Raw genomic sequence first — 72,089 nt, forward strand, 5'->3', positions numbered from 1 at the left:
CGACCCGGCAAACGCGCGAGCCCCTTACCATCTCTCCGGAGGCCGGCGGCGCGCAGGGCCCGCAGGGACGCGCTCTGCGGGGCCGCGGGGGCGTCCCGACAGCCGCACAGGTTGGCGCACACCAGGGTGTAGACGAGACCGAGCGGGCGCATTGGGCCGGCGACCCGAGACGCCGGGCCTGGGCGCTCCCTGCACCGCCCGCTGGAGCGCGTGTGGCCGCCGGCAAAGCCGAGCGGGACGCACAACAGGTTGGCGCGGGCCCGCCCCCTCCGGCGCCCCGCCCCGCCCCGGCGCTCGGGACCCGGCCGGCCCCACCTGCCCTGGCCCCGGGGTCGGGGAGAAACGGCCAGCGCCACCTACCCCTCCCCGCGGGGGTGGGGAGCCCAGCCGGCCCCACCTGCCCTGGCGCCGGTAGGGGGCAGCTCCAGGCCCAGGGCCTCCCCACCAGGGGTCCGCTGCACACAGGGCGGGACTCACCGCTTGGGGGGGTGGGGGTGCTTGGGGATGGGGGCCTAGGTGGGGGGTCGGGGGGGAGGGGCGAGGGGGGGGTGCTTGGGGATGGGGGCCTTGGCGGTGGGGGGATGGGGGTGTTTGGGGATGGGGCATTGGCTGTGGGGGGTGGGGGGAGTGCTTGAGGATGGGGGCCTTGGCATTGGGGGTGTAGGGCTTGTGGATGGGACCTTGGTGGGGGGGGAGTTCTTGGTGATAGGGCCTTGGCGATGTGGGTGGGGGCTTGGGGATGAGGCCGTGGAGGTGGGGGGTTTGGGGGGCTTGCACACAGGGCGGGACTCACCGCTTGGGGGGGTGGGGGTGCTTGGGGATGGGGGCCTAGGCGGGGGGGGGGGGGGGCGAGGGGGGGTGCTTGGGGATGGGGGCCTTGGCGGTGGGGGGATGGGGGATGTTTGGGGATGGGGCATTGGCTGTGGGGGGAGGTATTGGGATGGGACCTTGGGGGGGGGAGTTCTTGGTGATAGGGCCTTGGCGATGTGGGTGGGGGCTTGGGGATGAGGCCGTGGGGGTGGGGGGTTTGGGGAGCTTGGGGATGGGGCCTTGGCGATGGGGGGAGGTATTGGGATGGGGCCTTGGCCGGGTGAGGGGGGACATGGGGAGGGGGCCTTGGTGGTGGGGATTGGGGGGATGCTTGGGGATGGGGCCTTGGCAGTGGGGGTGGGGATGGGGCCTCACACGGCTGGGGGTTTGGGGATGGAGCCTTGGCGGGAGAGGGGGGGGCATGTGGATGAGGCCTGCAGTTGTCAGTGTTCAGTTTGCAGTGGCTCAGATCAGATCCTGCTTAGTGAGGATGTGACCGGGTGAGGCAGCAAGAGGGTGCAAGTTTAAGGAGCTCCAGTGAGTGTGACCTTAGCAGGGTCCAGGTCATTTCTCAGGGTGGGTGGGGAGTGGGCAGGTCTTTCTTATCTTACAGGGCTCTACCCATGGGGTGTAGTGTACAAGACATGGTCAAGGGCCTTTTATATGCCCACCCACAGCCCCTGCGCATACAAGGGGTTAGAGGTCAGGGGGGCCTCAGCAGGGGCACACTGGCAAGGTGGAGTTGGGAGAGCATCACATTCTGTTCCTTCGTGGTCCTCAGCAGGAGGCAGGGACATCAGGCCTTAGGGCCTCCCTGCTCTCAGTATATGGGAGTTCAGAGGTCCAGACAACTCACTCTAGATTCTAGAAACTTCTGTGTTCACATCTACTTCCCCGGACTAACCAACTGTATTTGGAACAGCAATGGGTCTCACCTCTGCTGCTTCCTAGCTTTGTCGCCTTGAGTAAAGCACTTGACCTCTGGAGCCTCAGTGTCTTTACTTAGAAAAGGAAGGTAGCAATTTTTAGTTTGTACGGTTTCAGTGAGAATTATATGAAATGATTTTAGTAGATAGCTCTGTAAGTGATTCAAATCCAAATTCACATAACTTCTCAGTGGTTCACTGGTGAGCCCTAGAAGAGACATTTTCTAGTCTCGTGTGGGCCCCCCAGTCCCTGGCAGTCTGGGGTGTGAGAAGTAAGTGATCTCCACAGAAAGAGAGCCAGAAGCAGCTGAGGAGGGTAGAAAGTTCCAGAGAAGAGACCCTCGGCCATGACACCATCCAACACTGACCAGGGTACCTGAGTTCTTTCCATAAGATTCATGTGGTTCGTCTCTTGGCGTTGTGTCTGAGACACTGTTTTACAAACGACAGGTTTGTGGGTTGTGAGGTCAATTTCCAGAGCCGCATTATTGTTTTTTTCTATTAAGACTTTATTTTTCCAGATAATTTTTAAGTTCACAGCAGAACTGAGTGGAAGTTACAAAGATTTTCCTTACGCACTCTGCCCCAACGCAAGGGTAGCCTCTGCTCTCATCACAGGGCCCGTGAGAGTGGTATATTTGTTAAAACTGATGAACGTGCGTTGACGCTTCATGATCACCCTAAGCTTACGTTACGATACACATAATGCTTACATATGGTACACCTGATGGCTACATTATGGCTCATTCTCGGTGTTTGGACCAAACAATATGGGTTTGGACCAATAATAATGACACATATTCATTGGTAGCTATAATACAGACTACGTTCACTGTTCTAAAAATCCTCTATTCTCCAGCATTATTTTTTCCATAAATACAATCACTCTCAGACTTAATTATCAGAGTTATTATGGCAGATAATAACGTTGTTTTATGAATATTTTGTTTCAAATACTCGTAGGGATATAAAAGGTATTTCTATGGGGCGTGATCAAAAAGTTTGAAAATCACTAGAAATAAGGCTGATCACATTGTCTCAAAATATAATCAATCCCTTTAAGAGGCACCCAGCGGAGGCATAAGATTTGGGTTTGCATTCAATCATTGACTCATCCAACAAGTATTAATTAAGCAATAGATTTGCCCTTTGCCGTGCTCTAGTCTAAAAACCCTAGGGATAAAATACCGAACATGAGAGAGAAAGTCTGAAGCCCTCGGAGCTTCCTTTAATGAAAGAGAGAGCATAAACAAATATATAATAGAGATTTTATATTTTAATAAAAAAAGCGAGTCAAAGACTAATAAGATAGGTGTAGGGCTAATTAAAATGTATTATACCATTTTTAAAAAGTAGTTGAAAATGCTTCTTACATTTCAGGCCCATCTCCTGAAATGAGACTACAGGAAAAACTGAAGAAGTGTGCAAGAGGCTTAAGTTATGACAAGCATCAAAATGCTAAAGAGGATTATTTATCTCGATATCTTTCATAAAATACTGAATTTAAAGTATCCAAAGTAGTGTTGCCTGAGATACTGATACTGTGTGCTGTGTAAAGGCATTGTAAATTCATATTGCCAAGTATTTTAGTTGGGAACAGTAAAGGACGTCACATGGAGTCTGCACTTTCTTGATCTTTAATGTCAGTAAATATCCAAAATCAATAATAAAACCAAAACAACTAGGCATAGGCACTCAATAAAGATATAGTGAGAGGCTGAGGAAGGTCAGGTATGAAAATAAAAGATAAAACGATTCAACGTACTTTTTACCTGTATCTTAAACTAACAGCAAAACATTGAATTTGACACCTCATTGTTTTAAATGCTCAGTTAGAAGAGCTTGAACCAACACGATTAAATTGGATTTATAAATATTTATTACTATTCATAATAACAGAAATCCACTAATCTATATCCGTTGTTCAATGACATTCAATATAACTGTAAAAGTACTCTACTGTTCAGAAACAATTTTTAAATACGAGAGTAATTTATGATAGGCGTGCAAAGTGCCATTTATCCCAAACACATGTTCTAGCGGTAACAATTTGCTAAAAGAGTAGGTCAGGATGTGACACTACTTTTTATCATATACTCTTTTCCTTAAAGTAAAACACAAGAGTGGTGTTTTCTACTACATTTTCAAATTTGCTTGGCTTTTTCACTAACTCATAAAAGCCACAGTGGAAAACAAATGAAATGGGGCTTGTGTCATTTTCGCAGGTGGCTCAGACCAGTATTTTTTTTTTTTTTAACTTGTACAGCCTTTAAGTTACAACTCGGTGCAGGACCTTTGTCTTGACTATGGTAACCATGGAACGAAGCCTACCGTCTTCAAAGAGGACATCTAGGCATCATCCTCCACTCACCCATCTCAGAGAAAGCCAGGCACTCTGACCTAAAACTCCCGATTTCTGCTCTGCCGGTGACCACCGAGCTTTGGCAGTATTGAACTTGCATGGGACATAGATCCGTTCCTCCAAAATGAGGGTGTTATACTAGATGACCTTCAAGATTTCTTTTGGAAATCTATTTTGTTTCCTTTGTTAAGCTTTTCCATCTCTCTCTCTCTCTCTCCCTCCTCTTCTCTGTCTCTTTCCTGCCCCCCCCCCTTTTACCACGGTCTATATATGTGGCTTTATCAAGCTCAAATGCATTTTAAATAGTTGTTGGAAAAAGCACGTGCAAGAATAACAGTATTCTGCAAACTTTAACGGGCGGATACTTGAAATATCATTCACTCGTGTGTGTCAGCCCCCGTTATCTGCGGTTTCCCTTTCCAGAGGTCAGCCGAGGTCCAGACCCCACAAAACCTCCTCCTGCCGAATCTTTGGAAAGTCAGCAGTAGCCTAGCTCTGTGTCACCGTGCCTGCGACCGTCCTCACCTCCTACCATCTCATCTGGCAGGCATTCGCTCACGTCAACTCCTCATAAGAAGCGTGAGTCCAGCAAGATATTTGAGAGAGAGACCACATCCCCATAACTTGTAGTACCGTATAATAAAATTGTTATAATTGTTCACTAGTTACTGTTGTCAGTCTCTCAATGTGCCTGGGTCATAAATTAAACTTTATCATACACTCAAAGGTTCATTTATCATCCAATTCTAATAGTTACTTTTGCTTTCAAAATTCTGTTTTCTCTATGAAACCAGTGGTTCTAAGGCATAACAATACAGACAAGGAGAATATGTTTTAGTGGTGGAAGTAATGAAGGAGATGAAATATAACTGATTAAAATCACGACAGACTTAGAACAGAGCCAAGATAAACTGTCTGCTTTAAGACAGTTAGCAAAACGATTTCGACCTATGGTTTGGCTCAGAAAAACCGGATTAAACTCAGTTTATTTTTGTAATTGAATAAAAGATAATGTTTAAATCGTTGGTGCCAAAAAATGAAATTGAATATTCATAAGATGACAAACCGTGGTAAATTTTCTTAGTTCCGAACGATTTGAGGGACCTAGAATACCAGCATGGTTACAGAATATTTTATATCAAGTCTGTGCAAAATATGCCATTAAATTATGACTACTCATCAACAAGAAGCACATAATGTTTTGACCCATTCAATGCCTGTCTTTTAACAATTAAGTTTTCCTCTTGTTAAACTCTGTCACATCTTTGACTCGTTTGCTACATGTATCGTATTTATTCTTTTATTCCCATTATTATTAATAGTAAAATAATGTGCAAAGACTTTGAAAGCACCTTTTCTTAAAAGTATCACATTATCTGTGTTTAAAGAGGGAGGAAGTGACTCTGAAAATATGTCTCTTAGGAGAACTGAAACTTAATGATTTATTTACTCTCTTCCAAAACAGCATTAATGTCTTCCTCTTCCCAATTATTAGTGAGGGAGCCCGACCTCTGAGCATTGTTCTTTCTCAATAGGCCATAGTACTGAGTTCCTTCTGGTTAAGTACTTTTAAAATTGTAACTGTGGGGCGCCTGGGGGGCTCAGTGGGTTAAATATCTGACTTCGGCTCAGGTCATGATCTCACAGTTTGTGGGTTCAAATCCCCACGTCAGGCTCTGTGCTGACAGCTCAGAGCCTGGAGCCTGCTTCCGATTCTGTGTCTCTCTGCCCCCTGCCCCCACCACTTTTGCTCTGTCTCTCTATCTCTCTCAAATAAATAAACAAACACAATTTTTTTCAACGAAGAATAAAATTATAATTGCAATGGCGCATACTAAATGTATAGCATAAAGTTATAAGACAACTCTTCTCTACTTGGTACCCTCAAATCGAAGCCCATTTCTATTTCCTGGGTCCTAACTTGAAGACAATTATAGTACATGGCAATACAATCATAAGCCCAGGGGTGTTCAATGTATACAACACTCTTCTACTCTGTGTGTAATGTATACATACAATCACCACACAGTGTCTAGATTCCCAGGTGGCGATGTCACATACAATTCATCCAGCTGACATACCCTGAGCGTTAACCTCCAGATTTGATCTTTAAGAACTGGGTTTGTTGCGACGACCAGCTTGACTTTTTGACAGCTCACAGAGCCAGTCAGCCAGTCGGGTAGTCTGTCGCGTCAAGCGTCCGTTTTCTTTTATTTCATTGGATTAACCAGTGATTCCGCGTCATAGAATGAGTCGCTGAGTTATGCGTCCGCCATGGAGAAGAATCGCTACATCTGGAATTTTTCTTCAGCTTAGTTGTACGTTTTATTTCCACGTATCCGTTCTTGAGCTGCATTATCTAAATTTAAGGTTTCAAAGATGAATATGTTGCGTATACTGCAGGATTCTTTCTTAATCGATCTGGGATGTCTGCCAGTCTCCTTCAGAATGCCTTGCTTTTATCTTTATAAGATTGGCTTACGTCCAGCGAACTGTCATACTTTGCGTTCTCCTCATACCTTGGCATTTCTCGAGCAAGAAATTGGTATTCGGGTCTTTAAAGTCCCTTTCCTGGAGTGAGAATTTTATTTCAATCAAGAAAATATTTTCTTATATTTATGTCCCTTGGAATTCCATATTATACATTTATTCTTTTCAGCTGAGCCCATTTTGAATTTATTAATGACAGTATTTAAAACTTGTGCATTTAATCCTTATTAATGACCAGATTCCTTTTTTCTAGCCAACTAATTTAATGCTTCTGATGTGTAATTTTCCTACATTCAAGGAGTTGCTCTTGAGGGGTTGAGACCGAGGCCATCTTTTGCGTTCTGAAATCTCGGTTATCGTTTCTGACTTCCCTCCCTACATTTTTTTCTACAAAAGAAAATAACATTGCCCTGTGGAAGAGAAGTAAGCATCAAAAGTCTTGCACAAAATTACTAATGCAGTTTACTTTTTTAAAAAAAGATTATTTACCTATTTTGAGAGAGAAAGCAGGAGCAGGGGAGAGGCCAAGAGAGAGAGGGAGAGAGAGAATCCCAAGCTGGCTCCACATGGTCAGCGCAGAGCCCGACAGGGGGCTCAAACTCACGAGCCGTGAGATCATGACCTGAGCCAAAATCAAGAGAGAGACACTCAACCAACTGAGACACCCAGGTAAATACAGTTTACTTTTTACAGTAAATACAATTTACTTTTAATTAAGCTAACAATCACATCATTAGACACTAACCCTAATTTTTCTCTAAGATTTTTTTTTCTTTGGAGGTCTCAAGGAATTTGTTTCCTGTGTAAAGGCAAGAAGTGTCCCTCGTTTGAAATTGTTAAACATTTACCAGTGTGAGACTGTTTTGACAAAGTACGGACAATATTTGCCTGTGTCATTGACATAATCTTACAAATACATTTTCGGTATTCTATTCTGATTAACTAATTAAAGAATCCTGAAGTGACCCTAAAGTCTAATATAATGTGGCATCTTTGCAAGGTCATGATGTGTGTTTCACGATTATATTTTTTAGGTTTGAGCATAGGCTAATAGCAAAGCTATGAAAAGTCAGCACTAATCCAAGTCGTTTCTTGGCCATTTCTGTTTTAGGGTTGGCTGGAGTGACACTCCAAACCTCTCAGGAAGGTTGGAAGGAAGCAGCAACCTTGTAGAGTAGGACAATCAATGAGACGCAATTTCAGAATGGGCCGCACAGAGGGAAACACAATAAAAATTTAACAAAGAAAGGATGTGGGATACAATACCAAAGAAGTAGGTCATTTCAAGGGAACAAAGGCAAAAAAATTCAGATCTGTCCAATTTATAGTTCCTTAAATGGCTTGGCTTTAAAATCTGCTTGGGCGCCCTATGTAAATGTCGGAAAACTAATGTGCATGGTAATGAGGCCATAGGAGCAGTGAAGTATCTGTGTGGAGACCCTGTCCTAATGATTAGGAAGATAAAAGCATGGGAGTGGGAGACCTGTGGTAGGGGTGAAGGTGCAGAGACACCGAGAGATGATCTGTAAGCACTTGAAGACCCAATTTACGGAAGAGTAAACAAACTTTCCCTCCTCTGTAAAGCATGGAAAATTAGCGCAGGGGACTGGCTAGGAGGCACATTCCAATTATTACCCTGTTTAAAACCACAAAAAAACCTAATGTGACCTGTTTCAGAATAGAATGAAATGTACCTGGGGGTTCCTGGGTGGCTCAGTCGGTTGAGCGTCCGGCTTCGGCTCAGGTCATGATCTCACGGTTCATGGGTTCGAGTCCCGCATCGGGCTCTGTGCTGAACGCTTGCTCAGAGCCTGGAGGCTGCTCCAGATTCTGTCCTTCTTTCTCTGCCCTTTCCCCACTCGTGCTCTGTCTCACTCTGTCTCTCAAAAAAAAAAAAAAAAAAAGAACGAAATGTACCTGAAGACAGAGGTTGTTGTTCTGTTTTGTTTTGTTTTGTTTTAATTACTGAAAGCATTATCATGGGGACTTGGTAAACAGCAGGAGCATTAAAAATGAAGTGGCTTCACCGAGGACAAGTTTTGGAAACTTTTTCCCAACTCTAGGATATTGTCCTTTTTGTAGTTAGCTCCCCCCCCCCAAATTTTTTAGTTTTTGGACAACAATCCTATCATATTCGGCACAGCTGGGAATTTTTAATAGTTCTGTTTCAGGTCATTTTCAAATGTTTGTAGTTATTAGGAGTGTTGGCCAGACCCCCAGGAAGTGCAGCAGCATTCTTAATATGGCCCTAAGGCATATGCGGGACAACTTTATATTGAGAATAAAAAATATGCAAATTAATGATCTTAATCTGACCAACACCTTGAATAGGGCGATGACCACACATATATTTTTCCCTAATGCATTAAAGTTGACGTAATTGTTTTTCTAGTGCGATAGTAATTTTACCAAGCTTGGAAAGTTGTTGAATTCACTTTTGAGGCCAAACAAAACTGCAGAAAATATGAAAACACTAAGGCCAATAAAATCTGGTATAACTTACTTTGCACGTTGTTTTGAAAATACTTATGCGGCAACTTAAGGAACTCTAATAAAACCAAGGGGCCATCTCTGAACAGCCAAACTAGGTGTTCCAAAGATCATTCTCGAAAGTCTGTATACTTCACTCTGTGGGAAAACTTTAGGCCCTAAGTCAGACCTGGCTTGGTCTTACTTTGTGAATCATTTTAAGCAGATCAAATATGAGGTTTCTCTATCAAGTAGCAAACTGGAGGGTGGAACACAAGAATAATAATATGGCAGAATTGAGAGTGAGAGAGGACTTTTACAAATGTATACAAGAAGAACCTAGAACTCAGTATGGGGTCTGTGCGTATTTACTATGCTTGCAAATATCCCGATGTATCTCTTTGGAGCTCAGAGATATCAATGGGATGTCCGTTAATTGAAAAATATAACAATGGTGCTAAATTACTATAAATACATTTGAATTCCATTGGCTATATTCTATTTAGTACGGTAAATTTTTACATTGTCAATATGATGGAAATTTACGTTTAAAGATCAGATATTAGGGGCGCCTGGGTGGCTCAGTGTGTTGGGCATCAGACTCGATTTTGGCTCAGGTCATGATCCCAGGGTCATGGGACTGAGCCCTGTGCACAGCATGGAGCCTGCTTGGGACTCTCTCTCCCTCTTTCTCTCTCTGTCTCAAAAAATCAGATATTAGTATTATGACATATATGTACAGGTATACAAGTTAACTCCAACTTAAACCAAAGCAATAGTTGGTTAGCATTTGTACAAACAAATTTTGTCAGAAATCAGCATTGCAGATTTTGAATACTTAGTTCTCACACACCTTTGTCTAAATAAACACATGAGGATTTTGTTAATTCGTATAAACAATACTAGAGATGAATTTTCATTGCTGAAGGGAATACGGTTCTAGATATGTGGTTGGTAGGAAATGTTGGTGAGACTCCCGTCTGGAATGAACGAAGTATAAGAATTTAGCAAGGTTAGCAGTCGAATGCCTTTGGTGCAGAGCACGGTCTTGACCAGACCCCATCGGACCTACATTCTCTCGCTTCACAGAGTTCCTTATCTCCTGAACTAGGTACAAGGCCAGCCAGTCCTACTTCCAGGATGCCACTGTGTTGACCTCAGAGTAAGTCTGTCATGCCCGGCACCGGGAGCGTCTAAGCAGAGTTAGAATGTGCCCAGAGCGGCTGTAAGAACTGGTTATTTGTTTTGTACCTGTTTACTAGTAACATTTATCTGAAATAAAGCAATTTGTGGGAAAGTTCCAGGGGGAAGAACATTTAGCCTTCATCTACCTTAACCCATTTTATTGGGTAAAAATGGGTCGCATTTATCCAATAAGCCTACCATTTGCTTCATGACCATATTAGGTCAGTTTGCAAAACAAACATATGTGATATAATTGTGTAAGCACACTGTATGATAGAAGGCCAATAATTTTGCCTTCTATTTATATTTTTTTATATTTATATAAAAATTTATATTTTGACCACCTCAAATTTTGATAATACTGGATAAATATGCAATTATCTGTATTAAAATCAAACTCAACCTTTTATTTTTAGTAATTTAGAGTTCCACATAGCAAAGAGAATACACTAAAAAGAAACCTCACAAAGAGTATTAGATAACTATAAGAGACTTTTTTCGAAGAGTGTTCCTTAAAGCACACGTTTTATAACATATTCTATTAATAATGTTCTATAATAAAATAATTTTCAGAAACACTACATAATTTGCCACTCTTAGATAATCACAATATACATCAATATATTACAGGCTCTGAGAAAGTTGTATTAAAGAATCCTGTTTGGGGCGCCTGAGTGGCGCAGTCGGTTAAGCGTCCGACTTCAGCTCAGGTCACGATCTCGCGGTCCGTGAGTTCGAGCCCTGCGTCGGGCTCTGGGCTGATGGCTCAGAGCCTGGAGTCTGTTTTGGATTCTGTGTCTCCCTCTCTCTCTGCCCCTCCCCCGTTCATGCTCTGTCTCTCTCTGTCTCAAAAATAAATAAAACGTTAAAAAAAAATTAAAAAAAAAAAAAGAATCCTGTTTAATTTTGCTTAATCCAGCATTTCCCCAACATATAATAGTGAATTAGAAGGAAATCTGACTTGGATGGACCTTTAAATTGAATTCTATGGTCAATATTTGGGTTGGACACTCATAAACGAAACTTCATATATTTTTTAAAAATGTTTAATGTTTATTTATTTTTGAGAGAGAGAGAGACAGACAGAGCATGAGCAGGGGAGGGGCAGAGAGAGAGGGAGACACAGAATCAGAAACAGGCTCCAGGCTCCGAGCTGTCAGCACAGAGCCCGACATGGGGCTGGAACCCATGAACCATGAGTTCATGACCTGAGCCAAAGTCGGACGCCCAACCAACTGAGCCATCCAGGTGCCCCAAACTAAACTTGATATTTAAGAAGACTACCAGAAAGGTGACGGACATGAAAATACTGAGTCACTAAAACAGAAGACATTGGAGAACACACGTAAAAGTAAGTTTCTGCACATAAAATTGTTGTCCTGGATAGGAAAGAGAAAATCTACTTGGCGTATTTGGCAAACAGTATGCCGCATATCATCAATTCTAAGATGCATTTCATTTTCTCATTTTGAAAAGCTCTACAATCAGGATAAACCCTTGGTGTCTCTCAAATGCTCTTGGCCAGGGGCAGTCATAATATGGTCGACATCACTTGTGGCCTCTGGTAAGAGTAAGAACACGCAAGCATCAAACTTTATGAGATGGTGTTTGTGGGTAGAAGAACATTTCAAAGACAACAGTGGAGCATTTTGTAAACAAATGCTATATTCTCAACATTCTTGATGACTCAGAAAATGACATTATATGGAAAAATACAGAGTTAAATCTTTCTCAACCAAAAAATTATTCAGGAGAGTTGGATTCTGAATTGGAACAAGCCTCAGGGATACTTAAACCAGTGTATTCTGCTAATAATTTCATTTTTATTTATGCGCAGAAGTAATTTAAAAAATTATGTATGAATAAGTTATGTATGAAAATTATGTATGAAAGTGTTCTTTGAATAAGCATAACATTTCTAAAGATAACAAAGCATTGATTAGTTTAATTAGTAGTTTAATTGACAGCTTTTTTTTCTTTCTCAAGGGTACACAAAATAATGGCACATCTTAAGACTTTATCTTAGCTATGTTTAATTATGTTAATTCTCCAATGGATGCTAGAATTTTAAAATATCCGTCTTGCCATCAAATTTCTCAAAAGAATTCAACAATTTTTTACTAAATAGCTTTTATTTTCAGATAGACGTGTGTTCAGACTGACCATTTTTAGCAAGTCATAGAGAATTGATCAAACTGAAATATGTCTATACAATGGCTACAATGGCAATACTTGGCCTAAAGTATCAGCAGCCCAGTGGATTTTTGCCCCAGTGTGTTGGTTGACACCTGATAGGGATGATGGTGAGAACAATGAAGTTGACCAAAAAAAGTGTTAAAGATTTACTGCCATATGAATCTGCAAGTATTTGATAAGCACTTGGCCAAAAATCTGATGCATGCATCTCCTTTCTAAAATCTGCGATGAGATTTTTGTCTGCGCTGATGCATTAAGTGACTGAAGCTGCTTCCAGATTTTTTTTTTTAATTTTTTTTTTCAACGTTTATTTATTTTTGGGACAGAGAGAGACAGAGCATGAACGGGGGAGGGGCAGAGAGAGAGGGAGACACAGAATCGGAAACAGGCTCCAGGCTCTGAGCCATCAGCCCAGAGCCTGACGCGGGGCTCGAACTCACAGACCGCGAGATCGTGACCTGGCTGAAGTCGGACGCCCAACCGACTGCGCCACCCAGGCGCCCCTGCTTCCAGATTTTTTGTTTTGTCATTCTTCCTCATCACTGACTGCCGGTTGTGTTACACTTCAGCAGATTTGAAATTCAGTAGTAGGAAAGCTATGATCTCCAAAATACATACATTCTATTTTATCTATTGTATGTATTTTCCTCTTTTATAAATCAGCAACTTTAACCTTTTCCTTTTAGCAGAGAGTTATTAAAAATGAAGACCCTATGGGAATGCAAGCTGGTGTAGCCACTCTGGAAAACAACATGGAGGTTCCTCAAAAAATTGAAAATAGAACTACCCTGCGACCCAGCAATTGTGCTACTAGGCATTTATCCACGGGATACAGGTGTGCTGTTTCAAAGGGACACACACACACCCCCATGTTTATAGCAGCACTATTGACAATAGCCAAAGTATGGAAACAGCCCAAATGTCCCTCGATGGATGAATGGATAAAGAAGGTGTGGTATATATATACAACGGAGTATTACTCGGCAATCAAAAAGAATGAAATCTTGCCCTTTGCGACTACATGGATGGAACTGGAGGGTATTATGCTAAGTGAAATTAGTCAGAGAAAGACAGATATCATATGACTTCACTCATGTGAGGACTTTAAGAGACAAAACAGATGAGCCTAAGAGAAGGGAAACAAAAATAACATAAAAACAGGGAAGGGGACAAAACAGAAGAGACTCATAAACATTGAGAACAAACAGAGGGTTACTGGATGGGGTGTGGGAGGGGGGATGGGCTAAATGGGGAAGGGGCATTAAGGAATCTACTCCTGAAATCATTGTTGCACTACATGCTAACTAATTTGGATGTAAATTAAAAAAATAAAAAATAAAACAGGTTAAAAAAAAAGAATGAAAACCCTAGCATATATCACGGGTTACGCCTCAGCGTAGTAGGACCGTAAAATCCTTCCTTGTCTCTAGGAAATGTAGTGAATTAATAAAAGCGCCACCATCGTCTAGTGTTTCTCCCTCCCCACTTTTCTAATAAAAATGCAGAGAGAACATTGAGCGGCTCAGGCTTGCTCTAAAGAAAATAGGGATTTACAGAGCAGCTGTGGGTGGATTACGAAGGAAGAAAGGCGTCTATGCTGGGAAACACGAGCATTAAAACATTTACCTCTACGGAGGTGCCACTGTGTTCGTCTGCAGCGTCTACATTAGGTTCATCTCGGCAAGAAGAACATGATGGATTTGGAAAATATTCAATTATCCTGATTTTTTCACTTTGTCGGGCAGTTTTTTTCCCATAAGGTCAACTAGCCGATCTTTCGTCTTTGTGATTAAAAGTGGGATGAACGTATCACGATAGAGACGCAGGTGTCCTTGTCCTCCAAAATCGTGTTAACATTTTGTCTTGGCTATGTCATTCCGATGGATGTGGTTAGCCAACAAAAATTTAAGGGGAGATGCTTGGCATCTTTTCACTGCTACCTTTTCACTGCTCAAGTAACTTTGCCAGACTGACGCGCCAGTAATTCCATTTTGGAACAATGAGTTATCCAAATTTTCTGCTGACGTTGGCTCACACTGCCTCGCATGACACATTTTAAAAAGCGGGGTTGGAATTTGAGGTTTAACTGTTGAGAGACCTGAGGAAGGAGACCGATAGGCTGAGAGAAAGGGGGAGATTTCTGGAGACAAGTGACGTAAAACTGCATAGATAAAAATCCTCCTTCCTTCAGAAAAGCTTTAGGAGAAGCACATGTGTAGGTTAAGTTTTAAGATACAACGGCTGAATGACAAAACAAAGTCGGATCTACTCAAGGACATCTTGGGAGGATAGTGCATCGTAATTAGGATCCGGGAGAGTTTCACAGATGGGACGGTTGCACATGAAGCCCTGTGAAATGGCACCGGTATGAAAAGGTAGAGCATCATTTACGGAAAAAAGCCCAGGTTCAAAGGGTTCAAAGGGCGATCTCCATTACATGTGATCTCAGCCTGCTCACTCAAAGAATACTTTACTCATCTGTGGAATGGGAAGATAGCATTATATCAGAGGTTGATTGTATTAGTGCTGGGCACAGGGAAGGCGCTATAAAAGTAAAGACTACCATTTTTATAGGAAAAGAAGTTCACAGTCCAAAGAATATTAGGGTAGGAAGCAGAGAACTTTTCTGGGGGGTCACATAAAGGTATTTGGTGTCTGGTTACTTACGGGGAAAAGAGATGGGAAGATATAAGGGGGAGAACTGGAGAAAATGCAGGAGGTAAATTGGGTGGATTGTGGGGCCCAAGGAATTAAATATTCATTTGTTAAGTCATCCAACCAGTATTTATAAAACATCTGCTATGGGCCTGGCATTGTTCTAGTTGCTAGGGATATGACAATAAACTAAACACTCCAAGAACTAGCAGTCACCTGTAGCTGGTCCTGGTAAATACCTACCAAGTTAGAACAAGAGCTAAGAGTAGAAAAGAAAACAAGGGGTGGGAGGAGAAGAGTCAAGAGTTTAGGATGGTTGGGGGTGGGGGATGGGACTTGACATTTTAGACAGATTAGCCAAGAAAGGTTTTTCTGAGAAAGTGACTTTTTAAGTAAAAAGCTGAAGGAAGTGAGACAGCAAGGCATGCCCATATCTGAGGGAAGCACATTCCGCAGAGGAAATGGCAGCTGCAAACACCCTGTGGCGGGAATGTCCCGCCATGTTCCCAGAACCGGGAAAGAGGCTGGTGGGCCGGAGCCGAAGGAATAAGTGGGCGAGTCTAGGGGCAAGGAGTGGCCTTGGGGGCAGATTGTTGGAGGGCTTGGGGGGGCATAGCACAGACCTTGGCGTTTCCTCTGTGAGATGACAAGTCTGGGTTTTGAGCACCAATGCGGTCTCACTTACATTTTAACAAGCCCATCCCGGCTGCCGAGGTCAGGATGGCTCAGAAAAGGGGACGTAGGTGTGACAGAAAGGAGGTCAACGAGGATGCTTTGAATCTCACGGGTGAGAATTGGTGGTGACTGCTGGGGTTTGGGGTGGTTGGACGTGTCCAGATTATAAACGAATTTTTAAGCAGAACCAACGAGATTTACTAGTGGATTGAATACAGGATATGAGAGAAAGGGAAGAGTTTAACATAATTCCAAGAATTTTGGCAACGGGAAAGATGGAGAACACTGGAGGAGACTCGGGTTTGGAGGGATTATCGGGATCCCAGGAGGGGGCATGGCAAGTTGAAAATGCTGTGTAGACATCCAAGGGGAGATGTCGAACAGTTGGACATACAAGCCGTGAGATGGATAAGATTACTTAGGGAGTGGTTTGGACAGGAAACAGAAAATATCTGAGGACAGAGGCCTGTGAGTACCAACCTGGAGAGCTCGGAGAGATGAGTAGGGAGAGAGAAAGACTACTGAGAAGTGTCCAAAAATGCGAGAGAAAAAGATGCTAATGTGTGTTCTGGAAGCCAAGTGAAGATGTTTCATATTAACCAGTGTATGGATTGGAAAAGCAAAGGAACAGTAAAAAGAGACAGCGAGACATCTAAGAACATTTTTTACAAATTGAAGGGAAATGTATATGTTCCCCAGGAGAAAACAGCGGTGGGAAGGCCTCATTAGAAGGAATTAACCAGAAAGAACAGCAAAGCAAGTAGCAGTTTTTCAAGGCAGAGTAGGGCTGACCACCTGCACTAGAATCACCTGAGATGCTCATTAAGACATGCAGGTCCCAGTCAGACTCTTGCTTTCTACTCAGGGCATGATCTCACGGTTTGGGAGTTCGAGCCCCACGCTGGGCTCTGTGCTGATAGCATAGAACGTGCTTGGGATTCTCTTTCTCCCTTTCTCTCTGCCCCTCCCCTGCTCTTTCTCTCTTTCTCTCTCTCTCTCTCTCTCTCTCTCTCTCTCTGTGTCTCTCTCTCTCTCAAAACAAAAACTCGCAAGTCCCTGAATGAGAATTTTTCATGGGAGACTAGGAATTTGTATCTTCAGAAAGTTCTACAGACGATTCTTATACATGTTACTAAGAGTAACGAAAAATTTAAATAAGGGAATAGATCCCCAGGAACACTTTAAAGAGTCACATGTACGCGTGCAAACGTAGGTTGTAAATATGGAGATGAGGTGACCAGTTTCAGGCTCCCACCCTCATGATCTACATTTTTATCCAAGAACAGGATTAGATTACAGCCACACAGGGAAGAAATGTACTGCTTTGACTTTCAAACTTAATATCCTTTCTCCCCGAATGTATTACAAAACTCAACTTGGCAACATTTGTTTTTCCATTTCGCTTCATGCTCTGTGGGGGAGGAATTGAAAATTGAACTTTGCAAGGCCTCCTGTGGGCTCGCTGCTGCCTCCAGAGCACATGTAGACGACAAGTACAGTAGAACCCATCCTTACATCGTTATTCCACGGATGCAGCGCCGTTGCAGGTCAGAAAGGATCTCCTCTTCCTTCACGCACGCACAGTGCACGCACACCCACGCACACAACGTGCACGCTCAGTCGCGTGCACCCGATATGCAAGCAGCGTCTGCAAACCCCTACGGTAGATTTTCATGTTGGGCTTATGGAAATCCATTTTATTGCCTCGTGAGTAATTTCAGCTGCTTACGCGTCCAAGCAAGTTTCTACCAGTCATTTCTTCCTTCTTCTGACATATCCCTGTTACCCTGACATTGGTAATGCTGCTGTTAGGCCTAAGGAGGGGTTCTGGGATATAGGAAAATGAGAATTCAGATATGGAGGCTTTAACTGGGTGTTAGGTGTAAGTGATGAATCCCTAAATTCCATTCCTGCAACCGAGGCCATACTACATGTTAACTAACCAGAATTTAAATAAAATTCTTGGAAGAAACAAAGAAAAGAGACGGAGGCTTCAGTCTCACTGCCGCCCTTAACTCATCGTGGGGTTCTTGGAAGGTTTCGTATCTTTCCTGAGTCGCAGTCTCATCATCTGTAAAACAAAGTCGTTTGACTATCTTTCTGTCCTCTCCCTAATATCCCATCTTTCTGCGATGATTCTTTTCAAAAATACATCCAGAAAACTATGCATTTCCCTTGCCTTAGTTCTGTCTCTAGCCAAAGAAGGTGTACGTGCAATTCCCTATGGGGATAACCCATCAGAGGCCATTTTATAAAAAGCAAGACATGTTTGAATGCAAACTTCATTTTCTTAATGACCCTTGACTGTTTATCTGAGTATAACAGCGACACACTGCCCCTGGACAAAATGGAAAACACAGGCCGATAAAGAGGAAGTTCGAAATCACCTATAATTTTTCAACACCGCGATAATCACTTCTTACCTCTCCATATTCCTGTTTGCTTGCTTCTTTGTTTTCTCGCTAAAATTAGGGCCATTTTTCCTTTTGCATACTGCTTTTTTTCCCTTCAATGTATTGTCCTTAGTATTTATTTTCATTAAGTCGTGTGAAAATATCATTTTATTTCTGCATAAATTCCCAAGTTAGTGTTCTAGCCACACTAATGCAATCACCTCTGTGGTAGGACACTGGTTTGTTTTCAACATTGCATTATTTTGAATTACAATGTACGAATATGTGTCCATATATATATATATATTCAATGGTTTCATCAACAACATAAATTCCTAGAATTGGAATCACTGGTCAAATAGTGTAAATATCTGTCCACATGAGCTGGACCCTCTTTCTTTCCAGCCACCTTTCCTGTCTGACTCTGTTCCAGCCACATGCTCTTTGCTGCTGTTACATCGTGCGAAGGTCGTTTCTCTCTCAGAGACCTTGACCTCACTGTTGGTTTTCTCCACCCTCAGGGCATCTCTGTCTCTAGATCTCAAGGCTCACTCTATTCCTCCATCTATTCTGCTCCAATGTCACCTTCTCGGAGGAACTTTCCATGCGTCTGCGGTCCCAAATAGCCTCTCCCCCGCCATTCTCTATCTGCTCCCCCTGCTTTTGTCTAACATACGTTTGCTACCGAAAATCATGTTGTTTAATTGTGTAACTGCCTCCCTGTACTTTTTACTGTCCCCCTTCTCCTTAGGTTAGAAGCTTCCCGAGCGGAAGAAGTATGGCTATCTCTTTCCTTCTGGTATGAATTCCTACCACCTAGAACCCTGTCTAGCATATACTAGTCGCTTACTTAGTACCCTTCCAGTGAATCATCTGAATTTGTCATTTACCCATTTGTCTTAGTCTGGGCTGCTATACTAGAAATAACGCAGACTGGGTGGCTTGTAAGCAACAGAAACTTGTTTCCCACAGTCCTGGAGTGTGGCGAATCCCAGATCCAGGCACCTGCAGATTCAGCGTCTGGTGAAGGTCCTTTCCCGGTCCATGCATACCGGTCTTCTCACACTGTCCAAACAGGACAGGAGGGGTGAGGGGGCGCTCTGGCATCTGGGCATTACTGCCCTGACGAGGGTTCCCTGAGCACGTCCCAAAGACCCCACCTCCTAATACCGTCACACTGGACCTGAGGGTCTCGGCAGAGGAACTTTTAGGAGACAAAGATATTCAGCTCATAGCATCAGCTCTCTTCGTGGACGTTTCTCTTTTCATTGTAGAGACCATTTCAACACAATAAGACCACTGACCTCATTAATCTCATTTTAGTGTCATTATGCTATTAATCTCAACGTAATTATCTTATTGTAATAATAATCCATCTATATATCCCATAGTTTTCCTAGTTAGTTGTTTGTCTTTTTAGAGTGAAGAGTGGAAGAACTTTTTTAAAAAATTTTTTTAATGTTTACTTTTGAGAGAGAGACAAGCGTGAGTGGGGGAGGGGCGGAGAGAGGGAGACGCAGAATCCGAAGCAGGCTCCAGGCTCCGAGCTGTCAGATCGCACAGAGCCGATGCGGGGCTCAAACCCACAAACGGCGAGCTCGTGACCTGAGCCAAAGTCGGACGCTTAACCAACTGAGCCACCCAGGCACCCCTGGAAGTCATGTTTCTATAGCTGTTATTTTATGGTTCCCTTCTAGAATATTACACTCAAAAAGTCCGCAGCCCAGTAACTGACAAATATTCACGTATTATTTCTTCCAGCTTCTTTATTCCTTTTTCTTGCTTCATTCTCAAATTCTGGGATTTATTTTGATGCATGTCATTTGTCTTATCTCCCTTCTTTAAATTGAATACAATGAAACCCAGAAAGAATTTTGATAAACTATTTACCGACCCAGAGTTCCTCCTGTGAATATGTCCCTGGCTAAATGAGAGGAAAGAAATGCAGTTTGGAAATTTCTTTTTCTTCAGCTTAGTGTGTCTGCTACTGATTACAGACGTATTCCTTTCTCACACAGCAGCCCCTGGAACCATTCTGATATGAATGCGGGGACAGCAGTCAGCTACGAGATATAACCAGAAAAGCGGTGAAAGCACATGTTTCTTAAAATGTGGCTGCTGTTTCTGGGGAAGTGTTTGAACGTCGTTCTGTCTGCTTGAATGTGACACCGTGCGTGTTACTAATCACGCATACGTGATCTCACTTAGTGACTTCAGATATTTACCCCGCGTTGCAGGTTTTACAGATGAAGAAACTGATGCTCTAAGAGGTTAAATAACATTCCCAAGGTCGTATGGATAGTAAGTGGCAGAATTGCGGGGGGCCTGATAACAAAGCCAATGACGAAAATTGCGCCTCAAATGTTTGCACGACCGTAGGAGAGTGTACTGAGCTAAGTCTATCCCACAGGTCTTTCTGTCAGGTACTCACAGCAATGATAACACCTATTTGATGGGCAAGGTGATTACGATTTAGGCACTTGCCCAAGACCCCACGACGCTATGTACACTGTTTCTTCTTCTTTGTTTTTCTTTGAAGATGTTATTTAAATTCAAGTTAGTTGATATATAGTGTATATCGGTTTCAGGAGTAGAATTCAGTGGTTCATCAGTTAGAGACAAAACCCAGGGCTCATCCCAACAGGTGATGCCTTCCTGCCCATCACCCATCTAGCCCATCCCCCCCCTCCACCGCCCTCCATCAAGCCTGTTTGTTCTCCATCATTAAGAGTCTCTTGTGGCTTGTTTCCCTCTCTGTTCCCCCCTTCCCATATGTTCATCTGATTTGTTCCTTAAATTCCACATATGAGTAAAATCATATGATATTTGTCTTTCTCTGGCTGACTTATTTTGCTTATGATAAAACGCTCTAGTTCCATCCATGTTGCTGCAAATGGCAAGATTTCATTCTTTTTGATTGCCGAACAATATCCCATCGTATATACATATCACATCTTCTTTATCCATTCATCAGTTGAGGGACATTTGAGCTCTTTCCGTTTACCAACACTTGGCTATTGTTGATAGTGCCAGTATAAACATTGGGGTGCATGTACCCCTTCAAATCACTATTCTTCTATGCTTTGGATAAATACCTAGTAGTGCAGTTGCTGGGTCATAGGGTAGTTCTATGTTTAACTTTTTGAGGAACCTCCATACTGTTCTCCAGAGTGGCTGCACCAGTTTGCTTTCCCACCAACAGTGCAAAAGGGTTCTCCTTTCTCTGCATCCATGCCAACATCTGTTGTTTCCTGAGTTGTTAATTTTAGTCATTCTGACAGGTGTGAGGTGGTATCTCATTGTGTTTTGATCTGCATATCCCTGATGATGAGTGATGTTGAACATCTTTTCATGTGTCTGTTTAGCCATCTGGATATCTTCTTTGGAGAAGTGCCTATTCATGTCTTCTCGCCATTTCTTAACTATATTATTTATTTTGAGGGTATTGAGTTTGGTAAGTTATTTATAGATTCTGGATGGTAGCCCTTTATCCAATATGTCATTTTCAAATATCTTCTCCCATTCCATAGGTTGCCTTTTAGTTTTGCGGATTGTTTCCTTCGCTGTACAGAGCATTAATCTTGATAAACTACCAATAGTTGATTTTTGCTTTTATTTCCCTTGTCTCTGGAGACGTGTTGAGTAAGAAGTTGCTGCAGCCAAGATCAAAGAGGTTTTTGCCTGCTTTCTGCTCAAGGGTTTGATGGCTTCCTGTCTTACGTTTAGGTCTTTCATGCATTTTGAGTTTATTTTTGTGTATGGTGTAAGAAAGTGGTCCAGGTTCATTCTTCTGCACGTCGCTGTCCTGTTTTCCCAGCACCACTTGCTGAAGACACTGTCTTTATTCCATTGGATATTCTTTTCTGCTTTGTCAAAGATTAGTTGGCCATACGTTTGTGGGTCCATTTCTGGGTTCTCTCTTCTGTTCCATTGATCTCAGTGTCTGTTTTACTGCCAGTACCATTACTGTCTTGATGCTTACAGCTTTGTAATACAGCTTCAAGTCCGGAATTGTGATGCCTCCTGCTTTGGTTTTCTGTTTCAAGATTGCTTTGGCAATTGAGGTCTTTTCTGGTAACATATACATTTTAGAATTGTTTGCTCTAGCTCTGTTAAAAATACTGATGTTATTTGGATAGGGACTGCATTCAATGTGTAGATTTCTTTGGGTAGTATAGATATTTTAACAATAAATGTTCTTCCAATCCACGAACATAGAACGTTTTTCCATTTCTTTGTGTCTTCTTCAATTCCTTTGGTGGGTGTTCCATCATTTTCAGAATACAGGTCTTTTACCTCTTTGGTCAGGTGTATTTGTAGATATCTCATTGGTTTTGGTGCAATTATAAATGAGATGGATTCCTTGATTTCTCTTTCTGCTGCTTTGTTATTGCTGTATAGAAATGCAACAGATTTCTGGGGCGCCTGGGTGGCGCAGTCGGTTAAGCGTCCGACTTCAGCCAGGTCACGATCTCGCGGTCCGTGAGTTCGGGCCCCGCGTCAGGCTCCGGGCTGATGGCTCGGAGCCTGGAGCCTGTTTCCGATTCTGTGTCTCCCTCTCACTCTGCCCCTCCCCCGTTCATGCTCTGTCTCTCTCTGTCCCAAAAATAAATAAACATTGAAAAAAAAAAAAAAAAAAAGAAATGCAACAGATTTCTGTACATTGATTTTATATTCTGCAAATTTGCTAAATACATGTATCAGATCCAGCAAGTTTTGGTGGATTCTTTCAGGTTTTCTACATAGACTATCACGTCATCTGCAAAGAGTAAAAATTTGACTTCTTCTTGCTGGTTCAGATACCTTTTAATTCCTCTCTGTTGTCTGATTGCTGAGGCTAGGACTTCTGGTCCTATGTTGAACAACAGTGGTGAGAGTGGACATCCTTGTCGTGTTCCTGATCTTAGGGGTAAAGCTCTCAGTTTTTCCTCATTGAGGATGATGTTAGTTGTGGATCTTTTGTATATGGCCAGAATGAATCACATACTGGGCAATAAATCTGGCCGCAACAAGTACGAAAAGGTTGAGATCATAAGCCTGCATATTTTCAGACCACAACACTATGAAACTTGAAGTTAGTGACAAGAAAAAATTTGGAAAGACCACAAATACATGGAGGTTAAAGAACATCCTACTAAAGAATGAATGGGTTAACCAGAAGATTAAAGAAGAAATAAACAATACATGGAAGCAGATGAAAATGAAAACACAACAGGACAAAACCTATGGGATGCAGCAAAGGCAGTCCTAAGAGGGAAGCATATAGCGATACAGGTCTTACTCAAGAAGCAAGAAAAGTCCCAAACACAGAATATAAGCTTGCACCTAAAGGGGCTGGAAAAAGAAGAACAAGTAAAGCCCAAAACCATCAGAAGAAAGGAAATAATAAAGATTAGACCACAAATAAATAATATCAAAATTTTAAAAAAAGATAGAACAGATCAATGAAATTAGGTGCTGGTTCTTTGAAAGAATCAACAAAATTGATAAATCCCTAACCAGACTTATCAAAAAGAAAAGAGAAAGGACCCAAATAAATAAAATCATGAATGAAAGAGGACAGATCACAACCAACACCACAGAATACAAATGATAATCAGAGAATATTATGAGCAATTATATGCCAACAAACTGGGCAATCTGGAAGAAATGGATGAATTCCTAGAAACACATAAACTATCAAAATTTAAACAGGAAGAAATAGAAAATTTGACCCATGACAAGTAAAGAAATTGAACCAGTAATCAAAAATCTCCCAAAAAACAAGAGCCCAGGGCCAGATGGCTTTCCAGGGGAATTCTACCAAACATTTAAAGAAGAGTTAACATCTATTCTCTTGAAGCTGTTCCAAAAAAATAGAAATGGAAGGAAAACTTCTAAACTCATTCTATGAGTCCAGCATTACCTTGATTCCAAAACCACACAAAGACCCCCCCTAAAAAGGAGAATTACAGACCAATATCCCTAATGAACACAGATGTAAAAATTCTCAAGAAGATACTAATAAATCAAATCCAACAGTACATTAAAAGAATTACTCACCACGATCATGTGGGATTTATTCCTGGGCTATAGGGGTGGTTCAATATCTGCAAATCAATCAACGTGACACTTCACATTAATAAAAGAAAGGATAAGATCCCTATGATCCTCTCGGTAGATGCAGAAAAAGCACCAGGCAGGGGTGCCTGGTAGGCTCAGTTGGTTAAGTGTCCCTCCAACTCTTGGTTTTGGCTCAGGTCATGATCTCTAGGTCATAGGATCAAGCCCTGTCAGGCTCTGTGCTGAGGGTGGAACTTTCTTTGAATGTCTCTCTCAGCCCCTCCTTTGCTTGCTCTCTCTGAAAATAAATAAGCATTAAAAAAAAGAAAAAGCATTTGACAAAATACAGCATCCTTTCTTGATTAAAAACCTTTAAGAAAGTATGGATAGAGGAACATATGCTCATTGTTGCTCATTGCTGCTCATATCCTCATATGCTGCATTGGTCCTAATAGGGCTGTTTCAAAATACCTTCACCCTTTGGGTAAAAGTGATTTTAGTGAAGGATCTATGTAAACTAGAGTAGGCTAGTTTATACTACTAGCCCCAATACTTATAACATTGAGACCCCCAAATTTATAACTGTTCAAATGCAATTAGGGTGCTATAAAAACTCAATATGTCCGTTTTTAAACGATCACTCATTTTACAAAGTTGCACACTAAAAGGAACAGCATGTCTTGGAAAAATAGAGATGGGAAAGACCCTTTGAAGCCTATGGAGCTTTGTAACTCGAATGCTCTAAACAGAACACTAAAAACAAGAAGAAAAAATATTAGTACGTACAAAACACATGTTTGTAACTACATGACATCCTGAAAAGGGAAAACTGTAGAAACAGTAGAAGTATCAGCGTTTCCCAGAGGTACAGAGGACAGTGACATGAATAGGTTGGAATACACAGATATTTTTCAGCTCTTCTCGACATTACAGTGATGGATACATATCACCTACTTTTGTTAAAAACCGCAGAATGTCAAGAGTGAGTCTTTATGGACTTTGGATGTAAAGTATGGACTTTGGATGATAATGATGTGTCATCGTACATTCATCAATGGTGACAAGAGTACCAATCTGATGTTGTTGTTGATAGTAGGTGGAGCCTGTGTACGTGGTGGGGGTGGTCAGGGGTAGATAGGATCTCTGTACTTTGTACTCAGTTTTGCTGTGAATCTAAAACTTTCATAACAAAATACACTCAGGGTTTTGAAAAGAACATGTGAAACTTCTAGTAAGTAAGAAAATACTTGGAAGGTAGTTTTGAAAAAGTGGAAGAGCAAAGGTAGAAGGGTACGAGGAATAACTGAGCTTCAGCGTCACAGACACAAAGACCAAGGAGACCATGCAACGTTTGTGATGCAGAGCAGGTGACCAAATTTAGGGCAAACGTGGAGTGGATGGAAGTCACAGTTCCGTCCTGTTCTGTCACTCTGTCCAGCCATGTTAGCGGAGTTAGTGCTCTGGAGCTGTTGTTCCATGACACGAACCACGAACATACGGGAGAAAAATCACACGCAAAGACATCACCCGGACCGGATTCTCATCATCTCCCCATGTGGCAACCTTATATGAGCTAGTCCATCGTGGAAACTGTGGTAGGACAGACCTGAGTGTTCTGTTCCTCCCCCAACCGACAGCATCATTCCAGTGAACTGGCAGGGGGTCTGGCTCCATCCAGTTTTTCAGGGTAAGAGACTTAGGGATACCGCCAGGGGGCCCTTGGACTGATCTCCGTTTCAAGCACCCTGGAGGAACAAGGGGTCGGAGAAGCCTTTGTCAAAGATCTTCCTGGGCCAATCTTTGCTCTCACTAAATCAGATGACTGGATTTGCTCTACACGTACGGGCTTTCCCTAAAAGGTCTATTACAGTGACCACTTGCTTTGTAAAGAGATGGTGATCACATCAAAACTCATATTCCTAGAAGGGTCAGTCATGAATATTTACACTGTATACTGATGGCAAGAATTTAATGCCTGATGTAAAAAAAAAAAAAAAAAAGATGTATTTTTTAAAAGATCTTTTGTTCTTAGAACCTTCTATTGTGATACCTTAACGTTGGGACCATGACTTGAGAGGTGACGTCTCACACGGGGATTCAAAATCTGACTGCACCACGTTTCACCTGCGTGATTTGGGGCAAAAGGATTGATTACGCTGAGCCTGAGGTTCCTGGTCTATAAAAACGGAGATGGTCACACTTACCCCATAGGAGTTACCCCGTAACTCACCTCTGTAAGTTACAGGCTCGACGAAAAGGCCAAAGGCTTTGGAGTCTGAATAAATGACTCCAAACGAAGTGGTGTTAGTTCTGGCTCTGCCATTTATTATTCATGCAATCCCGGGCAGATTATCTAATCCCTCTACGCTTTGGTTTGCTCACCTACAAAAGATGAATAATGAGAATACGGCATACCTGCTCTTAGGACGGATGGGTGTCACCTAATAACGTGCCTGGCGTTTGCATCCATTTAGTAAGTATTCATCGTTTGTCCCCATCAGTGGGACTCCTGCTCTGGGTGTTGGAAGACAGCACTGAGGACAACATCCGCGTCCTTCACGGAGTTTACCTTCTATTTGGAGTTAAGGAAAGGAGGGGGAGGAGATACAAAATAAACAAATAAACAAATAAGAAAAACTTCAATAGTAATTAGCAGGAAAAAGAAAACAAACCAAGAGATAAAATACAGACTGACAGCGAGGGGAGGGCTACTTTCCAGAGGAAATCATCCTTCACGAGACCGTATCTGGTCTGAAAACTGAAGGACGGGGAGGAGTGGAAGAAGTGAAACTGAGAGGAAGGGCTGACCGGGCGGAGGACAGAGTCAATGCCCAGGTGGAGGCTGGAGGGCAAAGGCCAGTGAGGCGGGTGTGCAGGTGGAGAGACGGTAGTGGGCGCGCTGCTCCCGTCCGGGTGAGACGCGTCGGTGTTTCAGACCAGGAGGGCGCAGGTGGCGGCCGGGGAAGACGGGGCAGGCCCAGAAATGTTTTGGAGGCCTGGTCCCCGGAAGGTGTGCGGTGACTGAAAGAAACAGATCGATCAGGGTTGACCCCTGGAGTCTTCCCCTGAATCACGCGCCGTGACAGCGGATTGCGCGCGGTGGGTACGTTTTAAGTGGCACTTACGTTCAGATCGGCCACCGAAGCTGTTTTGCGTGAATGAAGATCGGCTGAACGCAATAACTGTTTTTCCTTTCTGAATAATTCCCCTCCCTCGCTCTGCCTTCAGTTTCCCTTTCACCTTTTGACGGGGCTTGGAAGCTTCCGGGCTCCAATGCTTCATTTTTTCTTCTCCCTGTTACTTCCTGTGGGGATCTGGGGCCACGGTGAAGCAGATACAGAGAATACAGGGGGTATTTAAAAACATAAACACTAAAAGAAGAGACTTCTGAAGACGATGACATCCGTGCCCTGACCTGTGGAGTGCTAATTCATCAAGCCTTGAAGTGAAACATAAAGAAGGTACAAATGACGTCGTTCTTGGCTTTGCTCCCAGTGTCTTAAAATGATGCCTCCACCGAGCCACCTGACATTGTCCAGAACCTGTAAGACTATGGCGTTTCAACAAGATTTCCCCCCACCTCCTTTTTGACAATTGCATGCTAGGGGAGGGGAGAAAAGAATTCCTCACAGTATGTAAGCAAGAAATGCCAAAGTTGGGGGGTGGGGAAGAACTGTCAGTTTTCATGATTTCCCTTTCTTCCAATTTTCCATACTCTTCCCCTCTTGGTAAAAGAAGGGAAATAGTTCTCGATGAGGAACCATTCAGGTCCCACCAAACTGTAACGTGAAAAGTACAGTCCTCGCCTTTGCCTGTGCGTCTACAGGCGTGCTGTTTTCTTCAAAACAACTTCGCTAATGCTAAGATTGCTCCTTCTCCAAAGAAATGTGTTAGTGGTGAGATAAATACAATTGGAGTTGAAGATGAGAGGGACAGTGGGAACAGAAGGTACTTAATCATGCAAAGGAGACTTTCCTTAAGGCTTGAAATCCCCTCCCTGCGGTCCGCTAGGGATAAACCAATCATAAAACACACCAGCGTAATTCATTATGACCCTTCAGGATTAATAGAAATTTCAATATAGCAAAATATTAAACCAACGTCTTTTAGCAAGTTTAAATGGGAGAATGAACGAGCCCATTGTAAGTAATCATGCAGAAACATCCACCGATATAGTCGACCATAAAAATATCACCCCAGAAAATGAAAATGAAATACTTGTCTGGTCCAGATAATTGGAGCACTTAACATGCCAGAGACTCAGGCATTCAACCTAGATGAATATAAATTATTTATGCCTAACTCAGGGTCTCCAAACTGGAAGCTTCATCTTTAAAACTGTAGTTGCTTGGTGGGGGAAGAATGTGCTGGCTTCAAGCTTCGTACCTCACAATGCTTTCTAACAGACTCCCCAGTGTTTGTTTTACGTAGGCAGTACAACTGTTTTGCCCCAAGGTAATCCTGTGCTCCTCCGGAAATTACTATTGTTGAGGCTTGGCAACAGCTATTTATTTCAGAGAAGTTTATTCTTCAATATCAAATTATAAAAACAAATGCCTCTTGCGTGGGTAATGACACTCTTAAGTATCCGACTTTTGATAAGTTCAAAATTCATCATACCTATAAACAAGTTAAGTCCATAAAATGCCATCTTGATCATCAAAAGTGCATTATAGAAGCGTCTTAGGCATTGTTTTCCTGCAATTTTATTCTATGCTTAAAATTTCTTTAAAACCAGAGAAATTGGCCTGAATAGATCATGAGTTACACGTAGAGATCCCTGGGAAGTGTATGAAATGCTTGTTGCCATTAAGGTCCCAGTATAAATGATTACAAGTAGTGATGGTCAGCATTTCTTAACGCCGTGAGTTTCTTAGCAAATGGATGTCTTGTCAGAAATTTTCTCATCTCCTCTCTTGAAAGAGAGAAAGAAAGAAAGATAGGAAGAGAAAAGAAAGAGGAAGGAAGGAGGGAAGGGAGGAAGAGAGGAAGGAAGGAAGGAAGGAAGGGAGGAAGGAAAGGAGGGAGAAAGGAAGGAAGGAAGGAAGAGAGGAAGGAAGAAAGGAAGGAAGGAAGGAAGGAAGAGAAGAAGGGAGGAAGGAAGAGAGGAAGGGAGGAAGGAAGGAAGGAAAGAAGGAAGGAAGGAAGGAGAGCACCGGAAGAGAGGGAAGGAAGGAAGACTGGGAGGAGGAGAGGGGAAGGAGGGAGGACGGAGGAGACGGACAGAAAGACGGACAGAGAGCGGAGGCACAGAGAAAGAAGACAGAAAGAAGAGAGAAGGCCGGACGGAGGAGGCAGGAAGCGACGGAGAAGGAAGGGAGGGAGAAAGGAAGGAAGGAAGGAAGAGAGGAAGGAAGAAAGGAAGGAAGGAAGGAAGGGAAGAAGGGAGGAAGGAAGAGAGGAAGGAAGGAAGGAAGGAAGGAAGAGAGGAAGGAAGGAAGGAAGGGAGGGAGAGAGGAAGGAAGGAAGGAAGGGAGGGAGAAAGGAAGGGAAGAAGGGAGGAAGGAAGAGAGGAAGGGAGGAAGGGAGGAAGGAAGGAAGGAAAGAAGGAAGGAAGGGAGGAAGGAAGGAAGGAAGAGAGAAAGGAAGAGAGGAAGGAAGGAAGGAAGAGAGAGAGAGAGAGAAAGGAAGGAAGGAGGGAAGGAAGGAAGAGAGGAAGGAAAGAAGGAAGGAAGAGAGGAAGGAAGGAAGGAAGGAAGAGAGGAAGGAAGGAAGGAAGGAAGGAGGAAGGAAGAGAGGAAGGAAGGAAGGGAGGGAGAAAGGAAGGAAGGAAGGAAGAGAGGAAGGAAGGAAGGAAGGAAGGAAGGGAAGAAGGGAGGAAGGAAGAGAGGAAGGAAGGAAGGAAGGAAGGAAGGAAGGAAGAGAGGAAGGAAGGAAGGAAGGGAGGGAGAAAGGAAGGAAGGAAGGAAGGAAGAGAAGAAGGGAGGAAGGAAGAGAGGAAGGGAGGAAGGAAGGAACGAGGGAAGGAAGGAAGAGAGGAAGGAAAGAAGGAAAGAAGAGAGAAAGGAAGAGAGGAAGGAAGGAAGGAAGGAAGGAAGGAAGGAAGGAAGGAAGAGAGAAAGGAAGGAAAGAAGGAAGGAAGGAAGGAAAGAAATGAAGTTTCCTCACCTCAGTACGCACTGATGTAACTAAGATAGCTTCCGTATGGCCAGTCTTGGGCCACGTTGCAAGCCGGAGGAATGGAACTGATACCCAGCGGTGTCAAATGAAGAGGCCGGTAGTTTATGCAATGAAGCCAGGTTCAAGCTCCCACGCGCATTCTCCCACAAGCGCTTTGTAAAGAGAAAAACCTCCAGGTTTTCTGATCTGAAAGGCAGACCTCAATTCTTTTGCTCATGTTGATACTATCCTCTGGTTACCAATAACGTACTTTTTCAGATTTGCTGCTGCCCCCTACGTATTCTTAGACTCGGCGTGAACACCAACAGTGGGCAAAATTTGCCATCGGGAATGGCAGGTGTGGTCCTGACTTGTCCCAAGGTGAGTGGACTGTGTGCGTGGGACTGGCCTGCAGCAGCCCCATTAACGTTTCAGGGACCTGTGTTTCTCCATGATTGGCACGGACACGATTTATTGGTAGCAAATGTATTACTGATCCTTATGTTTTATTTTCTTTTAATATTTAATATTTATTTCCTTTTGAAAGAGAGGGACAGACAGACTGTGAGCAGGGGACGCGCAGAGAGAGAGGGAGACACCGAATCCGAAGCAGGCTCCAGCGTCTGAGCCATCAGCACAGAGCCTGACATGGGGCTTGAACTCACGAACCGTGAGATCATGCCCTGAGCCGAAGTCACATGCTTAACTGCCTGAGCCACCCAGGCGCCCCTCTAACTTAAAGACTTTAAAATTATGCACTTAAAATTTCATCTCATGGCAACTCTGTTATTTCTTTGTATTTCATTTCATATTAGAAATCACATTTAAATTGATGACCCATTTGCTGTACTCGCGGATGGTGTAAGCCTCGTCAATAATCCATAGACACACTTTTGCAGGGGATTATAAACTACCATTTTCCCAAAGTTTTGATTGGGAATGATGCTGAGCTGGGCACATGACGTCATAGCATTTGCCAATATGTAAACAAACAGCGCGAGGATCAGCTGGCGTCCGCCTAAAAAAATAAGGTAAAATCTCTTCCTAAGCTTGTTAGCTTTGAAAAAAAAGTGATTATATATTTTATATGTGTTGGTGGATAGGTCGATTATGTGAGGGCAGTCCATGCAACACGAGAGCAAATATTTATTTGGTAATATGTATCAACGCTGCTTTCCGAAAATGTCAGGGGACCGTACTAACTGCAATCCTGGCGCTCTGCCTGGAGGCAGCAGCTCACAGAATGCCATCCATTCCTGTGTGTCTTATGCATGCCACTGGGGACTCACATTTGAGATTGTGGGAGAACCCCTGGGTTTGAGTTTTGTTCTTTTAACTTGCTAGCAGGATAGTGTTGGACAAGTCAGTTAGCTTTTCTGGGTATCCGTTTCTGTGTTTCCAAAATGCTGTGTCAAATAATTTGGAGTATGTGTGAGCACTTTGCGAGCTCTAAAAGCATTACCCAAATGCTAAACGCTTTACTCCCTTTCAAGGTTAGATAAAGGGACGGAGGGAAAAGAGACTGTCAAGTTGAATCCCATGCCCTTGTGTACACATCATTTAAAAATGGATAACCTGGGGCGCCTGGGTGGCGCAGTCGGTTAAGCGTCCGACTTCAGCCAGGTCACGATCTCGAGGTCCGGGAGTTCGAGCCCCGCGTCAGGCTCGGGGCTGATGGCTCGGAGCCTGGAGCCTGTTTCCGATTCTGTGTCTCCCTCTCTCTCTGCACCTCCCCCGTTCATGCTCTGTCTCTCTCTGTCCCAAAAATAAATAAAAACATTGAAAAAAAATTAAAAAAAAATAATAAAAATGGATAACCTGTTGTGTTAAAATCATTAAAAGGATTGAATATTATAATGATACCTCTGACTTGCTGTGAACTCATTTATTGCAGCATTTAATCTCGTGTGGTGCGACAGAAGGGATTTAAAATATGTATCTTCGGTGGATTTTTCAAAGCTGATGCAGTTGTTCCCGCAACGTTTTGTGAGAAAAAGAGCATCTGAAGGAAAAACGGATGTCGAGCGCTCTGTGCTTTCAAAGGCAAGAGTGTTTCTTGCTAGGTCAGTGGGATCAGGTAACTGCGAAATAAACAGTGCTTTGCTTCGTTAGCACAGATTTAGTCTTGTCTCCACAGAAACCTGGAGTCTTCAAATACACGGCCTCCTCTCTGAAATTTACTTACATACATGTCAAACATTATTTGTAAGGGGATTGGGAGAACGCTCTCCAGCTAAAATTCTAGCGACCATAACACCTCTATCCTGATGCCGTTTCTTTCCCCACATTCTACGTTTTATGGTGAAGACTTAAGGAGAGATGGCCCCGGACCGCACAGAGCAAAAATTTTAAGACCCAAGACTTGAACCCTCTGCCTGTGGAGGCAAGGCTTTTGCGGAGTTGTAAATTCAAGGTCTTACACATTAAGAAGAAAATGTGTGTGGCACTAATGTGACTCGTGGGGGTGCAGGGCAGAAAGTGCACGACTCCTCGGGCCTTGGCCCTGGAGGCTCTGCTCGCGGCGAGGCTGCTGTGATCACAGAGCTGGGGGGCTCGTCCGGAAGGCACCGGGGACCACACTCTTCAACTGTCACCAGGTCCCTTTGCTTTCCTTTGCAGGACGTTTTAGCCTCCTGGGGAGTAAACCTTGAACTGAGTCCGGTTTCTGGTTTTTATCCTCCTTGATCCGGGACCCAGACGCTGGTCTGCTCTCCTGCAGGTACTTGAAGTTCATTCTTTAATTTTTTTTTTTTTCCAACGTTTATTTACTTTTGGGACAGAGAGAGACAGAGCATGAACGGGGGAGGGGCAGAGAGAGAGGGAGACACAGAATCGGAAGCAGGCTCCAGGCTCTGAGCCATCAGCCCAGAGCCCGACGCGGGGCTCGAACTCACGGACCGCGAGATCGTGACCTGGCCGAAGTCGGACGCTTAACCGACTGCGCCACCCAGGCGCCCCTGAAGTTCATTCTTTAAAGGGGGCATGGAAGGAATTCCTGGAAATATGTCCCTTCCCTTCCGCCGTCTCCTGCTTGCAGCAGATGTGTGTTGGAGGCAAGTCTATTTCTGCTTTTGCTCTGATATACATTTTCCAGTTCAGACGGATCGCTGAAGCCACACATAGTTTTTCAAGGGCGTATTTCTTTTAACAGCAGAAGTAGTTCATTTTCGTAAAACATGAGCAGGGAACCTGAGGGCTGAGGAAAAAAATTCTAGTGGGATGCTTTCTTTCATTTAGGCTGGGGATTTCTAGAAATATGGACCTATGGCTGACCTCATTTTAAATGGCGTCATTGTTACTTACTCATTCAAATATGCGGACGGTGGTGTGGATGGCAGGGTAATATTTTTATTGGCGTGAAAACGGAAAGCTCTGAGATATATTTAGCTCTATTTTACTGCGTATTATTTCTACATGGCCTGTGTCCCCTCTTAACCATAAAGAAGCAATCGAGTGGGAAAAGAAAAACAAAAGGCTTCTCTCTCCGTAGTTTTAAGGGCAGTCAATTCAGCTCTAACCTTTATTCACGATCCAACAGGTATAGTGCACTAGGTTGAGAAAGACTGAAGGGAAAATGTGAAAAGCACAGAAACCGTGGTCTCAGGTTAAAAAGCTTCAGCGACTTCCCTTTGTACAAATAATGAAATTGGACCCTCTCAACGTGGCCCAAGCCGCTCGCCATCTGGACTCTGCCTTTGTCTCCAGCAACGGCTGTTCTCACTCTTGTCCTTGCTGTCCACACGCTAGACCCACTGGCCCCCTTCCCTTTGCACGAACGCGCCAGGCCCTTACGCAGCTGGGTTTGCTCACATGCTGATCCCAGTGTGCAAATTCCTCCACTCACTCTTTCTGCAGGCGGCTTCCTGTCTTTTCGAGGTCGGTGCTAACGCAACGCGGGGATTTCCCAGCTAGCATCCGAATGCACTCCTACCCTTGTCTTCACTGTTGCGTTTTGAGTTTTCTCCACTGTCCTTACAGCTCTGTCGATCTCTGTGTTAGTGTTGTGGTCCGTCAACTCTGTTGTGTTCCTTCTCTCTGAGAGGTTGTACCCGGTAGTGGTTCAGAGCGCAGGGTAGGTTCAAATTCTCGCATGACTGCCTACCAGTCCTACCATTTATTTCTTCTGCCTCGGTTTCTTCATCCATAAAGTGGGGCTAATAAACCCCCCCCCAATCTTTTTTAACAGCCATAGTAATTTTGCTATTTTTTTTAAGCATTGCAATGAAGACATTAAATTATACATTCATGTGGCGTGTGTGGTCATGGAATTATGAAATAATACTTCTAGAGTGATGTGCCGACAAAGTTGAAATTTTTCTCATTGAGTAAGATGCAGATTTCCGGTTAGGTAACTGGTTTGAAAATGGTTTGAAATGAGCAAAGTGTCCGTAAAGAGGTTATTTCACAAAAATCAAAAAAGGCAATTACGTTTTCACACAGATAAGTTAATGTCCAAACCTGTGGACCCGGAGTACAGAAAATACTTTTCGATGACAGAACTGGGCTTTTGTAAGCAACAGCAACTTTACATAAACACTTCCTGATACGTGTATTGAAGTAACATTGCGTGAAGGTGAGCAGTTTCGTGTTAAAGAGTTACAGAGTGGATGTGGTGTTCGCTACTCATTTCACATTACAATTTGCACTCACCTACCTTCCCCGGTTTATTAAGAACTCAGACAAGCACATTATTTGGATATTAATTTCTCAAAATTTAAACTAAGTGAATTTCTTTTGACTAATTCTTTTCCAAATCCTGGAAGCACATAAAAATCCTAACGCAAAGTATTCTGCAAAGAGGTGGAGATTACTGAGTTAATATACACAGATTATTTACAATAATATTTCGTGTGCAAAAAGACCTCAACAAGTCGAGCTGTTATTATCACGTGATTGGCTACATGACTCTCCAGTGTCATGAACAAGGTGTGGCACATCTTGGCTACTCACTGAAATCTGTAAAATGAATGAACAAACAAACGAATGAATGAATGAATGAATGAATACATGAGTCACAAACAAGGGATCAATCCATAGAACTCAGGCCTGACGATCCATGCTCCTGGGTGCTAGGTACTTTCTACCATGTTTTTTTGTGAGTTGGGGTAAATGAATTAACCTCTTTCACATCAGTTTCCCAACTAACAAACAATATGTTCAGACTAGATGACTCCAAATCCCTTCCAACCTAAATATTTTATGATATGGGCACCTAAGTGGCTCAGTCGGTTAACCATCCGACTGCAGCTCAGGTCATGATAATTACGGTTCATGAGTTCAAGCCCCACGTCGGGCTCTGTGCTGACAGTTCAGAGCCTGGAACCTGCTTCGGATTCTGTGTCTCCCTCTCTCTCTGCCCCTCCCCTGCTCATGCTCTGTCTCTGTCTCTTTCTCAAAAGTAAACGTTAGGAAATTTAAATATGTTATGATTCTGCATTAGTCACGTGAGCCATGAATTGAACGTTTTGCTTTCCTTAGAATTTAAGAATTCTCTAAAAAGATAAAGCATCCCTCCTGCCCCAATCTTCCTGGATCTCTAAAGGATTTCTGATTATCTGGAGTCTACCCTAGGCACAGACAGAACTGCACCTGATTCAGTCCACTTGAAGAGTAGTCTTCTGGAATTTTCTAAGGATTGTATAAGACCACAGCACACAAAAAATGAAAGAAATTAATATTTTTCAAGTGACTATTACATTACAGTTCCCATCGAGGGTCCCTTGCATATAGTTTATAATTTAATGCAACAACCCTACAGTGTAAGTACATTTATGCCCATTTTACAGATGACGAAACAGACATGGATTAAGCAATTTGCTGGTGCTGGAATGTGAGTCAAACCCACTTTGGAATCTGTGTTTTGTTCTGTTATTTTTTTTAATGTTTATTTATTTTGGAGAGAGAGAGACACACATACACACAGAATCCCAAGCAGACTCCAGGCTCTGAGCTGTCAGCACTGAGCCTGACATGAGGCCCAAACCCACAAACCGCGAGGTCGTGACCCCAGCCAAAGGTGGTCGCTCAACCGACTGAGCCACCCAGGCGCCCCCCTGTTATTGTATTTTAAAATTGAAGTATAATTGACATACAGCATTCTATTAGTTTTAGGTGTGCAACATCATGATTGCATATATGTGTATGTTGCAAAATGAGCACCACAATAACTCTGGGTTATTGTTATACTTACGAAATTCTTTTCCTTGTGATAAGAACTTTTAGGTCTACCCTTTAGAAACTTTTAAATATACAAGACTGTATTATTGACCATAGTCACCATACTGTATATTACATTATTATTATTTTAGATTCCACATGTAAGTGAGGTTATATAGTATGCGTCTTTCTCTGTCTGACTTATTTCACTGTGCACAATACCTTCAAGGTCTTTCCATGTAACTAGTGGCAAGATTTTCTTTTTTCTATGGAAGAAAAATATGTCAGTGTGTGTATACGGCACATTTTCTTCATTCATCCATCCGTCCACTGACGGCTACTTAGATGGTTTCCATGTCTTGGCTATTGCACATCTGCGATGAACTTGGGGGTGCAGATATCTCCTCAACATAGTGATTTTGTGTCCTTTGAATGCATTTCCGGAAGTGGAATTGATGGATGATATGGTTGTTCTATTTGCAGTTTTCTTGAGGAAACTCCATACTGTTTTCCACAGTGGCTGCACCAATTTACATTCCCACCAGCAGTGCACGAGGATTCACTTCTGTCCACATCCTTGCTGACCCCAGTTTTCTTCCTTTTTGATAATAGATAGCCATCCCCACAGGTGTAAAGTCATATCTCATTGTGGTTTTGATCTCTATTTCCCTGATGATGAGTGAGGTTGAGCATGTTTTCATGCGTCTGTTGGCCATCTGGATGCCTCCTTTGGAAACGTATCTATTCGTATCCTCTGCCCATAATGTAATTGGATTGTTTGTTTTTTGCTCTTGAGTTGGATGAGTTCTTTATATATTTTGGATATTATTCCCTTATGAGATGTGTCAGGTGGAAAAATCTTCTCCCACTCTGTAGGTTGCCTTTTCATTTCTTTTTTACTGGTTTCCTTTCCTTAGCAAAAACTGGAAGTTTGATGTCATTTCATCGGTTTACTTTTGCTTTTGTTGCCTTTGCTTTTGGTGTTAAATCCAAAAAAATCATCGCCAAGACAGATGTCCTGGAGCTCCCTGTCTATGTTTTCTTCCAGGAGTTCTATGGTTTCAGGTCTTAAATTCCAGTCTTTGATTCATTTTGAGCTGATTTTTGTGTGTCCTGTAAGCTAGTGACGGAGTTTCATTCTTTGGCACGTGGCTGTCCAGCCTCCCCAGCGCGATTTACCAAAGAAGCTTTCCTTTTTCCCTTGTGCATTTTTGGTTTCTTTGTCATAAATTAATTGACCATGTATGTACGGGTTTATTTCTGGACTCTCTATTCTGTTCCACTGATCTCTGTGTCTGATTTGTGCCAATACCTACTGTTTTCATGACCACAGATTTGTAGAACTTTTCGAAATGAGGAAGTGTGATGCCACCAGCTTTGGTCTTTTTTCTCAAGATTGCTTCGGCTGTTCGTGGTCTTTTGTGGTTCCATTCAAATATTAGGCTGTTTGTTCTATTCCTGCAAAAAAAAAATACCATTGGGATTTTGATAGCATTGGCATTAAATCTATAGATCGCTTTGGGGCAGTGTGGTAGAAATAGTAATTCTTCTAATTACCGAACCCTGAATATCTTTCCATTTATTTGTGTCATCTTTCATTTCTTTCATCACTGTTGTATTGTTTTTGATACACAGGTCTTTCACCTCCTCGTTTAAATGGAATCTGTTTTAGAGTGAACAACTGAGCAAGAAATGATAGCAATGAAGGAGTGGGCTAAATAATGTGTTTCCTTAAAGAGAACAGTTTATGTAAGTGTGTTTTCAAAGAGAAGCAGAACATCCCTTTGCATGGAGTTCGGTAATTCTCTGTTCAGGTCTTCACCTTAGCTTCAACCACACTCCTCCCTTTCAGAAGATTTTTGAGACTCTTACCAGATTTTCTCTATCTAGGAGTTCCATCTGTAAAGCACCAGAGAATGTAATTTGAGCAAACACTTAGATATTCTTACATACACTATAATTTGAGATCCATTAATCTAGCCTTTTAGGTTCTTCCATTATTTTTTTCCTACATTCCCCATCGTCCAGTCTGGCTGTACTTCCCAATTTACTCAGCTCTGTGTTCGTCCTTTGTCCTTTTGTTTTGTCTTCTCAAAAAATGTTGGATCCAAATGTTGTCTTGTTTTTACACCTGAGCTCATGGATGTTGTTAGAGGAATTGCCAGGTGGGCAGATGGAACCCTCCCATGAACTGTGCTCATCAACCCAGATGGATTCTCAGGAATCATTGAACTCATCCCTCATCTTTTCTGTTCCCTTGTCCACACATTTTTCATACAAATACATTTTCATCCTCTTAAAGCCTCCTCCTTTCTGCCTCCCTCTTCTTTTCTGAACACACTGTGCTCACTTGTGACCTTGGATCTTGGCCCACAACTCTCGCTCCGTCTGGAGGTCCAGCCCTCTTCCTCCTTTCCTGGCCTGTAGCTACTTACATGAGACGTTCCCTTTAAATGTTCCCTCTGTAGGGAATCGTTCTGGAGTTCCTCGGGCGGACCCAACCGCCCTGTCCTTTGAGACACTGTGAAGATTTCTATTATAGCACCACATGTATCGCCCAATGTGGGACCTTTAGAAAGTGAAAAGGTGCTAGCAAAAATGACATTATCTAGCATGTATAAATTAGGACTGTCCTGAGAACATTGGAATGTGTGGTCTCTCTGTGTATAATTCATATATATGTTTACCTGACTGTATTCTCCCTTTCGTGTCTTCATCAACAGTGCCGTTTTTACCTTTTTACCCCCAACTCCAAGCATCGTCCCCGGCCCCTCATCTCTGGTTGGCTGAGTGAAGGTTGGGTCTGTAAAAAGCTCCAAAGAACAAAAGGCATCGGGGCCCGGGCACCCCTTGAGGCTGGCAGGGAGGTTTTCTCAGTTTCTATTCCTCTGTCTTCCTGCTCCTCACTTCTTCCCTGGAACATTATTCATTCTGTTTATTCTTCATCTTCTGCTTTTGTTCTTTGCTCTTAAGCTGGAGACCAGGAGTTGGAAAAGATACGACCAGCGATAGCTCTTAAATGTCAAATAAAAACATTCCTCTCCTGAGGGCTTTCATAACATCGAATATTTTTGTTACTTTTGTTCTCCTTCAGCAAATATTTTAGAAGAAGATCAAAGATATTTTCCCCCATAATTGCTGTACCTAAACATACTTTTTTTTTTCTGTGCTCGCTTTGAAGGAAAACTGGCCAAAAATACGCTGTTAATCTTGGTCTCCTAATGCAAGCTCAGTGAATAGTTATAAAATAACTTGAAGTGTTGACCATGTTCTTCTCTCTTCTCATGTCACTATACTCTCAGCCATACACCAGTGTAGCATGTGCTGAGTCCTGAGGATAGGATGCTGTGGTACATGCCAGGGATTCAGCGATGAGTGAGACATAGACTCTGTCCACAATGACGCAAGTAGTTGCCTCTGAGGGTTTAAACCACTCACTTCAACTGCTTCCTTCATCTCACCCTCCCCCCCCCACCGCACGTTAGAACATATCCATCAGCTGGAACATTTGCCAAACATTTCTTTGGGAACTGACATAAAACTCATGGCAATAACTAATAAGGTCAGCATTAGTTTAGATAGAGGTTGAGGTGCTCTGACAAAAAGGCTACAAAAGATAATGGTTGACTGGCGATGGGCGGGGGTCTACGAGGGGGGAGCAGGGAAGGATTCCAAAGGCGCACCTGGAACCTTGGAGGGATGATGGATTTCTTCATGAGTGTCACTGTGGCGATGGCTTCACAGGTGAATATATAGATTAAAACATACCAAATTGCATAGTCTAAGTATGTGCGGATTATCGTATGTCAAATATACGTCAATAAATCTGTTAAAAATATTGTAGCTCAGATAAGATGGGGGTTTATTTCCCTCATATACGTGTTTGCTCTACGTAGTCTGTCACAGACACACACAGACCTGAGGTCACTCAGGAACCCAGATTCCCTCCATCTTTTTGTTTCTTCGTCTTCCTGGAACGTTGTCCTCACCTGCATAGTCTGTGTTGGTTTTCTGCTGTGCCTTCTGACCTCCTTCATGAGGAGAAAAAGGCACACATCAGGGAAGGTGCGTGGTCTTCAATCAGAGATAATGTGGAAGATGCACGTATCCCTTCTACTCATCTTTCTTCTCCTGAATTTAATCATAAAGCCACAGACACCTGTCTGTGAGGGAAATTAGGAAATATGGATCCTAACCAGATGACTTTGTGCCCAAGGAGAACTCTACTAGAAAGGAGGAGAGTGAGAAGGAGGTTTGACGAAGCAACTAGCCCTGTGTGCAGTGACCTTATTTATTGAGTGTGTACTCTGTATGAGGCCCCGTGTTCACTGCCCTAATATATTAGCTAATTTGTTCTTCTCAGTTCTTCTGCGAGAAAGATGGGACCATTCGACCTACGTAAAAGGTGGAGTTCATCTGATTCTGCTTGCATTTGCTCCATATGTTTTTAAAAATTTGGGGGGCACTTGGGTGGCTCAGTCGGTTAAGCTCTCAACTCTTGTTTTCAGCTCAGGTTGTGATCTCACAGTCGTGATATCGAGCCCCACGTCGGGCTGTGCACTGACAGCATGGAGCCTGGTGGTATTCTCTCTCTCCAGCTCTATACCCCTCCCCCCCTCAAAATAAATAAAAAAATTTTTTTTAAAGTTTTATTAAAAGTGTTTAAACTAAAGATAATAGTTTACTCATGTCTCCTACTTCTCACACCTCCTCTTGCAACAATCAATCTGTTCCCTGTATCTATGAATTTGGTTTGGTGTATTTTTTTTATATTCTGCATATAAGATCATACGGTATTTGTCTTGTTCAGTCTGACTTATTTCACTTAGCATAATGCCCTCAAGGTCCATCCATGTTGTCACAAATGAAGAGATTTTATTATTTTGTATATATGCCACAGTGTCTTTATCCATTCATTCATTGATGGACACCTAGGTCATTTCCATGTCTTGGTTATTGTAAATAATGCTGCAGTGAACATGGGGGTGCATGCATACTTTCAAATTATCATTTTTGTTTTCTTTGGATAAAATCACAGAAGTAGAACTGCTTGATCATACAGTAGTTCTAGTTTTAAGTTTTTGAAGAAACTCCATAATGCTTTCCATAGTGGCCGCACCGATATACATTACCGCTAATGGTCCATAAATGTTCCCTTTTATCCACATCTTCAACACTACTTGGTTTTCTTGTCTTTTTGATAACAGTCATTCTAACAGGTGAGGTGATATCTCCGTGGTCTTGATTAGTACTTTCCTGATGATTAATGATGTTGAACATCTTTTCTTATACCTGCTGGTCATTACTATGTCCTTATTGGAAATATGGCTATTCAGACCTTCTGCCCATTTTTTAACCAGTTTTTTTTGTTTGTTCTCACCTCTTTGCTATTGAGTCACATGCATTCTTTACATATTTTGGATTTTAGCCATTTATCAGCTATATAATTTGCAATTATTTTCTCCCATTCAGTAGGTGGCCTTTTCATTTTTTTTGGTAGTTTCCTTTGCTGAGCAGAAGCTGAAAGTTTGATGTAGTCCCACTTGTTTATTTTTGCTTTTGTTGCTTTGGATTGAGAAAGTATCACCAAGACGTATGTTACGGGCCTTACCGCCTATGTTTTCTTCTAGGAGTTTTATGGTTTCAGGTCTTACATTGGAATCAATTCATTTTAAGTTGACTTTTGCATATGGTGTAAGACAGTGGTCCAGTTTCATTCTTCTGCATGTGGCTGTCCAGTTTTCCCAACCCCACTGTATATTCTTGGCTTCTTTGTCGTAAATATTGACCGTATACATGTAGGTTTATTTCTGGGCTCTCTCCTCTGTTCTGTTGGTCTATTTATCTGTTTAATGCCAATACCATACTGCTTTAAGTATTGTCGTTTTGTAGCATTGTTTGAAATGAGTGTGATGCAACCAGCTTTGTTTCTCTTCCGTAAGTTTGCTTTGGCTATTTGGTTAATTTTCACTTCAATTGGGATTTTATAGAGGAAAATTCTTACCTGTTAGATCAGTGATTGGTGATTTTTTTTTCTATAAAGGATAAATAGTAAATCTTTTACCTTCGCAGCATGTAAGGTCTCTGTCACAAATACTCAAATCTACCATTACAGTGTAAAAGGGTCCATAGACAATATGTAAGTGAATGAGGATAGCTGTGTTTCAGTAAAAAATTATTTTCAAAAGCAAGGGCTGGGCCAAATTTGGCTCCCAAGAAGTAGTTCCCAATGCCTAGATAAATAGGAATTTTGGTGCAGTGCAGGATATGCTAGGGCACACTGATATTTTGGCCACACCTCGTGCACAATGAGAATGATTTGTTTTCAAAAAAAAATTTAACGTTTTTATTTATTTTTGAGACAGAGAGAGACAGAGCATGAGCAGGGGAGGGGCAGAGAGAGAGGGAGACACAGAATCTGAAGCAGGTCCCAGGTTCTGAGCTGTCAGCACAGAGCCCGACACGAGACTTGAACTCACGAACTGTGAGATCATGACCTGGGCAGAAGTCGGACCCTTAACCAACTGAGCCACCCAAGTGTGCCAACTCTCACATTGTAAACTCAGTTTCTAGCTTGGAAACATTCCCAAGCAAAATCTGTTAAGTCTTTTTCTCTACATATCAAGAAATGATTGTGAAAAACTGAACCTCCCAAGAGGTTGAGATCATGTGACTTACTTTTCTATTTTCATCCGACACCATCCCTTCCAGCACATTCTAGGCTCTATGCCTTGTTTCTTCATTAGGTCTTCAACAGTCTGTGTCTTCTGATACTTCCCCCAGCCCATCACTATTCCCATTGCTTCAAATTTGAAGACTCTTTCTCTCCTCTCTGCGTGGTCAATCCCCATCCATCTTTTAAGGCCATGGGGCAAATGGTACCTCTGTTCTGAAGCTTCTCTGACTGACCCTCCTCCCACCTGCAACAACATATTATTCTTGTCTTATCTTTACTCCTAAAGAATGTCTTACGCCATCATGGAGTTATCTGTGCGCGTGTCTGTCCTCTGGTGAAGAACAAATACCCTGACGAGCAGAACTGTGGGTGTTCATTTTCCTGTGTTGTGCATCCGGGATGGTGTGGGGGTGGTCACAGCAAACACAAAGGGCGTGCTGCTGAACAGGTGAACGAATGATCTGTTCTAGTGGCATGGGTGCAAAAACGTCATTAACCTTATGAATTCTAGATGAATTGCTATGCTTTCTTAAGATATGTTAAAATGACTCAAGGATTAATAAAAGAGAGGGTGAACTGGCTACTTCCCCTTTCGGTTCACAAACGAAAATGATAAGTGGTAAATTTAGAAATTTTTTTCATATTCTAATTCCAATTCTTTTGCCTGGCCATTTAAAAACCACCAATGGTTGCTCATTCTCCCTCAAAATGAGAACCAAAGTGTTTCGCACATTGGCTGCACATTATTATTATCTGGGAAACTCTAAAAAGATGCTCGTGCTTGGGGGGCGCCTCGGTGGCTCAGGTGGTTAAGCGTCCCACTCTTGGTTTCGGTTCAGGTCATGATCTCGCAGTTTGTAGGATCGAGCCCTGTGTCAGGCTCTGCATTGACAGTGTGGAGTCTGATTGGGATTCTCCCTCTCTCTCTCTCTGCCCCTCCCCCACTTATGATGTCTCTCTGAAAATAAATAAACTTAAAAGAAAAAAAAAAGATGCTCATGCTTGGACTCCAACCCAGACCAATGAAATCAAGGTCTCTGTGATGGAGAGACAAGAATCGGAATGCTTTGACTCTCATTGGTGATCACAATATACGCAGTCCACACTATGACCCACAGTGAGAGTTCTCTCCCTTAGTTATTTTGCACGGTAAAAGGTTTCATGTTAACTCAAATGCAGTGGGAAGTAACATGACCTACCTTACATATTATAAGGATCAGTGCAGATGGTAGGGAAGAGTGGAAGATAAGTGGACCAGTTAGGAGGCCATCGATATAGGAAGTTATCGTAACACTCCTTGATTCTAGACGGGAAAAAAATGTTTCCTGCCTAATTTTTAGTTACTCACGTATTTCGTCTGATGACAATAACACATTTTGAGAGCATTCTAGTAAATTGGTGTTATATTGTGCACATATGTCACATTTGCCATGCCATAGATCCCCTTTTAATTATTGAAGGAGTTCATGCACACTAAGCATCAGAAGCGTTATATAATTATGTCTGACGTGCACACACCTCACACGTGTAATCTGAGATAGCCACTGCCTTATAAACTTTTATGGTGCATTTTAAGGCATGTAAAATTTAATATGATTTTGAATAATCACTTTCACTTAAATTTCAGCAGTTAACACGCACACAAATTAAAGTTTATTAAGAAGGTAAATGCCTAATGAGCAGAAGGGCAAAAAACAATGCTGCTGAATTAAGAAAGAAGAATTTTTATTACACATTTCATTATGTTCGGTGCATTGTGTGATTTCTGCACAGCGATGCTTACGACTGGTCCTCCCAATTCTTAAAAGCCTGCCAAGATGTGTCATGGAGCTGCGTCTTGTGTTTCTCTCCCGATCTAAATGATCCTAATTGGAACATTCCTCTAACTGGAACGTCAACATGGGCCATATGGATGTCCCACCCATTGTTCACCAACCAGATGTCTCCTGAACACCTACTATCATTAACAAAATTAGCCCAGTCTCTTCCATAATAGACAATAGAATCTGAAAGATCCACTGTCTGGTAAATTCATGCATTCATTAAATATTCATTGAACTTCTGCAATATTCAAGGTATGTCTCTAAGAGTTTGGAAACTTAAAATGGAATCTAGCATGAACACACATACAGAAAACCAGTTCTGAAGTCACGTGTGAGAGGGAGTTGGAGCAAGTATCTGAATCAGCAGCCCCTAGTCAAAATTGTTATCTATCAGAAGGCATGAACATATCAAGTGCTTTGAGAGTATAGAGGAGAGGGCGATTCTATCAGCTGGAGGTGTGTGGGGGGTAGGGGCGGGGTTGGGAAGCACTGTGAGAAGGTGAAGTGATCAGTTGTGGACCCGGAAGGATGAGCAGGATTGTGTATCCGGAAGTAAGAGGGGTACCTTCCTTCTAACGCTGCCATGAGCAAAGGCAGGACGCAGCGAAGCCCAGAATTAAAGTAGAATTGTGTATGACTCTCACGAACATTGTGTGACTCAAAAAGCAGTCCTATTTCCTCAAAGGCTCAGTGCTTTCACTTGAGAAATACATCTACTAGGAGTGACAGTTTTCTTGGAAGGTTTGGCACCGTAGGAAAAGGGACTCTGATATCAAAACAGCCATTCCCCCACACAAGATATGTTTAAAATCAACAAAAGCCAGCTCGTTTGCCCCTAAATTATTACTTGACAAGTACAGACTTGCTTCATGTTAGTTGTTAACCAGACCTCATAATTTTGACACAGGGAGGGTTATTTTCCTGTGTGTGTGTGTGTGTGTGTGTGTGTGTGTGTGCGCGTGGTTCTTGTCCTTTTTCATATCTGAGTACTCTTCAATGTTGCATTTATCCCAAGGTAGTCTTCTGTTTGTCCCTGTGCTGTGTGGTCAGCCCGGGCAGCGTCAGTGAAGCAGAGGAGTGCGGAGTTGATGGGAGGACCACGTGGAATCTCACGGAAACAGACAACCATAGGGCCGCCCTTCCGCGGTGTGTTCTGTGGGAGGCGCTCTCCAGAGAACCTGTCACCCACGCACACAGTTACTGCCGCCCTAGCCGGGTGAGGCAAATACTGTCCTCTGTCTCTTCTGCAAAGAAGAATATCGAAACTCAGGCCACTCTAATGTCTTTCTGAAGGTCACATAGTTAGGGTATGACTAAGCTGCTGTTCCAACCCAGGTCCACCAAAAGCAAATACTCGTCTCCACAACACCCTGCTGTTTCTCCTCAGAGTTCAGACCCTGTGCAAGGCTCCACTCATTTGCCTCAGTCCGTCTTCAGGCTTCAGTAGGAACGGTGCCCAGCTTCCCTACTGGGCACGAGACTTTTTAAGCAGCCGTTGTCGTTCTGTCTGAATTTAGTTCTCTCTCAAGAACCAGGCCTACGCAGGCAGTCTTGAGGGCCAAGGAGGCATTGGGAAGAAGCCAAAACTCATCCAACAAAGGAGGCCATGAGTAAATCAACAAACTGAGGGCCTGGGTGTGTGTGCCGTGCAGTATTCCAGCAGAATTCCACAGGAGCAACCGAATGGAACTCCGGAACAGAGCAGTCCCTGCCAGGCGAGATCTGAGGGCTGAGGGGAGGGTGCAGGGCGCATCCCTGGAAGCGTGACAGCAGTGGAATGCTGGACAGACGGTGGCTGCCAGAAGTCATCGGTCCTTGTGGAAAGAGCTTTTGGCTCCCTTTCTCTGGGCCCGAAACAGCAGTCTTCCAAGTGGCAAGACTGGTTCGTAAGAGAGCGTTAATAAGGAGACATGAGAGGACAAGACACGAAGTCATCATGGCCACAGTGAAAGGAGAGCTGGGGTTGGAGTCGGAACAAGGTCTGGAAGGGCAGGATCACAGGGGACTGTGCTGAGGTTGTGGCCAGCGGCCTCTCCATCCAGATGCCCAGCCTTACTGAGTCATGGCGTCTTGGCCCGGTGCGCACAGGACGGGCATCTGGTGAGCATTTCTGCTGTGCCGTTTCTTCAGCTTCTGCTTGCCTGGTTATCATGCAGCGTGATCACTCTTTACGTCAAGAACCAACGTAGACCGGTCCAGTCAGGGCCTCACCACTCACGATCGACTTCTAAAGAAGCTTAAAAGGCTTTAGAGACAAACACAATTAAGGGAAGAACATTTGCTGTTAAAAAAAAAAAGAGTGAAATTTGTCATTAGGAAAATATTTTAGACTCTGAGGCCAGTTTGGCAGAGGAATAATCGCCAAGGCATCAGCATTTCCACGTCAAAGAGACTCCAGTTCACGAAGGAAGGACTGGCCCAATTCCGCACTGCCGTTTTAGTTAATGGAGCTCACAACTGTCTATGACTGTAGGGAGGTCACTTCTAAACTCGTGTGACACTAAAAAAAATTAATAAGTAACGATAAAAATGTTTTTCAGGGGCGCCTGGGTGGCTCAGTCGGTTGGGCATCTGACTTCAGCTCCGGTCATGATCTCACAGTCTGTGAGTTCAAGCCCTGCGTCGGGCTCTGTGCTGATGCCTCGGAGCCTGGAGCCTGCTTCGGATCCTGTGTCTCCCTCTCTCTCTGCCCCTCCCCCGCTCATGCTCTGTCTCTCTCTCTCTCTCTCTGTCAAAAATAAATAAATATTTTAAAAAATTTAATGTTTTTCAAATTCCTAGACAATAATATTCTACACCCCAAATTGTTTTTAGTAAAATATTAGTGAACATACAACACTAACATATTCGTATGCAATAACTAAATGAAGGAAATGTTTTTACGTGTGTATGCAATACCAGCATTTTCGTATGCAATACCTAAATAAAAGAAGTGTTTTATGTGTTTGAGATTGTAAGTGGGCTACCACAAAAGGCTATTCCTGTCTTTTATTTTTAGAATGAGAACAATTTTTTTTAATGAAGTTTATTTGTGCATTGAGAGAGAGCATGAGCAGGGGAGGGGCAGAGAGAGAGACAGAGATAGAATCTGAAGCAGGCTCCAGTCTCTGAGCCATCAGCCCAGAGCCCGACGCGGGGCTCGAACCCACAAGCCATGAGATCATGACCTGAGCTGAAGTCAGACGCTCAACTGACTGAGCCACCCAGGTGCCCCAGAACAAGAGCAATTTTTAAAAAAATTTTTTTTAATGTTTATTTATTTTTGAGACAGAGAGAGACAGAGCATGAATGGGGGAGGGTCAAAGAGAGGGAGACACAGAATCTGAAACAGGCTTCAGGCTCTGAGCCATCAGCCCAGAGTCCGACGCGGGGCTCGAACTCACGGACCTCGAGATCATGACCTGAGCCGAAGTCAGCTGCTTAACTGACTGAGCCACCCAGGCGCCCCAAGAGCAATTTTTTTAAATAGAGTCTATTTATGGATTGAGAAAAAGCATGAGCAGGGGAGGGGCAGAGAGAGAGAGAGAGAGAGAGAGAGAGAATCCCATGCAGGCTCCGTGCTGTCAGCGTGGAGCCTGCCACAAGGCTTGATCCCATGACCATGAGATCGAGACCTGACTGGAAATGAAGAGCCAGATGGTTAATGGAAGGAGCCACCCAGGTGCCCAAGGCTCTCCTTTCTAAGAAGATACAAGGAGAATGATTTAAATTTGAAGTTCACTTAACTGGACAAACTTGGAGGCAATGACTTGCACTACACTTAACACATGCTGATTATGTTTCTATGACTGCAATTTTTGCCCTACTACATTTCATGTAAAATAATTATTTCTTGATAGCATCTTAATAACTTTTAGTATGACTCCATGAGTTATTGGATCTCTTTGTAGGAAAAACTCCGTCATTATTTTTTCTTTGTAAGAACACATAAGTTATCTTAAATGCATTCACTTCATTCTAGAAGTTTAATAGTTTCGAAGCGTAGTGATCTTAGAGATGGAGCGATACAATAGGAAACAAGGCACAGACTTTGGTCTCAGGGTTTACGACATAGAGGCAAGGAAAGAAAACAAAGAAGTCACTGTATGTGCTGCACATCTAGCATAACGGACTCATCTAAATCTGAGTGGAAGGAGTGGGCCTGGCTGTCAGGGATACTTTAGGATCAATGTGCTAAGAAGTAGAATGGTTTGGGTAGGAAAAATGTGCTACCATTTTGGGCACCTGGGTGCTACATAGGACAAATCTACTTATTCATCAGTTAATAATGGCTTTATATTTCTGACCAGCATCTCCCAGTTTGATGATGGAGGCACACTACCTCCTGCCTTTGCCAGCCCTTAGGAGAGGCTTCCGTCCTGCTCCGGGGAGCTCTGGACTGGAGCGGTGGTGAGCTGCAGGTGCATGGAAAGGTGCTACCCACATCTGCTCCTTCTTCTCTGCTCTTCTTCTAGGTTGGTATTTAGTTGGAATTTTTGTAAGAAATGATATGGGGTGTGGCAGGGGCATGGTAGCTCTCAGGGGCTGTCACATAAACACTGGTGAGCCACTGTTTTTACACCAAATTGGTCTATATTTTCTTTGTGTACATTGCCCATGAAACAGTATCTATGCATTTGAAATTACAACAGATGAGAATTCTCTACATTTGATTATTATCAGATGTAGTAATCAATCCGTATGGCAGGGAAATACACTCTACTCTCTGCTTAAGAATTATTTCTAGAAAGTTATATTATAGAGAGAGGAAAGCCAAAATAGAAAATACGTAGATAAAAATAAATAGCATGGAAGCAATATTAGTGTTTGTTCCAGTCAAAGTGCTTGTAATAATAATGAGAAATACCAGTGACAAATAATGCATGCGAAGCTATTTCGTGTTTGTGTCTAATTGTTGTCAGGGCCGTGTAACTCGTTGATAATGGGAAACTGATATCAAACATTCACATGGTTCTGCCACTGTTTATATTTGATCCTTAAGGTCGAACAATCTCTGTCTTATGATTAAACAAGAGAATATTTATTTCTAAATGACGTTCCTTAAAAAATGGTCAAAAGGCCTATATGCAAAATGGGCCCATCTGAAGTATGAGACTGTCAAAACAAATTCTTCCAGGAGGGATAAGAATACATACATGATTTAGCTTGATAAAAATCTAAAAGTTGTTCAAAGTTATTATCCTTCAAGTGAGAGAATTTATGAAAAATGCAAAACCAGAGGACGGTAATTGGAATAAATTAATTCGATTTGATTCAAATTATATATTAAATATGCATTACGTGCTCAGTGCTGAGCTCATCATGTCAGCATTTCTCTCTGTCCTTTATGTAGATGGTTTCGTTTAAAAAGGTCCTACTTCTTTACAGATTTACAAAAGCAGGAGGCATTGAAAGGCTGAATTTACTATTTAAAGTCACGAAGACACTCGATTTAATTGTGGGCAAATATACTGAATAAGAGGACAATATAATAATAGTAATAATCAGAATCATCACCACAACCACCATCATCATCACCATCATCACCATCATCATCACCATCATCATCACCATCATCATCATCACCATCACCATCATCATCACCATCATCATCACCATCATCATCATCACCATCACCATCATCATCACCATCACCATCACTATCACCATCATCATCACCATCACCATCACTATCACCATCATCATCACCATCATCACCATCACCATCATCATCATCATCACCATCACCATCACCATCATCACCATCATCATCACCATCATCACCATCACCATCATCATCATCATCATCATCACCATCACCATCATCATCACCATCACCATCACCATCACCACCATCATCACCATCATAATCACCATCACAATCACCATCATCACCATCATCACCACCACCACCATCATCATCCCCACCATCACCGTCACCATCATCAGCATCAGCATCATCATATAACAAATTGGAACTTTTCCTAGTAATGCAGTTTCCCATTACTGTTATGGACACAGGTAAACCCAAACGAATGTGTCTGCATTCAGGAAACACAAAAACATCAGGACTCAAGGGTCTACCACTGAGGCAAAAATGCCCTGGCAGAGATCATTTTTTCCTCTTTACTACATTATGCACCACATACTTCGTTACCACATTCTGTTTCCTTTTTTTGTTACCAAAGGAGAGTTGACACACAATGTTACATTGCTGATAGATGTACAGGTAGTGATTCCTCCAGTTCCATTTAAATGTTGTGCTGTGCTCACCACAAGTGTAGCCAACATCTGTCACCGTGCAACACTATTTGCGACACTGTGACCGTTTTGCCTATGCTGTGCCTTTTATTCTCATGATTGATTCATTCCATCCCTGGGAGTTTATACCTCCACCTTTTCATTACTACATTATTAATGCAGTCTCTTTAACTGGAACATCATACTTTTTGGTTTAGGATGTGTTTTGTTGCATTAGTGGCTATTGAAAATCCCGGGTGAACCTATTCCGTGGGCTGCTAGACAGTTCAAGAAGGTTAAAAGCCAGGTAGAGATGGGGATAGGCAACAAAGAGCAAGAACAGGGCAAAGAAAATGGTTCAAGCCGATCGGTATGGGGTCCGAGTTTAATTTTATTGCCACCTATCTTTTAGTGCTCAGGAAGCTGGGCCTTATTTGAAGGTGGTTGTAGATTTGGCCATTGGATGAGTAATTGCTACTTTTCCCTATGAAAATCTATTTCTGAAATTAATGGTATCGCTTGCCGCGAGAGGTAGATAGTTCTTAAAACCTTTGCAGAAATAAAACTTAGCTAATTTGACATTAACTATAGTGAGTTTCCTGCCTGAGCCTCTAGTTTAACATGGAGGCCTTAAGAATGGGCCAATGTTTTCCAAGAAAATATGCATTGCTATACTTCATCAATTAGTCTGACAAATCATTTAGCACCTCCTCTGGGCCAGGCACCAAGTCAGGCCCTGAAATTGGGTGGTGGGCGGAGCAGATATGCTGCTCTCTTGGAATTAAAGTCAGCCCTTAGATCCTGATTAAATGTTCTTGTGCCACGTTATTCAGAGGCCCATAGTTTGCATCTATTTCCTCCCATTCATGTTACAATTCCTTTCTACAGAATTCTGGACTTTACACAGTCTATTTTACCATTGGTTTTCTGTCAACCAAGTTGCCTCAAAAAAGTTTATTTGGGAAAATACACAGGCTACTCACAAAATGAAACTAATAGGGCATGGTTGAATTTTCCAAACCTCAGGGTAAACTGAGTGTACCCTGAATTCTACTTCTGAGTTTATTTCCCAGACTGATCTATAAGCTCTGCTGAAAGGCAGACTAACTTACTTATGGATCAATAATAAAGTTCAGGAAAGATGGATGTTAATGAAATGGCTGAATATGAAACACTCTAGAAACTTCAGTAATGCTTGCTGTAAAGTTGAATAAAAATATCATATTTGGTGGCAAAATATATAAGCAAAAGGAATTGACACAGAATACATTTTTAGGTATTCGTTATAAGCTGCAGATTTTGACCTAGCATTTGAAGTCAGTCACTTCCTAGAAATAATCTTCCAACAGATTTTATGACTGTTACAAAATAGAATATATACATAAAACCACCAAGAGCACCCACATCTTTGCCTTTTGCGGGATATTAGTATGGTATCTTGACATAGATAAGTCTTGAAAATGCCTAATGCATCCAAAAGCCCTCCCGGTTAGTGGGGATATTCACAGCGAGACCGATGAAATTGGCATATCAAGATGAAGCATAGTTGGGTGGTGTTCACCCGTGAACCCTAGATCATTTCTCTGCTCTTTTGCAGGCTATTCCTGTGAGCAACAGGGCTCAAGCCCGTAGGAGACACCACAGAAAATGCTTTAAAGTTATCGAACCAAAGGGTGAAACAGTTGAGATTTTTTTTCCAGCTTTCCATCTGTCATTGATTTGATGGCTGCTTGCGAGGACATTAATTTTCTGGTGCTTCTGGCTTGCTCTGCGTGTCGGCCACGTGTGCTCCCTCAGCCAGAAAAATAAAAATAGCCCTTATGTGATTGCAGTAAGAAAACTTGATCTTTTAGAGGTGAATTCTGAGGGGATACGAACACCGAAACCACAACATCTTCTACGGAGGCACATACCTGAAATACGTCTGTCATAAGACGGATTCAAGCTGGCGGGCCCGGGTTTGAATGCTGATTTGCTACATAATCTTGATTAAAGCTCGTAAATTTTTATAGCCTCGGTGTCTTCATCTATAAACAAAAACAATGCCTCCATTAAAGGACACTTGTACAGATTAGATGGGGCTATGAATGTATAGATTAACGCAGGATTAAGCACTTATGATAGCCTAATGACTAGAAACTTGTTGTTCAGTATTTACTAAGTATGTACTATGTGCCAAGCCCGTGGTAGATGTTAGAGACGGAGATGAATAAAACAAATGCAAAACCTCATGTAGCTGTGTTCCGCTGGGAGAGATACATAATATTATATGGATAAAGAAGGTGGAGTTTAGAGACGCATTGACTTGCCCAAGGTCGCGCGGCAATGAACCCCGAAAACGGGGATGCAGAATCAGCTCTAACTCTGATGCATGTGCATTTTTGTAACGCGTAGTACCACCTGCCCAACACACCTGTTAAGAGTAAGATGGTTATAAGGCATGTGTCAAAGTGGGGTCCATGCAGAAAATGAGGTCTCTGGAACGAGTCATTAGAGGGCTCGCTTGCCTGGTGACTGGAGGGAGGGGGAGGTGGGGACTTCATACACATCCTTGCAGCTAATGACTGCTGCGTGGTTGGTTTAGAATTTGGAGGAGTAAGACTATCTGGCAGAAGATACACAAAGTTAAAGGAGAGATGCCATTTTCTGTTAAGCAGAAGAGACGCCAGCTGGGTATTTTCTCCAGGTGCTATTCCTTGAAAACAGAGTACATACAAGTAGCCGGAAACAGCAGTCACCCTTTCCAGGGCACCCTGCTGGATGGGCTGAGCTGGCACAGAAATGGGACATTTTCAAAGAAACGTAGTTTTATTATCTTCAAATATATCTGTTACTGCTAGGAACAGGTGAATAGGTGAGGGGAAGAATGTGACATAGGGAAAGATAAAATTCAGCCGAAAACCGGGCTTTCATTTTCTATCGCTTTGCGATCTTGGGCGTGTTTCTTTCACCACTTTGATCCTTAGTGTTCTGTAGCATTGAGATTATATTTGAAATCACATGTATTTCATAAAGCCGTTATAGAGGCTAACCTTGATAATATGTATGTTACCTAGATCTCCACCAGCTTGGTTAAAAATGAAGTCAAATAAACATTAATAGAACTTTTGCTAATTCCGTATTTTCCTGCCAATTTTCTGAATTCTTTAAGTGGTGTCTTTCTATCAGTTTTTGCATCATTCGAAGTTGCCACGTGCTCCAGGCTTCGGTCCCCTAAAACTGCACAGATGTCTCTGGCCTCAACCACTCGGAGAACTCTCTGGATCTCGTAATATCCTTGCAGTGCTTAGAAGATGACAGTCATGTTAGGAAGGAGAAGAAGACCGCTCCCTTCTCCAAGCTGGCTCAGTTGAGAGAGGTCCAACGTCAGGTGTCTGGGCGCCTAAATGTTGAATAATTAATATATCCTGTCCATCACCCCCGCTCCCACCCATGTCTCCAAAATCATACTGGTGAACTTCTTTTACATCACGTGGTCAAAAGAGGGCAGAGCCGGGAGGATTCAGAGTCCAGTGTGGCTTGCCGAGCCAGCACCCTCAAACACTCAACTGCATTTGCCTGACCGTGGAAGCGGCCTTTCAGGTGAGATACAGCAGGTAACACTCCAGAGAATCCGAAGAAGACCAGCTCAGTGAGGTGGACGCTCACCTCGGTGGGTCTGTCATCCCCCATAAGCTTTCTGTTCGCCAGGCTGGCGCTCCAGCTCCCACACCAAATCTTTTTTTCTGCCACGTTCCTATTCTTTCCAGCAAACATATCTTCCTGCCACTCTTCAAGTTACAGTGACAGTTCTCTATGAATTTTCATTGTCTTTCCCTCCTTCCCCGTCCCCCTAAAGCTATAATTTTTGCCTTTCTGATTTCACAGTTCCCTAACTTGGGGATCCCACTTCCCGAGCTTATGTATTAAATCCGCGAAAGAACATGACCTAGGACCCTGTCTGCTGGGGAATCTTGATTGGAGGGAGTTAATCTTAGATATGCAGGTCAATTCCTAGACACGCCCCAGGCAACAGTCACCAGAGTCCGGATAATTGTCTAGGCTCTGCTTCTCGAGCTCAACTTTGAAATTGTGGTCTTTGTTCTTACCCGGTTTCCTCTCTTGCACCTTTTTATTGCCCTCCCCAAATGCCTTCATATTAACTCCTGTTTGGACTGAATGCTTGCATTTTTGATTAACATCTTCCCCAATACACTGTCTGTTCAGGCTCCTAGATCTTAACCACTGTCCCAACCCAGACAACCAGGAAAATGATTACTACTCTTTTGGTTGTTGTATGTCACTACTTACTGTCAACTGTTCTAACTGTTCAGCCCACAAAGCTTTTTTATGCTTACATCAATACCTCTCACTCAATAACCCCTCTGGCTCTTGGCTCATTTTTGCCTTATTTCCTTGCCTCTTATTTCTCCATATAAGCCACTAGATTTGGTGACCAGACGTTACATTCCCTGCCCTCCTTGTATCTTTAAAATTTTTTAATGTTTATTTGTTTTGGAGAGAGACAGAGCGTGAGCAGGGGAGAAACAGGGAGAGAGGGACACACAGAATCCGAAGCAGGCTCCAGGCTCTGAGCTGTCAGCATAGAGCCCCACATGGGGCTAGAACTCATGAACCGTGAGATGGTGACCCGAGCCGAAGTTGGAGGCTTACCTGACATAGCCACCCAGGTGCCCCTTTTTTGACTTTCAATTAACCTCTCAGATCAATTGGATTTTAGAATCTCCTCACACGCAGACTCATCGAGTAAGAGGTACTCTAACACCTCTCTCCCCACTTCAAGGTGGGTATATACTTAGCTTCATCGAATCAACCCATCACAGTATGCACTTGGAGACTGATTTCGATTTTCTAAATCTTTGCTCCAAATCAAGGCTCACACTTGTTTTCTATTTCTCTCTAGAACTTGAGGAAACAGTATCAATCCTAGCCTTGATCTTGCCCCCAGCTTCCATTCCTCTAGCTAATATCCAGCTGAGCTTGGTAGAGCCCCTCCCAGGAAGACTAGGCAATTGCTCAATAGATTGCAAAAGACTGTCTTCAAGGAGGAGGGAGAGGCAGGAGAAGACCAGGATTTGTGGGACACGGTCCGGATCTTGTAGGAACTTCGAGTCTAATGAGGACATAAGATGACAAAAGCCCCTGTAATGCCGGGTGGGGTGAAGAGAGACGTGCTCCTCTGTCTCCCGGTGATTATAATGAAGGAAGACATTTCAAATGATTCTCGGAGAGTAGGTAGGTAAGAACAATAGTTGATACAGATGGTATAATATAGTCAAGTTCGAATTTAGGTGATCTGACATCTGTGCTTAGCTCTCACCGTTTTCTAATGCCTCTGCATAATATTTAATAGGTGGGGGGGGGTGGGGGAGGAGAGATTTCTTCCAGGAACAAACCAACAAAGACACACAGAGCTCAGAGCCTGCTCAATTTGGTGGAAACAGATGATACATCATCTGAAATAGCAAGAGATGAGACTAGAAATATATTTGGGACTGGTTATTGAGGTCTTGGAACGCTTTGCTAAGAGTTTTGAGAATAATTTGATCCTTAATTGATGCAGCAAAGTTACGCCGAACGTCTACGAAGTATGAGGCTTTAGGAGTGTGTTAGTGAATAAAACCGTGTTGAGCCAATGAGCAGGAGAGACTCTGTTAAAGTAATTTCATTTCAGTTGTCAAGAACAAAAACAAATTTGAGTCAATTGCAGAGATGATGTGGAGTCAACGACATATTCTCTGAAAGAATGGAGAGTGATGGAAACCATAGAGATGGGACAGTATCTGTGGAGGCTAGAGTGAAGGATTGAGGGTGGGGTGGAGATTTTGAGTGTATCTGTCCACTTAGAAGTAAGAGAAACCGGGGAGGGATAAATTGAATAAGAGTAGGGATACTTCAAGGGACAGTTGTTTAGAACCTAGTGGGAAATAGGTGCAAGATCGAACAGGTAGAGGTCTTGACCTTACAACAGAGTAAGGCAGTTCCTTTACCAACATGGGAATGAAGGTGGTGAAGATAGATAAAACTATGGGGCGCCTGGGTGGCGCAGTCGGTTAAGCGTCCGACTTCAGCCAGGTCACGATCTCGCGGTCCGTGAGTTCGAGCCCCGCGTCGGGCCCTGGGCTGATGGCTTGGAGCCTGGAGCCTGTTTCCGATTCTGTGTCTCCCTCTCTCTCTGCCCCTCCCCCGTTCATGCTCTGTCTCTCTCTGTCCCCAAAAAAATAAATAAACGTTGAAAAAAAATTTTTTTAAACAGATAGATAAAACTATAGCCACACTTTGAGCTACGAGAGGGAAATTGAGGACCTTTACACGTGCTCATTACTGTTTTTTAAACGAAGCAGGCTTTGTCATTTCCTGGAACTATCAAGGGATAGAGTTAAGGCCTCAGGAGACTTTATGATGATTGTTCTGGAGGCTACAAGAGGGGCTTGGCTCGAGGTGGGTGAATGAACCACAAGTGCACGTGACGAGCTCGCGAAGAGTTTCATGAATATTGCCTTGACCACAAAGACGGTCGAACGAAAATAACCTCTCAATAACCTCTGAGCATGTAGAGCAGCACCCGGCGGTCAGGCGAGTTCAATATTTTTATCTTTCAAAAGCGCTGCTGGCAAGAAGAAGTAGCCCAAAAGCAAAAAAGAATGCAAGGCGTCATTATCCTGGAAAGTCAATGGCGTGTAATGAGAGGTGGTTTTGATTTTTCTGCTTTTGAATGCAGGGTGTAGGTTTTACAGGTTTGGGGCATGGAGTTTTGCATCAATATGATATGGTTCTGAAATCCAGGAGGCTTTTCGGCAGACGATCCCGGGGTTTTCGCTCCTCAGCGCTATTGACCATCGGAAAACCACCAGAGATGGACATTTCAGAGCAATTTCCCTTGCATTAAATACCGCGTCTTCTTCCCTTCCCATTTTTCCTTCATCTCTCCTTCCTTCTGTCTTTTTGCCGCTGTTAATGTAAAGATTCTTCACATATTTTAGTGAGATTTTGATCACTATTGTGGAGATTACAATCTCTTCGTTGGCTGATGCCTATAGGATTATCCTAAGACATTTCTATAGCTTCACTTTTTGATAATGTTTAGTATTATCAGGCAGTGATATTCAGAAACCATCAAATATCATAGAGCAAAAGTTGAATGAAGAGCAATGCATACCTTAAAGGATAGGGGCCTCCGTAACCGTATCAAGACCAATTCCATTATGACTCCCGTCTTAGTACGTGGCTTTGTTTTCCTTCAAGGATGGTTGAAAATCAATGCTCAGCCTGTGATTGGCCCACTTTAGAACTTCTCAAGGATTAACATCATGTAGCTTTTTTCTAGCTTGGGCATGGATTAGTAAATCTTCTGGTTGACATGGAGAGAAAGAATGCAGAAAGAAAATTTATTAGAAAGTGAAGTGGACCTTGACTAATTAAAAAGCAATAAAGAAAGAGTTTGGAGGACAGTAGCTGGGGCTGTGGTGTTAAAGACTGTAGGGAATCGATATCTTACAAGGTGTAGGGTTATACTGTTCATGTTAGGCGGAACCATAATTGCCTCCCAGGAGTCCCTGAGGTATAGACAGCTGGGTTTTCCCCACGTTTAGCCCTGAGGTGCTGAGGTGATTTTTTATTTCCTACCAAGTTGATTCAACATTCTAACTGCATTTAAGGTTTTCTCTAGACCCGTGCTCAGCCCTATTAGATGTAATGTCCTCTTTTTATAATAATTCTCTACACCAGTGCTCAGCCTTATTAGAGTTAATGTCCTCTTTTTATAATAATTACTTTTTTATGCCTGCTTTGCAATTCTGAAGTGAAATTAATAGATAATAACCAATCTACAGGCAAAATTTTCAAAATTCAATATAATGCCGTGACTATATTTCAGGGGCATAACTTCTCTGTATTTCAAGGAAGTTGGTGTTCTGCCTTGTTATACACCGAGAGTTGTTTGTTGTTTTGGAAAATCATGTCACCAGTGGAAATACTGGTTATAGAATTTGAGGAGGCCACACAACGGTAGGCGTCTGCTTTTAAAGTCACAGATTCAAGGGTTTGACTACTTCAATATTTGAGTGCAAGAGTGTTTAAAGAATTAAGCGCACATTGTATTATATTAAATTATTCTCTTTTATTTCTCCTTTGCATTATATGTAGAGCACATTTTTGCATTTTTGAAATTTTGCCTGTAGATGGTTACCTCTTAGCTTCATTTTAGACTAATTAATCAGGCCGGACACTTATTATCTCCAAATTCAATTGGGGATGAAAGGTCCCTCATGCAGTGATTCACAGATTTTAGGTTCCTGTCCGCTGGGGGACTGATGGCCTGTTTCTTCTACATTGGCCTCTCCGTAAGGCTGCTTGCAACATGGCAACTCAATTCTGTCAGAGCAGGTGACATGTCAGAGGGAGAGAGAGGGAGAGAGGAAGGGAGAGATATCAAATATCTTATTTGATCTGTTTTAAGTTAGTTACTGCCATTCCAGTATTACTTACCATCTTTCAAGGAAGATGTTTAATACTTGCTGAAAGAACGTTGAACATCCCAGGTGACTTCATCAACATTTATGGAATAATACATTGTGGTGGAAATATTTCTCTAGGAGCCCCAAACCCTGGGTTCTAATTCCAGGCCTGCCGATTACTGGTCCATTCACTGGTCACATAACCTTGGGCCAGTCACACCATTTATGACAAAACAAGAAATAGTCTCTGACTGTGTTTCCTGATTCAGAGCTCCTAAAATGCTTGTAATTTCCTGAGTAATAGGGGTGCTAAGAACATCTTTTGTTCTAATATTTGGTCTTTGACCCTGGTTCCTGACGCAAGAGCTCCTCAGACCCTTGGAATCTCCAGAGTGTTGAGTGTCTTTTTGTATGCTAATGAGATGAGTAGTGTCTGAGAGTCCCTGGATAGCTTCAGGGTGGCGGCTGGTCAGCAGCAAGTTGACCAAGTTTACAGCTTGGAACTTTCAGGCCCATCCTGCATTCTCTGTAGAGAAGAGAAGGGGCTAGAAATTGAGTACATAGTTGCTGAACCCTGTGTGATGAAATCTTCATAAAAATCCCTAAACTATGCAGAAACCTAAGCTGCTGGGTTGGTGAATCTATCCATGTACCAGGATGATGGTGCACTCCAATCCCATGGGCACAGAAGCTAATTTGTTCAGGACCCTCCTGGACTTGACCTCATATTACTCTTCGTCTATATCCTTCTAATGAACCAGTGAACATCAGTGGGTTAGACTTCTGGGTCTGAGCTCTTCACCTGTGCAGTCTTAGCTAATTCCAGATAGTTAGCGTCATAATTGATTTGTAGGACGTACACTTGGTGTTGGGAGAGTTGGAAAATTGGTCCGTGTGCGAAAACACCCCTCCTTTTGGTGTCAGGAATGTCCTTTGGGTAGAAGAAAACAGGAACTTCTGTAATCGAGCTAACGTGAATTCGCTGTTTACTGAGTCACAGGTAGAACACACCAGGAGGTGTTACACAAAGGAAATTTTATTTGCAGCAGATAAGGAGATCATGGGGAATAGCTTCCAAAGCTGTGACTGCCCAAGTGGGGGTGAGTGGATTTCTTTTATTTAGGGTTAGGATGAGTAGTCAGCATGAGTTTTGTCATCCTACGTAGAGGCGGGCGTAAGGTGCACGGGTACTTAGGAAACATGCCCGTAAGTGCATGGTATGTTAATAAAATCTCCTTGGGTGGAGACTTTAACATTATGAGGTACATGTAACTGTCAGACACTCCATGGTCCTACCCTGCCAGTGTGAGTCGGTGGTTGAGGTCAGATATTGGTCTAGGTCACCGGATCTCTTCTTGTTGTTTGCCTCCAAAAGATAATGTTAACATTCCTGGGAAGAAAGGGGGTCCCCAGGGTCCTCTGGTGACAGTTTTAACCTCCTTTACCCTATGGGGTGTGGTTTCACTTCCTCTTAATCTTTAAGCCTGTTTTTGATCATTTATATAAAGGAAACCACAATGGCCACATAAATTCCTAAGGGGTTCCTTCCAAGATGGGTAAAAAAAAAAATTGGTTGTGAAGATACTTTGACAACTGACATGTCAGACAACCTCAAGGAGTTATTATTACAAGTACCATTGTTTCTGTGGGGAAGGGCCTTCCAAGTTCAAAATAGCACACACATAAATAAACTTGGGAAACACAATGCTCTTGTATATTGGGAATTTCCTATATTTAAAACCCAAGTTTAAGGGGGGAAAAAAAAGAGGTTAGAGTGGGAGAGAGCCAAAGCATAAGAGACTCTTAAAACTGAGAACAAACTGAGGGTTGATGGGGGCGTGGGAGGGCGGGCAGGGTGGGTGATGGGTATTAAGGAGGGTACCTGTTGGGATGAGCACTGGGTGTTGTATCGAAACCAATTTGACAATAAATTTCATATATTTAAAAAAAACAACCCAGTTTATACAGATAAAATTGTCTGTGTAGTTCACACATACGTCCTGATAAGGAGGTTGGTGTGGAAATATTTTTACTGTGGTTAAATTTTAAGATTTTCGCCAGAATTATTTTTCAAATGAGATTCTCATGCCATTGAAACAGAGAAAAGAAAGAGGAGTGAAGCTAATATCTATGAGATTTGACTTCACTATTACAAGGAACCCACGGAATACTGAGTATACAATAGGCAATTAATGAATATCTTTCCCGTAAGGCAGAATAAACTTAAAGTCACAACTGACTGGGTGGCTCAGTCAGTTCAGTGTCCGACTTTGGCTCAGGTCATGATCTCATGGTTCAGGGGTTCAAGCCCTGCTTCGGGCTCTGTGCTAACAGCCTGGAGCTGGCTTCAGATTCTGTGTCTCCTTCTCTCTCTGCCCCTCCGGTGCCAGTGCTCTGTTTCTCTCTGTCTCTCAAAAATAAGTAAATGTTTAAAAAAAATTTTTAAGTCACAACTATATAGCCATAGGAAATCTCATACAAAGTATAGGAGAAGCTATTGATTTTTTAGTTTGCTGCGTAGCAACAACACAATAAAGCAATCAGACACAGTGACCTCTCAAGATAGCCTTCAGTGTAGATCAATGCAAATACTTGTACTCCTCGCGGTCCTCATATTCTGAATCAAAATCATTTTTGAGTACCCATGCATATGGCACACCGTGTCTGTCATGGAGACCTTTTAGACATGATTCAGGAACGAGCTCCTCAAATCGCAACTTCGCCAATCAAGTTAGCAGGAGAGGCTTTGTTGTTTCTGCAAGAACTGCGTGAGTCATTTATGAAAACCAACTTTTAACAATCTGAACTAAAGCCTTAAATATTTTTGGTGTTGAATATAGAATCCAAGCCTGATTAACTACTCACTCCTAAAAATTCAAACTCCGGATGTAAGATACAGGCACAGAACAACAAATGAGCAATACTGGTCAAAATACATGCTCTGAATTTTCTGGTGTTATGACCACGGCCATCATTATCATTATCATCACTACTGACCATATATAGTCAGTGAAGCAGTATGTTGTTTTCTGGGTTCTGCAAATTGCCCTATTGCCTGAAAATATAAAATCCAAAATTAGTTTTCTGACAGATGATGCATGTGGGAATTTTGAAGATAAATGGATTTTCTTATAATAGGTGCCTATTAAGTGGGGCTGGAAGTTGAAGAGGATATTAAAATTCTTTCATTTAGCTTGTGTGAACCTAATTTTTCCCAGGGCTGCTCTTTCCTTAGACTTTTCCTTTTGATTCTTTAATCTCTTCTCTCCCTTCATCCACACATGAAATAATAATATTCAGGGTCAGTATCTCATATTCTCCTTCCTCTATATAACCTCTCTAATGTCTTCCCATTGTTTAGCTTCCATTTACACTCAGGTGATACCAAAGTCTTTAGATCTATCCCAGGCATCTTTCCAGACCAGTACCTTTAGTCCATTTCATTGGTTCTAATGACTCTTTATACGGCTTTAACCCGTCACTCATTTATGTGGACTGAGCACACTTGAATCTTCTACCTCACCTTCTTAGAAGGTATAGAAGAGGTATTTCAATGCGGAAGTAATCCTCACTAGTGTGAGAAAATAAGAAACAGAGTTATCCATAGTATTTGAGAAGTTCCTGAAAGGCCCCAAGCAAAAATCAGCCTGAAATCGACTTGAGCAATAACTACTACAATGAATTGTTGAAAAAAGGCCAGAAAGAGTTCTGAGGGTGAACCACACACACAAAGAATTCCAAGGAGAGGGGAAGGGCCCAAGGGGGATCTATGTGATGATTTGAAAACTTCTACTCAGAGCAGAAAGTAGTATTGGGCCTTTTAATGTCCTTATTTTTTATTAAAAAAATTTTTTTTATCATCAGCCCCACCTGCTTCCCAACTATGCTTGCCTCAAAGGTGAGCTTCACAGGGATTTCCCATCCAACAGCAATGATGAGCATAGTTCTTGGCTCTGAGAGGAAGAGGAAGCCTCACCTGTAGAAGATGAGCTGGCCGCCTCCGTGTGGTTGCCAGTTCCAAATCCCATCCCTTCTGCACAGCAACTAAAGGCGGGCTCAAGTAAAAAGACACTTCCCCTTGAAAGAAGAGGGCTCTTAAGATTGTTAAGAAAAACCATTGTCATGAAACAGAGGCCGTCAACAACAGAAAAACTACCAACCAGAGAAAGAGTTGCTAATAGAAGCAGGAAAACCCTAAGAATAATTGCCATCCTCAGATATGTAAAGGAAGACACATATGTTGCGTCCATTAGACATCTTTAGTATCAGGCCTCAGAAACACACTGTGGTAAATTTTAACAACTAATGTATCAGAAGTATATGAGGAAGCTCCTAGAATGGTTATGAGGCCATAGACATCCAGGATTAAAAATAGAACAAGAACTACAACAAGGGCAAGGGCAGGGACCAAGCCCTGAGAGTTCTTGCTCTGCAGATATGCACTTTCCAGTGAAGAGGCCTCATGCATTTCTGTTTCCTTGATTTTTTGGATTAATATTCATATCACAGGAGAGAAAGAGTATGATTGCCTAGCTTAGACTGCACATCCACCCCTTGGTTAGGAGAGGGCAGGGACCTTGATTTACAGTTCCATAAAGCCCAAGTAAAATGGGGGGAGAAGTGATAACTCAAAATAAAATTTGTGAACTAGAAAAAAAATTAATTAATTGTTAAAAGTGGAAAAAAAAAAAAGCCAGCGGGGGCGGGGGGGGGGGGAGGGTGCACCTGGGTGGCTCAGTTGGTTAAGCATCCAACTTCGGCTCAGGTCATGATCTCACAGTTCATGAGTTTGAGCCCCACGTTGGGCTCTGTGCTGACAGCTCAGCTTCGGATTCTGTGTCTCCCTCTTTCTCTGTCCCTCCCCTGATCATGCTCTCTCTCTCTCTCTCTCTCTCTCTCTCTCTCTCTCTCTCTCTTTCTCTCTCTGAAATAAATAAACATTAAAAAAATGCAACATTGGTGTGCTGGTAAGGCAAACACATTCAGATATCAGAAATACAACAAATACCTATAAACATCCATGAAATGAGAATAGCAAGTTATGAAAAAAGGAGTCAGTAAGAATTGGGGAAAATAAGATCACCACTATTTTAAGAAATTGGTGGATTTATGCTAACACAGAATGGACAGAGTTTAAAAGTGGATTTTTGAGCTACGTGATTGGGCCAAGGGAATTCTCCTGGAATGAAGTTCTAAAGTACAAAGGGAAACAAAGGAGTATGTTCTAGACACTACCTAACGGAAGTTATAGAAACACAAGATAGAAAGATTGGTGGAGAAGAAGTAATAAAATTTGTTGTATAATATCTTCATTATAGTTTAAATATATTTTCTGATTTCTATCATCATTACTTCTTTGGCCCACAGATTATTAGTGTGTTTCTGAGGTTAGATTTCTGTTACTCAATTTCTAGCTCAGTTGTACTAGGGCAAGAGAATATCCTCAGAATGGGTTTCAATTCATTTAAATGTGTTGACTCCTGTTTTATTGACTAGTATATGGACTACTATGTTTTTAGATATTCTGGGTATACTTGTAGAGTATCCTGCCCTTGCTGGTTACAGTGTTCTATAGATGACCATATGTTGCCAAATTGATTAACTGTGTTTTTCAAATCTACACCATTATTTATTATTTCACGTCAACTTTTATTTGTTACTAATATAAGTATGTTAAACTTTTGTCACTGTTATTTGTGACTTGTGCTGTTCAGTGTACAGGTCTTACGTCAGATTTATCCCCATAATATTTCATATTTTGGAGGCTATTGTGAAAGTCACTTTTAATTTCCATTTTGGATTATTCATTGCTTGTATGTAGAAATACAACTGATTTTTGGACACGATCTTGTATCACGTAAACTTGTTCCCCTCATTTATTAGTTCTAGCGGCATTTTTGTTGATTCCATAAGATTTTCAAGTGGACAATTGTATCATCTATGAATGACAAATTTCATTTTTTTCCTTTCCAGTCTACACTCATATTATCTCTTGCTGTTGCCTTTTATTGTACTGGAAAGAACAAATACTGAAGTTCTTTCCAGTACAATATTGAACAGAAATGATGAGAGTAAATGTCCCTGTCTTGTTCCTGACCTTTGGAGGAAAACATCTGGTTTTTCACTATTTTAAATTTTTTTTTCAACGTTTTTTTATTTATTTTTGGGACAGAGAGAGACAGAGCATGAACGGGGGAGGGGCAGAGAGAGAGGGAGACACAGAATCGGAAACAGGCTCCAGGCTCCGAGACATCAGCCCAGAGCCCCACGCGGGGCTCGAACTCACGGACTGCGAGATCGTGACCTGGCTGAAGTCAGACACTTAACCGACTGCGCCACCTAGGCGCCCCTGGTTTTTCACTATTAATCCACTAGCTGTAGATTTTTGTAGATACCCTTTGTCAGAATGAGGAAGTTCCCATGTGGTCATAGGTTTCTGAGAGTTTGTTGTTGTTGCTGTTGTTTTTAAATCATGAATGGATGTTGAATTTCTTTCAAATGATTTTTCTGCATCTGTAAAGATGATCCTTTGTTTGTTTTAAATCTATTAATGCACTGACTTACTTTGATTGCATTTCAAATGTTAGACCATTTTTGGATTTCTGGCATAAAATCTACTTGGAAAGGATGCATATTATCATTGAAAATGCTGTTATCATTGAAAATCCTACTTGTTATATTTTTCTTCAAACCTCTCTGTCTGGTTTTTGTGTCAGAGAAATATTGGCCTCATAGAGTGAGTTGGCAAACATTCCCTATTCTTTGTTTTTCTGAACATTTGTTATAATTGGTATAATTTGTGACTCAGATGTTTGCTAGAATTCTCAGTAAACCTCTCTGAGTCAGGAGGCTTTTTTCCTAGGAAGATTACCAGTTACCAATTCAATTTCTTTAAGAGAGCTATTCAGGTGGTCTCTTTCTTCTCAAGTAAGCTTTGTCCAAGCAATGTGTCGATTTGATCTAATTGATCAAATTTACTGGAATTCAGTTGTTCATAACAGTACCTGAATTGTTTTAAAATCATGTGGCATATGTGATGATGTCACCTGTATACCTACTGATTTTTTGTCTGCTGGTTCAATCAGTTGCTGGGAATGTGAGATCGAAATACCAAATTATAATTGCGGATATGTTTATATCCCCTTGCATTTCCATCAGTTTTTATTTCATCCTTGACACCAGTATTTTGTATCTTTTCTCTTTTCTTTCCTTCCTAGAAGTTCATCAATGTTAATTGTCTTCTCAAAAAAAACCCATATTTTACATCATTGACTTTTCTATTGTTTTTCTGTTTTCCTCTCCTTGATTTCTAGTCTGCGCTATTATTTTATTTATTTGTTTATTTGTTGTATGTTCCTTTTGTAGTTTAATTACATGAAAGTTGTGGTCATTTATTTGAAAAATTTCCTTTTTTTATGGTATAAATGTTTATTGCTATAAATATGTATTTCAAGACTGCTTTAGCTGCATCCCACAAATTTTAGTATATTGCGTTTTCATGTTCTTGAAGTAAAAAAATACTTTGTAATGCCTCCTTTGATTTCTTTGCTATTAGAAGGGTGTTCTCTACCATATCTCTACAGATATTTGGGCATTTTCAAGAGATGCTTCTGTTATCACATGAGTCCATTATGGTTTGTACAACATAGGTCCTTACAGATTTACTGAGGGTTGTGTTGTGGCTCACAATATGCTCAGTGAGCACATGAAAATAACATATATTCTGCTGTTGCTCTGCGGAGTGTTCTATAAATATTAATGAGGTTGACTTGCATTGGGTCTTTCATACATGGCTTTTATGATCTCGAGGTATGACCCTTCTGTCCCTCCTTTCTTGAGGGTGTTTATCAAGAAACGATGCTGTATTTTGTCAAATGCTTTCCCTGCATCTGTTGAGAGGATCATGTGGTTCTGGTCCTTTCTTTTATTGATGTGACAAATCACATTGATTGTTTTGCGGATATTGAACCAGCCCTGCATCCCAGGCATAAATCCCACTTGGTCATAGTGAATATTTTTTTAAATGTATTGTTGGATCTGGTTGGCTGATATCTTGTTGAGGATTTTTGCATCCATGTTCATCAGGGAAATTGGTCTGTAGTTCTCCTTTTTAGTGGGGTCTTTGATGGTTTTTGGAATCAAGGTTATGCTGGCCTCATAGAAAGAGTTTGGAAGTTTCCTCCCATTTCTATTTTTTGGAACAGCTTCAAGAGAACAGTTGTTAACTCTTCCTTAAATGCTTGGTAGAATTTCCCTGGGAAGCCATCTGGCCCTGGACTCTTTTTTTTGGGGGGGGGGGGGATTTTGATTACTAATTTGATTTCTTTACTGGTTATGGGTCTGTTCAAATTTTCTGTTTCTTCATGTTTCAGATTTGGTAGTGTATATGTTTCTAGGAATTTGTCCATTTCTTCCAGATTGGCCCATTTATTGGCATATAATTGCCCATAATATTCTCTTATTATTGTTTTTATTTCTGTTTTTTTGGTTGTGATCTCTCCTCTTTCATTCTTGATTTTATTTATTTGGGTCCTTTTCTTTTTCTTCTTGATCAAACTGGCTAGTGGTTTATCAGTTTTGTTAATTCTTTCAAAGAACCAGCTTCTGGTTTTATTGATCTGTTCTATGTTTTTTTTGGTTTCAATAGCATTGATTCCTGCTCTACTCTTTATTATTTCCTGTCTTCTGCTGGTTTGGGGTTTACTTGCTGTTCTTTCTCCAGCTTTTTAAGGTGTAGAGTTAGGTTGTGTATCTGAGACCTTTCTTCCTTCTTTAGGAAGGCCTGGATTGCTGTCTATATACTCCCCACTTATGACTGCCTTTGTTGCATCCCAGAGGTTTTGGGCTGTGGTGTTATCACTTTCATTGGCTTCCATGTACTTTTTAATTTCTTCTTTAACTTCTTGGTTATCCCATTCATTCTTTAGTAGGATGTTGTTTAGTCTCTAAGGGTTTGTTACCTTTCCAAATTTTTTCTTGTGGTTGATTTCGAGTTTCATAACATTGTGGTCTGAAAATATGAATGGTATGATCTTTATCTTTTTGGACTTGTTGAGGGCTGATTTGTGTCCCACTATGTGATCTATTTTGGAGAACATTCCATGTGCACTGGAGAATAACGTATATTTTGCTGCTTTAGGATGAAATGTTCTGAATATATCTGTAAAGTCCATCTGGCCCAGTGTGTCATCAAAGGCATTGTTTCCTTGCTGATTTTTTGATTAGATGATCTGTCCATTGCTATAAGTGGGAGTTTTGAAGTCCCCTACTATTAAGGGATTATTATCAATGAGTTTCTTTATGTTTGTGATTAATTGATGTATATATTTGGGTGCTCTCACATTTGGAGCATAAATGTTTACAAATGTTTACAATTGTTAGGTCTTCTTGGTAGATAGATTCCTTAATTATGATATAATGCCCTTCATCTCTTGTTACAGTCTTTGCAAACCATAAGAGACTCTTGGATACCAAGAACAAACTGAGGGTTGATGGGGGTGGGGGAGAGGGGAAAGTGGGTGATGTGCATTGAGTAGGGCATTTGTTGGGATGAGCACTGGGTGTTATATGGAAACCAGTTTGACAATAAATTATATATAAATAAATAAAATAACAATAAATAAATAAATGACAATAAATAAATAAAGTCTAGATTGTCTGATATAAGTATGGCTACTCCAGCATGTCAACCATGCTACTTTTGTCAACCATTAGCATGATAGATGGTTCTCCATCTTCTTACTTTCAATCTGAAGGTGTCTGTAGGTCTAAAGTGGATCTCTTGTAAACAGCATATAGATGGATCTTATTTTCTTATCCATTCTGTTACCCTACATCTTTTGGTTGGAGCGTTTAGTCCATTGACATTTAGAGTGAGTACTGAAAGATACAAGTTTATCACCATTGTGTTTCTTGTAGAGTTGGAGTTTCTGGTGGTGTTCTCTGGTGCTTTCTAGTCTTTGTTTGCTTTGGGTCTTTTTTTTCTTTTTTCCCTCTTTTCTCCCCTCAGACAGTCCCCCTTAAAATTTCTTGTAGGGCTGGTTTAGTGATCACAAACTCCTTTTTGTTTGTCTGGGAAACTTTTACTCTCTCCTTCTATTGTGAATGATAGCCTTGCTGGATAAAGAATTCTTGGCTGCATATTTTTCTGATTCAGCACACTGAATATATCCCTCCACTCCCTTCTGGCCTGCCAAGTTTCTGTGGATAGGTCTGCTGCAAACCTGATCCGTCTTCCCTTGTAGGTTAGGGACTTTTTACCCTTGCTGCATTCATGATTCTTTCCTTGCATGGGTATTTTGTGAATTTGACTATGATATGCCTTCTTGATGGTCGGTTTTTATTGAATCTAATGAGGGTTCTCTGTGCTTCCTGGATTTTGATGTCTGTGTCTTTCCCCAGGTGAGGAAAGTTTTCCCTATGATTTGCTCACATAACCCTTCTACCCCTATTTCTCTCTCTTCCTCTTCTGGGACCTCTCTGATTCTGATGTTGTTCCTTTTTAATGAGCTACTGATTTCTCTAATTCTTATATCATGCTCTTTTGCCTTAGTCTCCCTCTTTTTTTCTGCTTTAGTATTCTCCTTAAGTTTGTCCTCTATATTGCTGATTTCCTGCTCTGCCTTCTCCATCCTTGCTGCCCTGGCATCCACTCAAGACTGCAGCTCAGTTATAGCATTTTTTATTTCATCCTGACTAGATTTTACTTCTTTTGTCTCCGCAGAAAGGGATTCGAATCTATTTCCGAACCCAGCTAGTGTTCTTATTGTCATGATTCTAAATTCTGGCTCAGACATCTTGCTTGTATCTGCGTTAAGTCCCTGGCTGTCGTTTCTTCCTGCTCTTTCTTTTAGGGTGAATTCCTTTGTTTCATCATTTTGAAGGAAGAAAAGGAATTGATAAGGTTAAAAAAAATAAAAAAAATAAAAAACAACACACACATACACAAAAATCAAATAAATGATGCTAGATTCTAGGTGTATTTTGGTGTGGTTATTGAAAAAAGCTTGATAGATGAGAGAAAAGGGGTGGGAAGGAAAACCTTTGAAAATTTGAGAAAATGACTACAATTAAAGAGAATAAAATGAAATGATGGAAGTAAAAAAGAATTTGAAAAACTTACAAAATAAAAAACATAGTAGAAAAAATAAAGAAAAATATTTTTAATGAAAATTGAAAAAAATAAATTTTCGCCCTTTCTGTATTCAAGAAAAAGAAATGAAAAAGAAAAAAAAAAGAAAATTGAGTAGATGGACCAGTGAATACAGTGAAATACAATTGAAATTAGCTCGTTTTCCTCTAGAAATCAAGCTATGAAGTGCTTTATAGTCCATAAACTAAGCAGGTGGCAAGAATCGTGTTCCTGAAGAGCAAGGTTGGCCCACTTGGACGGGGCTTAGTGTAATGGCTCCATTCTCCACTAGATGGCATTGCTTAGCTTACTGGGGTGGATTGTTGTGGGGCCTGTGGGTGCGTAGGTGCATGCGTGGGAGCAGTGAAAATGGCGTCACCCAGCTACCCAGTTTCTAGTATCGGAACTCTCTTCTCCCCGACCAGCAATCGCGCACCCATCCTTTGTCTCCAGCTTCCATCCACTCCCCACTTTTACACTGTCCGTGACCAAGCCTTCAGGCTGCCAGGCGGCACCTCCCTCCTGAGTTTTATCTCAGATGCGTCTGTGTTTCCTGCCCCCTTGCATCTGAGGGACTGTGGCTTTGACCCACTCAGATCCTCTGCGGGAGGGTCTCACTTAGCGACAGCCAGCCGGGCGCCCCATGAAAGTTTGTGTGATCCTGTAGCAGCAGCACCTCAGGGATTATGGAAAATCACAACACGCATCTGGCACCAGCCTTCCCCTTCCCACCAGAGCACCGCCAGGTATCAGCTGTGGAGTTGCAGACTCTACGCTCCCCCTGTTTATAGTCTGAATGGAATTTAAACCCTCTCCTTTCTCCTTTCTCCCTTTTTAGTTCAGTCCCTGTGGCTGTTCCCACTTTTCCACTTTCTCTGTGGCTGCTCTGTGGGGGCGGTGATTTTCCCAAACTCTCCCCCAACCCCATCTCCGTCCTCTCTCCACAAGCAGAAACAGCTTCCAGCCCTCTGTGGCTTCTCTCTCCCCCAGTTTACCTCTCCGCACCATGTACGTGCAGGGTTCTGTCGTTCAGGTTGTGCAGATTGTTGTGTTAATCCTCAGATCAGTTTTCTAGGTGTGCAGGATGGTTTAGTGTTGATCTCACTGTATTTCATGGATGCCTCCTTCATTTCACTTTTAAACACATTTGTCTTTATATTTCAAGACGGTTTCTTGCGGACAGCTTAGAGTAAGTTCTTGTGCACTTTAAAAATTAGTGTAACAGTCTCTTTATTTTTAATGTATGTTTTAAAAAATTTTTATTGTTTATTTATTTTGGGGAGAGACAGAGTGCAAGTGGGGGAGCGGCAGGGAGACACAGAATCC

At 42.2% G+C, this 72,089-nt stretch overlaps 1 protein-coding gene and 3 long non-coding RNA genes across 7 annotated transcripts in view; 3 read left to right on the plus strand and 1 right to left on the minus strand.

The window, feature by feature from the left end:
• PDGFD (platelet derived growth factor D) overlaps positions 1–239 on the minus strand; it is a 225,560-nt gene extending 225,321 nt beyond the window's left edge. For 2 of the 4 annotated variants that reach the window (XM_030331540.1, XM_030331538.1), the window contains exon 1: positions 29–236. In XM_030331540.1, coding sequence (XP_030187400.1) covers positions 29–152 — 124 coding nt within the window. In that variant the 5' untranslated portion in view covers positions 153–236. Of the gene's footprint in view, positions 1–28 lie in introns of all 4 variants that reach the window. The other 2 variants (XM_030331539.1, XM_030331537.1) reach the window with 1 other exon arrangement.
• LOC115524840 overlaps positions 1–4,759 on the plus strand; it is a 5,172-nt gene extending 413 nt beyond the window's left edge. The window contains exons 1-2 of the long non-coding RNA XR_003972231.1: positions 1–110; positions 4,522–4,759. The exon at positions 1–110 is cut by the window's left edge and continues 413 nt beyond it. This is a non-coding gene — a long non-coding RNA (uncharacterized LOC115524840). The remainder of the gene's footprint in view (positions 111–4,521) is intronic.
• An 11,036-nt stretch (positions 4,760–15,795) lies between these two features.
• Positions 15,796–50,474, plus strand: LOC115525992. Its single transcript, XR_003972507.2, has 7 exons — positions 15,796–15,880; positions 30,582–30,683; positions 31,202–31,333; positions 32,197–32,365; positions 32,922–33,021; positions 49,247–49,411; positions 50,325–50,474. It is a non-coding gene; the product is annotated as an uncharacterized LOC115525992 (long non-coding RNA).
• A 364-nt stretch (positions 50,475–50,838) lies between these two features.
• LOC116738346 lies at positions 50,839–53,405 on the plus strand. Its single transcript, XR_004344198.1, has 2 exons — positions 50,839–50,957; positions 52,774–53,405. It is a non-coding gene; the product is annotated as an uncharacterized LOC116738346 (long non-coding RNA).
• The last annotated feature ends 18,684 nt before the right edge of the window (positions 53,406–72,089 follow it).

The sequence above is a fragment of the Lynx canadensis genome, chromosome D1 (assembly GCF_007474595.2).
Source record: "Lynx canadensis isolate LIC74 chromosome D1, mLynCan4.pri.v2, whole genome shotgun sequence".
Classification (NCBI taxonomy): domain Eukaryota; kingdom Metazoa; phylum Chordata; class Mammalia; order Carnivora; family Felidae; genus Lynx; species Lynx canadensis.